The 72,089-nt window shown below is 38.0% G+C and overlaps 1 long non-coding RNA gene across 1 annotated transcript; it reads left to right on the top strand.

The window, feature by feature from the left end:
- The first annotated feature begins 21,591 nt into the window (after positions 1-21,591).
- Positions 21,592-56,714, top strand: LOC122457961. Its single transcript, XR_006277755.1, has 3 exons — positions 21,592-22,032; positions 35,446-35,492; positions 56,597-56,714. It is a non-coding gene; the product is annotated as an uncharacterized LOC122457961 (long non-coding RNA).
- The last annotated feature ends 15,375 nt before the right edge of the window (positions 56,715-72,089 follow it).

Genomic DNA, 72,089 nt, shown 5'->3' with positions numbered 1-72,089 from the left:
GCCGGCAGTGTAAGATCAGCATTTTAATTTAATTTTAAATGAAGCGTCTTAAATATTTTGAAAACCTTGTACTTTACATACAACAATAGTTTAGTTATATAATATATAGACTTATAGAGAGAGACCTTCTAAAAAATGTTAAAATGTATTACTGGCATGCGAAACCTTAAATTAAAGTGAATAAGTGAAGACTTGGCACACCACTTCTGAAAGGTTGCCAACCCCTGCTTTATGCCATTATCTAAATAATTGATAAAGATATTAAATAAAACCTGACCCAGGACCAATCCCTGGGGGACCCCACTTGATATGCCCTTGCAGATTGACTGCGAACCACTGATAACTACTCTCAGGGAATGGTTTTCCAACCAGTTATACACCCACCTTATAGCAGCTTCATCTAGGCTGTATTTTGCTAGTTTGTTTATGAGAAGGTCATGCAAGTCAGTATCAAGAGCCTTAGTAAAGTCAAGATATACCATGTCTACCACTTCCCCTCTATCCTCAAGACTTGTTACCTGTAAAAAACAGTTATTAGGTTGGGTTGTTCTTGACAAATCCAAGTTGACTGTTTCTTATAATCTTATTATCTTCTAGGTGTTTGCAAATCGATTGCTTGATTATTTTCTCCATTATCTTTCCAGATTAAACTGGCTGGTCTGAAATTTCCCAAATAGTCCTTATTTCCCTTTTTATAGACTGGCAGTATGTTTGCCTTCTTCGAGTCCTGTGGAATCTCTCTCGTCTTCATGAGTTTTCAAAACTAATCACTAATGCCTCAGTTATCTCCTCAGTCAGCTTCTTGAGTACTTGAAGATGTATTTCATCAGGCCCTGCTGACTTGAAGACAACTAACTTGTCTAAGTCCTAACTTTTTCTTTCTCTATTTTAGCTTCAGATCCTTTCATCATTCATTGTCTCATTTTCACTGACATTCACTAGGTTAGATGGCCATCGCTACAAGCCTGAAATAAAAAAGTCATTTAGCACTTCCATTTCCACATTTTCTGTTATTGTTTTTTTCCCTTCCAGTTGGTCAATGGGCCTACCTTGCCCTTATGTATTTGTAGAATGTTTTCTTGTTACCCTTTATGTCTCTAGCTAGTTTAGTCTCGTTTTGTGCCTTGGCCTTTCTAATTTTGTCCCTACATACTTGTTTTATTTGTTTATATTCATCCTTTGTAATTTGACCTAATTTCCACTTTTTGTAGGACTCTTCTTTTGAGTTTCAGATTATTGAAGATCTCCTGATTAAGCCTCGGTGATCTCTTACCATACTTCCTATTTTGTCTACCCCTGCATATTTAGCCTAGCATACTCGCATTTAACAGTCACTCATTTAGGACCTGCTTCTGCAATGGGAATAGGGATGAGCCTTTAGAGACCAGGGGAAGCTAAGTATCTCCTAACCACTACCAACTCTTGCTGAAGTCAATGATATTTGAGTTTGCTGAAAATAGAACAGGTGGTGGTCAGCACCTTGTAGGCTCAAGCTATCAGTCCTGATTCCCATTAAAGTGAATTGCAAAACTCCCATTAACTTTGTGAGACAAGGATCAGAATTTTAAACAGATAATGGAGCTGAATCTCCCTTGTGTAGCTTCTTGCACCTGTTAAACTCTACTATTACGTACCTGGGTTGACCACCCAGCTTTCCCACATTTTGCACAGCTAAAACTGCAGTAGAGAATCAAGCCTGGTCTATATAGTGTCATCCCATATTTAATCTCTTTGAAAAGTAAAGACTCAAGGAAGACTACTCATGCATATTCTTTTTTCATCTGTCAGAATATCCTTCAAGATATTTGGAGTAAAGTGTGTAAGCCTGGCTATTTTATAATATTGTCCTCTGAATATGTTATTGAAATGTTACTGGAACACTATACATTGATGGTTTCATGCAGCAAGAGTACAGTGGATGGCATTTAAGAATATCATCCTTGCATTATTATTTTTAAGACTATTGATTTTTTTCTAATAGCCTCTGAACTATTTCTTGGGTTCATTGGTGTTTCTTTATTCTCTAATTGCAGAGAGCTTACTGACTATTATGCTGTTCTTTCTCTCTCTCTCTACTGCTGACATTTATGTAAATAAGGGACTGTTTGCTGGGTTTCAATATATAGTGTCTTAAATCAGGAAAGCCCATAATAAATATGAAACTAGACCATTCCTTTTTATATATACATCTGCAAACTTTACTGCATCTCACTAAGTATATTATAGATTCATTACATTACTTGGCTCACATTGAAGGCACCTGAACTTTTATTTTTATTTTTTTCTGCCTGGTGTATGAATAAACATTGGCTTCTGTTAGGTAGAGTAATTGGAAAATATCCAGCATCTGCATGTAATGTATGGAATCAGGAAAATATTAGAGTTATAATCCTTACATATTCATTTTTCACATTTGTGTTTCACATATTAAGCTTTTTGGAGGGGGGCAGCATAGAGCCATATGAAATGGTTCACAGGGAGACAGGAAACTGAAAAATTCTTTCTCACACCAATGTCAACTGGGAATAACTCCAGTGATGCCAACTGATCTACACTGATGTAAAACTAGTGGGTGAGTAGAAACCCCAAAACCTCTTGCTATTGTAGGTTTAGCAGATTAGTGGAAATTAAAGTGCCCTGGGTCCAACTATTTTGTGCAGAAAGAGCTGAAAGGGTGGCCTTCTACACAGGCTCCTGAGGTGACTCTGGACGCTGGGTGCCACTTCAAACATCCACAGCTGACTCTACATTCTCCCATCTGTGCTGGAAGAATTCCCAACAGGACAGTTAAACCAATTTTTTGCCTGCTTTGGTCTGCCAGAGTGTTCTTATAAGTGCAACAGGACCTCGTATCTGGTCTGAGGAGTCAACATAAGTAGGGCAATCAGGATTCTGTATTCCTTACATTTCAACAACTCCCATAGATTACTAGCAGGTAGAGTGGTGCCATGGATCAGACAAGTAAAGGTCAAGGTACCATCACTTCTGATATACAAACACAGATTAGGTAAGACATTAGTGGAAATGATATAGTGAGTGAGTCTGCAAACTGAAGAGGGCCAGACTTTGAAATTTCCCATGTAATTATTTTCTGTGCCCTTCTGTGCCTTGTCCTGCCATCATTCTACAAAATTCTTTGGGCTTCTCAATTAATAGCAAAGGCAAGATCAAGCCCATTAATGTTAATGCCTGTATTATAGGTCTTGAGAGTCTTTCATGCAAAACAAATGATTAATTTTCTATCAACATGAACCAAACGTTACATATCCTATTTAACTGGCTTATGCTCTAATAAATTTGTTAGTCTCTAAGGTGCCACAAGTACTCCTTTTCTTTTTGCGAATACAGACTAACACAGCTGCTACTCTGAAACCTGTTATTAGTTACTGATTGTTAGCTGCAACTATTGCTGGCATCAACATTTCTTGAAAGACAGCATTATTAGGATCTTCCAAAGCATCAACAAATACTTAAGGTATGTCTACAGTTGGGGCTGGCGGTATGATTCCCATACTGAGGATACATATTTGTGCTAACTCTCACAGAGCTACCACATTAAAAATAGTAGTTTCTCCATGGTAACACAAACATCAATGAGCGGGAAGGCCCAGCCACTCCAACTACAAACCCAAGTACACAACCAGGATGGTAACTAGCCTGAGCTGCTCCTCTTGGTACCATAGCTATGGTACTGTTTTTAGCACACTAGCTCAATGAGAGCTAATGTGAGTATGTCTGCTTGAGCTGGGAATCAGATCCCCAGTTCCAAGTGTAAATGAACCTTTTGTTATTTGGTCGGCTATACTAGAAATCTTTAATTCATAAGCATGAGTAGTGGTGTAAAAAGTCAATACAGTTAAGATCAGTCATGTCATATCTATTATTTGGGTGGATATAGAACTGTACATAGATTTTGGGGGAAAAGATTCACAAATAATGTATTTAACATTGACACTATTTGTAAACCTGCAAATAATAATTATTTATCAAATGTTTACTTGAGGTGAAAATTAGACTTCACCAATTAAAAAAAGATGCCTGGATCCTTAAAGGTTTTCTTTTTTAAATTTAAACTTTACTTACCAGTCTCTTGAGATGCATCTTGTTTCTGAGGACCCTAGTGAATAGTTTGAAATTCATACATATCTAATATTAGTCAAATCATCCTATGCAGTAACCTTGCTAAAACAATTATGCAGACTATTTATGTAAATATGAAATAGGAATTACACGTTTTTATTTAGAACATTGGAAAGATTTGCAAATTATTTAAATTATGATGACCTGCTTTGGGGTGATTTTGAGCAATTTATTTACAATATACACTGTAGCAAAAGATATTCTTTATGTTTTCATACTCAAATCAACTTCAGCTTGGTTAAGATTAGAATGGTCTTCAGAGGCCAGAATGATGATGATGATGGTGATGGGGATGATACAAATATTTAAAATTGTTTGTCTGGTTTAGAGATAAGTTAGTTAATATTTTATTACAAATATTTTCTACCTAAGAGATCTGGCAAAATCAGGGGTTTTGTTGTTAATAATACATTGCACTTCTATAGCACCTTTTAGGATCTCCAAATGCCTCATCCATTTTACTGAATTTAATCTGCTCATGGAGATTCCTGCACATTGTTGGTCTACATGAAATAGGCTATGGAACCCATTCCAAAACACTTTGAATCCAGTGGCATTCACATGTCTCTGGGAGGAAGAGCAGGATGCCTTTGCAGCAGCCCAACTGCAAAACTACTAACTATGGTTTGTAACCTATCATTTAAATCAGCTTCTGTACCAGAGACAGGAGGATAGCTAATTTGACACCAATTTTTCAAAAAAGGCTCTGGCAATTACAGGCCGATAAACCTAATTTCAGTACCAGGAAAATTGGTTGAAACTGTAGTAAATAACAGAATGAACAGACATGTAGATGAACACAATATGTTGGGGAGGAATCAACGTGGCTTTTGTAAAGGGAAATGATGCCTCACCAGTCTATTAGAATTCTTTGAGGGGGTCAACAAACATGTGGACAACGGTGATACAGTGGATATAATGTACTTGGATTTTCAGAAAGCCTTTAACAAGGTTCCTTACCAAAGGCTCTTAAAAAAAGTAAGCAGTCATGGGATAAGAGGGAAGGTCTTCTAATGGATCAGTAACTGGTTAAATGTCAGAAAACAAAGGGTAGGAATAAATTATCACCTTTCAGAATGGAACAAGGTAAATAGTGGTGTACCACCAGGAACTGTATTGGAACTAGTGCTGTTCAACATATTCATAAATGATCTCAAAAAAGGGGTGAACAATGAGTTGGCAAAATTTGCAGATGATACAAATTACTCAAGATAGTTAAGTCCAAAGCAGACTGAAGAGTTATAATAAGAACTCACCAAACTGGGTGACCGGGCAACAAAATGGCAGATGAAGTTCCTTGTTGATAAAGTAATACACATTGGAAAACATAATCCCAACTATACATACAAAATTATGGAAACTCAATTACCTGTTATCACTCAAGAAAGAGATGTTGGAGTCATTGTGGGTAGTTCTCTGAAAATATCTGCTCAATGTGCAGCAGCTGTCAAAAAAGCTAACAATGTTGGGAACCATTAGGAGAGGGATAGATAATGTCAGAAAATATCATAATGGCACTATATAAATTTATAGTATGCCCACACATTGAATACTGAGTGCAGTTCCGGTCATCCCAACTGAAAAAAGGTATATTAGATTTGGAAAAGGTACAGAGAAAGACAACAAAAATGATTAAGGGTGTGGATTAGTCTCCATATGAAGAGAGATTAAAAAGACTGGGACTTTTCAGCTTGGAAAAGAGACAACTAAGAGAGGATATGATAGAAGTCTATAAAATCATGATGAGTGTGACGAAAGTGAATAAGGAAGTGTGGTTTTTTTGTTTCTTTTTACTCTTCACATAATATAATAACCAGGTGTCACCCAAGAAAATTAATAGGCAGCAGGTTTAAAACAAGCAAAGGAAGTACTTCTTTGAACAACACACAGTCAACCTGTGGAATTTGTTGCTAGAGGATGTTGTGAAGGCCAACTATAACGGGGTTAAAAAAAGTACTAGATAAGTTAATGGAGGATTGGTCCATCAATGGCTATTAGCCAGGATGTGTAGACATGCAACCCCATGCTCTGAGTATCTGTAGCCTCTGATTGCCAGAAGCTGGGAGTGGCTGACAGGGATAGATCACATGATGATTGCCTGTCCTGTTCATTCTGTTAGAAGCACCTGGCATTGGCCATTGTCAGAAGACAGGTACTGGGCTAGATGGACCATTGGTCTGACCCAGTATGGCTGTTCTTATGCTTTAATGTACACCTAATGAGAAGCCACACCAACACGGATAACCCCTACCTGTAGCTGCCCTTGCTAATATCTGCTGTCATGTCAACAAAATCTTGTGGTCAATACTGTCAATGATAATACCTAAAAGGATCAGCATGAGGGAAGAATACTTGATATAGGGCTATCATCAACTACAGACACCATCAGTTTCTGTATCTTTTCCAGACTTGAAGCCCAACTGAAAAAGGTCAAAGAAATCCAATGACTGCGGGTGGGTGTCAGAACTATTTTGCAGCCATCTGCTCAATTTTTTGCCCAAAGGATAGGTTATTGACATAGCGATATCCAGAAAGTTCATCAATGTCAACATACAGTGTCTTGATCAGAGTCCTAACTGCCAAAGTTGGGTAAGGTAATCTTTCATTAGTGTCCATAGAACCCTATTGAAATTTGAGCCATAAAGCTGTGAAGACATTATGCAGGCATGCTTCTTAAAGTCTGGAAAATTAAAATGTTTAATTTTTTCTCGTTCTCCTCCATTCCAGTGTTCTTCCCTCACCTCACAGAGATAGAAATAGGCTTATTTTGGTTCTTTTTCTCATAGTAGGCCAAGAGGCTAAGCTAACACTTCTTACTTTTGCACCATTCATGACATATTTCAAAGACAAAAGATGTATTTGTGCCTGGCAGGCATAGTTTTAAGAGCCAGGCAACTAATATGCCTCACTTAACTGTTCTGTCTTTTGCTTTTGCTGTGTTCACATACTCCAAAAGAGCCTATACTACTGAGGTCAAATTAGACAGCAATATCAACTAGAAGAAATCAATAGATATATCACTATATATTATTTTTTTGTTTTTATCCTAAAAAACCTATTGGTTCATTTCAGCAAGACTTGTGATGTGATTGATTCATGAGCACAACAACTTAAAATATGAAGTATTTTAGAGTAACTGAAAATATTTGTTAAGATAATTTAGCTGATATGAACTAAATGCTTAATATTATAACTCTGATGATGGTGATCGAGCAACGGGGATGGCAATTACACTGTCGTGGATTTTAAAACGTAATGCGATTATTTCATTTCCAGTAAGTTAGTGTTCATTATTGCATGGAATGCCCACAAACTGAAAAATCTAAAAACACTATATCATTCCTTACTGTCCAATATTCCAGTGTGTTAATTATTAAGTTAATTGTAACACTATGGGATATTTTAATTTATAATGCACCCAATTTAAATCAAATAATTCTGTTTTATCTGACCTGATTCCAGAGTCCTTTTCATTCCTTTAGTAAAATAATGCTGCTCTTTCAATTCCTTATAATTCCCTTTCTAACAAAGTGATGTTTGTGAATCTAAATTAGAAGTAGAGATTCTGGGCTAGAGTCATAGGTGGTGTAAATGAATGCTGCTTTGTTGGAGATAAAGGAAGTATGCCAGATTATATGAGTTGATGATCTTTCCCAAATACCCATTTTTAGCTGTACCTTAGCAGGTACATTACAATCAATTTTTAAGCTGACTTGAGGGGAAGAATAACCCTTGAATCTTCCCTTCTGACTGGCATATGTTATTCATATTAAAAGTTTTAAGAACCTCTCTTTAAGGATATTTCTGCAGAAGCAATGTCATTAATTATTCCTATGTGTTAGGGTTTACAGTATAACCAGGTTACAGAGTGGCAGCTGTGTTAGTCTGTAACAGCAAAAACAACGAGGAGTCCTTGTGGCACCTTAGCAACTAACAAATTTATCTGGGCATAAGCTTTCATGGACTAAAACCCACTTCATCAGATGCATGGAGTGAAAAATACAGTAAGCAGAATATATATTATAGCTCATGAAAAGATGGGAGTTGACTTATCAAGTGGGGGGGATCCGTGCTAATGAGCCAACTCAATTAAGGTGGAAGTGGCCTGTTCTCAACAGTTGACAAGAAAGGTTGAATACCAAGGGAGGGAGAATTACTTTTGTAGTGCTAACGAGGCCAATGCAATCAAAGTAGCTCATTTCCAACAGTTGACAAGAAGGTGTGAGTATCAGCAGAGGGGAAATTACTTTTTGTAGTAACCCATCCACTCCCAGGCTTATTCAGGCATAATTTGATGGTGTTCAGTTTGCAAATTTTTCTTGGAGAGGCTTATACTGAGGGATTTGCTCTGACCATTTTAATGGTGTGGTTCGTCAAGGAATTTATTCTAAAACTATCATGGCCTCACTGAAACAAGTTTAAAATAAAATCATATAATTTTGATGTTCTTTCTTTTTAAATAAATCTTTTCTACTGAGACAGTCAAAAATTGAGTACCTTAGTTTTCCTCTCTTGTTGGAAAAATGCACCAATATTGTATATATTATTGAGGAAGTGGCAAGATTCCCCTTTAAATTTTTGATGAGCTCTGAAAGTTGAGATAAGAAACTTCAAGATAAAATGTGGATTGAAATAGTGAGTATACTAAGCAAATTATGAATGGTAAATTGGACAGATTGATTAGATTCTGGTAGGTGGAATATATTGAAGAACGATGTTTGGCAATGAAATTTTTTGACAGGTGTCAAATAAACTGAAATATTGTATAAGTGAGATAATTTAAATGATACAGTATTCATTGGCCATGCCTTTCCTTATATATTTTATCTATTATACTTCTAATGTAGATTGGGGATTATATATTTAAATGATTGGATCATCTTTATTTATTAGGAATTCTGGCCTTTTGGCTGTTATTGGTCCCGCAATAACAACTCTGACACTGGGTTTTAACCAGTTATTATTACGCTAATTCATTATTTATTACTTATTTAGTTTAAACACTAAAGCTCATTGAATTATTCATCAGATGATCTATATTCCTGCAAATCTATTCTATGATTTTTTTCATGACTTTCCCTTTTTTATTGTTGTAGCTGTGTTGGTCGCAGGATACAAGAAAGATAAGATAAGTGAGGTAATATCTTTTACTGGACCAACTTCTGTTGGTAGAAGGGACAAGTTTTGAGCTTCACAGAGCTCTTCTTCAGGTCTGGAGAAGAGACCCAGAGTGTCTGGGCTAAATACAAGTTAGAACAGATTGTTAAGCATGTGGGTTCACACATGCTTTAGGAGACTACTTAAAATGAAATGGGCAGTTAAGCCTTAGCAGGCAATAGAGTATGCTAAAAATTGTTACAATGAGCCATAAAACCAGTGTTGCTGTTTAGTCCATGTTATTTAGTGTCTTGCAGAGTTAAGCTTTTAAATTCCCAAACTTGTCTTTAGGAGGTGTTCTGTGCAGGTTTCCTTTGAGAGGTCAGATATGGAGAGATTGATTTGTGAAAAGTGTTCACCCATGGGTGACATGGTATTTTTGTCTTTCATCATTTTTCTGTGTGTGTTCATTCAAGAGTGTACTGATTGTCTGGTTTCACGCACATAGTTATTGTTGGGGCATCTGATGAACCATGTATTTTGAAAGGAGTGTCGTGGGAGTGCTGGTCATTGAAGCAGTGGATATATGTCTGGAGATTTTACATGTGTTTTTCTGGCAGGCTCTGGTGCTGCTTTGAGTTGATGTGTCCTGGTCTCTGGGGAGCTAGCTTCTGATGATGAGTTTGAGGAGGTTGGGGTTTGTTTGAAGGCCAGGAGAAGGGATTCAGGAAAGATTTTTTTTAGGATGTAGTCCCCATCAACTCTGGGTAGTAATTGTTTGATAATGCCCCATATGGGTTCTAGTGTGGGGTGGCAAGTGATAACTAGGCATGTGCAGTCAGTGGTAGTTTTTTTCCTTTATTGAAGCAGTTTCTCCTGGGGTGGGCCCATTCCATGATACAATCTATTTCTCTGGTGGAGTGTCCTTGTTTAGTGATGGTGGTTTTAAGTCTGTGTCAATGTGTATCCCAAAATTTCTGATTGGAGTAAATTTTATGGTATCTAAGTGCCTGGTTGTAAATAACAGATTTCTTGATGTGTCTGGGGTGGTTGCTAGATCCATGGGTTTCTTGTATATAGTCATTTATAGGATTGCATTGTTGAAGCCGATCATGGTGTCCAGAAAGTTGATGCTGGCGTGGGAGTGTTCCAGAGAAAGTTTGATGGAAGGATGGTGATTTTTGAAATTGTGTTGGAAATCTGAGCAATTTTTTCCCCTTTTAATATCAGTTTAAGAACCAATCTATGTAAAATGAATATATTAGACACCTCACAGAAGTGTTCCTACATGCATCCTTGTTTATAACAGATTAAAGCAGAGCTATCCCACAACAGCTTTTGTGAGACACACACTAGTGTGGGATGCCTATCAGTAATTCTTAAAGCTGTCTGTCTAATTCCATAGATCTCCACATGCTAGCAGTGCTATAGGCCACCAACTTTATTCCTCTTATCCAATTGCTGTTTCCTCTTCCAGTTTTCACTTCCCTGAGTCTTTGCATGGGTTTACTTATTTACCTTACTTTTTTCTCTAAAAAAGTGGCATTCTAACCTATATACATTATCTATTTCAGTTCTGCTTCCTTGGTCAGAGTCTGTTGTTCTTTCCTTTTTGCTATGGAAGAGCAAGCTATTGATTAAATCCACTCTGTATTGCAAGTTGAGCATTATTAGCCACTTGTTCAAACCCACTGAACAAAAGAATAGAAATGTAGTATTTTTTTCTGTTCCTGGATATTTTTCATTCCTTGTAACGGTACAATTCCACTATTAATTAGTAATATTTCTTTTTAAATATTATTTGTAAGTAGGAAAACATGCAAGGACCCTAACTTTCATTTTTTTAAAAAATAAACACCAGAAAGAAGACTCCTGACCTGGACAGAAAGTTGTACATTTTTAGGGTATTTCATGGAGTTTTAACCACCTGGCTGCCATGAAATCAATGTGAGTGTAATGGATGAAATTCTAAAACTCTTTGAAAATGTATCCCCAAGCACACAGCTAATCATTGCTATTATGTAAAACATAGTGAAGCGGTGATTTGCCTAGTAAATTAAGAATATTACAGAGTATAAAGTAAACACACATATTCATAGGAAATAATTTTATATTTTAAAAGAGAAAGCAAAATTCTTACTGGTAAGCCACAAAAATCTTGTCTTATGGCTTTGATGCAGAAAGCTATATTTCACTAGTGCAAATATGACTCTTTAATCTACTTTCACAGGATTATAAAGACATACAGTACTCAAATTTGGCCAACAATGTAGATTTAGTGAAAGCAATCTCCTATAAATGTTAGATTAAGAGAGACATTTCTGCATTAAAAAAACTCCAGTGGAACTATTTTTTTTAGAAGAACAAATGCACATTCTATCCATCCATCCATCCATTCATCCACGTTGGAGCCCATCACTATAGCCTTTGAGTGCCTGTGCATGAGGACCAGAAAGTGAAAACTGATTAGAAACTGACCAGTCTTTTTTACTATCCAAGCCTAAAGCAAAAAGTAACCAAACAGCATTAAGTAAATTAGGGGCCAAATCTTCTGGACTACTTAAGACTGCATATTCAGAGGTACCAGTTCTGTTCTGTTGTGAGAAATGTGAGGGAAATGGAGAGACTATTCAGGAAAAGTTCACCATGCACCATGGAGTAGTGCTTCAGGCTTGTGCTTTCTGTGGGAATGGAGGGTGGGGGGAAGGGGTGTAGAAGGAATGCAGTAGAAAGGGAGAGCCTAAAGCATGGGCCTGGTGCAAGGCCTGAGGCCTGAACCAAAGTCAGCAAAAGTTATGCTCTGAGCAACAGTCGGGTCTTGTCAAAAGCAGATGCTTACCTGCAGGTTGGTGTCCGGTACACGAACTTGGCACCAGTGTTGCTAGCATTGCAAAAACACACTGAATACGTAAACACGTTCCAGCAAGCCAGTACAAGAACACCCCAACCTAGCACATGATACAATGGTTTAGCAAAAGTGATGAATGGTGATATTTTGTCTCTAACATCAGGAGTAAAAGTACAAAAACAGGTGGTGAATAGGAATGTTTTGTCTGAAATATCAAGAAGAAAGTACCAGGGGAAGTTAGAAACATGTTGTGAAATGCGTAAGATGATAGTAAGTTGTTTATCCCAGATTGTTTGTCTCAGTCTATAAATGTTGGAATACCTTGCGCTTTAACTCTTCATCTGACTTGGGGGAGTGGAAAGTCCCAACACTGACTGAACTGGTCCATTGTCACTGGCATACATGTGTTAGTGTATCTGTAACCATTGCGCTGGGGCATTAGCACCATGCTTCATTGGCAATAAACCTGGCTGGGTGCCTTTGCTACTATATCAAGTCTTGTGGTCTTACTGAGCAGTTTGTTTGGAACCTGCTGTATGGGTTATCTGGTCAGAGCCAGTGCAACACATAGAAAAACCACACGCATGCAGCTGAACATCTGAAGATGGGGGAAGGAATGAAAAGTGTGGGAATTATCTGCATTCATTTAATGATTATCTGTGGTCTTAGTGGATATTGTGTTGCTGGCTAAGGGATAACTAAGAGTTAAATCAGATTTAGTTAGCTTTGGTCTGCAGGAACTGAAAGTTAATGGTGGTAGACTACCCCAATTGCCAGTACCCCACCAGAAAATGGAGGTGATAATTTCTTTGAGGTTTACCTCCCCTGATGTGGAATCAGAGTCTGGTTGGTCCCACAGGAGGGTTGAGATGTAGTGCATGGAGGAAAGGTTCCAGCTTGAAATCCCAAGGTCTTTAAGGTTGGAACTCCCAACAAGGAGCTTGCAAGTGGTTAAAAAGTTGAATCTCAGAAGAGAGAGAGAGAGAGAGGTTCTGCAGAAAAGCAGGCTTAAGCTTGGTCCCTAGGAGAATGGGAAGCCTACTTACAGGCATGAGGCAAATGCCAAGTTTAGACCAGGAAATATGTGTTTAGGTTTTTATTGTTTTAATCCATTTCTCTCTGTTTGTCGCTGTACTGAACACATAATGATACTTATTTTAAACAAGCTGTTCTCTGTCACTACATTTTGAAACTGGTCACAGGTCCTGGAAAGAAGTCTGTTGCAGGGACCAAAGCCAGTTGGTAATGCAATTGATAACGGGAGGTGCTGTAGCATAGTATTCTACTCTAAAAGTGGGATACGTTCAGGAGTAGGCCTGTCACTTGAAAGAGGTATTCTTTGAGAAGACTGAGAGGTCAAAGATACAGCTCACCCTGTAACTGCACACCAGAGAAGTGAAGGGGGATAATTTATAGGTCTGCAAACTATGACCCCTGTCCTGCAAGCACTTATGCATATAAGTAATCTAATGCATGTAAATATTTCCATTAAACTCATATCCATAATGTTTGTATGAGAGTGTTTGCAGGATTGGGGTGTACAAAAAAGGAAGGGTGTGATGAATTATATCTACTTGTAGAGCCTAAGTCTTAAAGACATTGTTGTGGCTCAGCTGTGTAGGTGCCCTGTGCCTTGTCTCTCTATTGGAAAAAAAGGATTCACAATCCACACATTGGTTCCCTATGCCAACCCTCTTACAAAGATTTTTGAAGGGGATCAGAAATTCAAACGCTTAGTTTTAAGACTCTGAGAGTCTCAGTGTGTGTGTGTGTGTGTGTGTGTGTATGTATGTGTATGTGTGTGTGTGAGAGAGAATATATATAAAACCAGTCAATTAACAACTAAAATTCTGAATAAATGTTAACTTGCTACATTCTGTACGTGGTATTATATGACTTCTTTTTTTCTTGAAATCTTGTAATGTTGTTCAAGTATATAAAATGCAAAGCAAGAATATAGAATGAGCCTATTTTTCACACAGTGGATCATTCTAATACCATCACTAACCATCTGATATTCTTTTTCATGATTCCCATGGTGGCAGACAACCTCCTTGAAGTAAGAAAGAGAAATTGTTTTTACTTCCTAACTTCAGTTTTAATCAATGCAAAACTCCTAGTTATGGCCAAAACTTCTTATCATGACATAATTCTATTCTTAAAATGTCATTTTCATTTCCAGATATTGATAATTGGAGTTAGATAAGAAACTTTACTTTGCCTTCAAGCATTAAGAAAACATCTCGCATTGCTAATCAATTATCTCTTCATCATTAAAAAATGTGAGTTCAGGAATGAGAGAAAATGACAGAATATTCTATGTGCATACAACAACGTATGTGTATATATATATACAACTGTATATTCTGTCTTTCTTTTGCAAACGATAACTCCAGAGCATTAAATTATGTCCTGTCTGCAGGAAGAGAGTAGATTTTTCCTGCAGGAACCCAGGGTGAAATCTTTGCCCCACTGATGACAAGAAGGCCTGTCATAAATATAAAGGGAAGGGGTAACCACCTTTCCGTATACAGTGCTATAAAATCCCTCCTGGCCAGAAGCAAAGTCCTTTTACCTGTAAAGGGTTAAGAAACTTAGGTAACCTGGCTAATACCTGACCCAAAATGACCAATGAGGGGACAAGATACATTCAAATCTGGAACTGAGGGGGAAGGTTTTTGTTTGTATGTGTGATTCCTTTGGCGGGAACAGATCAAGGATGCAAGCCCTCCAACTCCTGTGAAGTTAGTAAGTAATTTAGCTAGGAAATGTGTTAGCTTTTCTTTGTTTTGGCTTGTAAAATTCACTGTGCTGGAGGAAATGTGCATTCCTGTTTTGGTGCCTTTTTGTAACTTAAGGTTTTGCTTAGAGGGATTCTCTATGTTTTGAATCTGACTGCCTGTAAGATTATTATCCATTCTCACAGAGTTGTGCTCTTATCTTTTTTGTTCTTCTAATAAAGTTCTGTTTTTTAAGAATCTGATTGGTTTTTTTGGGTCTTTAAAATCCAAGGCTGGTTTGTTCTCATCTTGTTTATTCTCAAGCCTCCTCAGGAAAGGGGGTGTAAGGACTTGGGGGGATATTTTGGGGAATTAGGAACTCCAAGTGGTTCTTTCCCTGTTCTTTGTCTAAATCACTTGGTGGTGGCAGCATACTGTTCAAAGACAAGGCAAAATTTGTGCCTTTGGAAAGTTTTTAACCTAAGCTGGTAAAAATAAGCTTAGGGGGGTTTTCATGCGGGTCCCCATATCTGTACCCTAGAGTTCAGAGTGGGGAGGGAACCCTGATAAGGCCATATATGCTGGGCATTCTTTTGTATCAAGAATCACATTTTATTAAGTATGCTAATACGTTTCATACTGGTTTGTGTAAAAAGAAAATGTAACCCCCCTTTTATTTTGTTCCTCAGCTCCTTGGCAATTGTGGCTGAATCTTAAATGCTGATTATACACATTGTATATTATTAAGGAGTTATGAAAAATCATATCAGATGTACAATTGCAAGTCCATTTCTCAACTGTAAAGTCTTAACTTCTGTACTAAAATTTTAATGATAAATCTAAGACACATGCATTTCTGATTCATGTCCCTTGAATAGGCTAGAGTGAGGGAGAAAAAGGACTATGAATTGGTCAAAATGTTCTGTATTTTCATAAGTCAAGTTAAATACTCCAAAAAATAGTAAAACATTTTACCATAGTATGGATAGGTGATAACAGCATTCAGAAAGGGGGAAAGTGCCACCTATTGATCACAGCATGTAAGTTGTTTATTGCTCTTTGGTACCTGTTGTAATCATGGTTAAAATGATCACAACCTACATTTAGAGCGCAGATGGCTATTATAAGTTAATATTTTTTCATGACTCACTGCTGAAGAACTTACAGCATATAATTTATAATATTCAAGAATAAGATCCATATAGATATGGATAGGCAATAGAATATATCCTGAAATGAAACTCAACCTTTTGTTTCAATTATAAGAGCGCTTGTCTTTATGATGAACAAATCACAAGAAATTCAACAGCATTTTTAATATAATGTCCATTAAAATGAATGGAACATAAGGATACACCTAATGCAGAACCTCATGTCCTAGTGGATACACTCAGATGCTTTCCATACAAAGAGGATAAATAAACTGCTTATTTTGGCTTTGGTGGAGAATGGGGGTTTGCCACAGATACCAGAAGCAATTCAATCTGTGTAATAAAGCAATTCAATCTTTGTTTTAAAGGTTATTACGTGAATACTGCAATATGATTTTAGTATGCTTCAGACTTCTTCAGGATCTATAGAATGTGTCTATTATTATTATTATTTTCAAATGGACATTAATGATGCACATATTGTGACTTTGAAATTGTAGGGTTCAGTAATGAATAGTTCATTGACTTCTGTTCAGTGAATTGTGTGGAAATTCATGGACCATGCAGGGAAAGAGAAAAGGTAACTGTTATTTCAAATGAAGATTTTATGTCCAAGTGGCATTGTGAAAGATTGACCTTCACATGAGATATTGCTGTTCTTGCATTACCACCCTGATATCAATAGAAAACTGCTTTTAATCTACACAAAGGGTCCTGTTATCCTCTCAATGCATGGGGGATTATCATGCTTAACTCTCCAGCACATCCAGAGGCAAAAAGACCTCACAAGTCTCTATTGCTATGGTGAAGCAATTTCTTGAACATTTATCAAATGTTTTAAAATGTTGGCATTGAAAACTTCTTTAAAAAAACCAGACTGAACAAGACCTGCACAGTATTTGATATGTGCTCGGTAAGGAATTCCTGAGTTTTCAATATTAGTAATTAGATTAAAATATTCATGATTTTCTTAGTTAACTATATGATCTTTTCTCAGTAATGCTCATCTTAACCATATGATCTCTTCTCAGTAATGCTCATTTTAAGAGCTAATTAATTTGTGTCATAATGGAGGAGTAAACGTGATATTTATACAGGATTCTGGCATCAGGGTACATCTATTTTACAAAGCATATTCATGATAGTGATAGTAATTTGTTTATCATTATCTGTTTCACTAATCCGTAATTGGGATGGTATGTCTTTTACTAAGCCTGTATTACAGAACTCATTTTTGCTTTTCCAGATCAATAAGGTAACTGTGGATAACTATTAATATATATATTTTGCATCTGCAGAGTGGAAACTTTTAAATATTAAAAAAGAAGAATTACAGTCCATATTTCATCTTCTCTTACAAGACAGGAATGACAGTATTAAGATGCACATTCAGGATAGCACTCTTTCTACTTTGAACGCTGTCAAGAACAAAGTGCTTTACAGACTTAAAATAAATCTAGGTACTAATCCATTGAATTTCTGACAACAGGAGCCCAAGGTTTCCATGCACTTAGCTGAGTACTGCATAAGAGCTTGTGCATTATTTATGTCCACTAATGGTGTTGCAATGCTCTTTGTGTGAAGCAGTGACAGTGCAATCTGCTAAGATAGCTGCTGCTGTGGACAGAGCCATACATTTTCTTGAGCTTGAATTTTTGACAGAATACTCTATTAATGCCAATTCTACTTAAGTAAATGCTGAACAGAGGTCAGTTGTTCCTTTTTCCCCTCTCTTATTTTTTAGGAAAACAGTGCCATAAAACTGAAAATGATGTTCTGGGCTTTGCTGAATTTTGCCACATAATGGTAACTGATAAAGGTCAGTCTGGTTTGTCTACTTTTGTGATTTTTGTGTGATGATCCACAGATTAAATAGGAAAGCTTTTAGCATTGGAAGAGGGGGGTGCTATTAATTCCAGTTTCATTGTCATAATACTCTTCAGTGGATCAATAGAATTAAATGAGCTGAGATATTAGGAAAATATTGTGAAAAGAAGTATGGTTGTGTTATCTGACCAAGGTTAGGATGAGTAGAAAATAAAGAACCATCTATACTGGGCTGTCAATAAATCATAAGACCGATAAGTAAAATGTAATAGGGTGTAAAATCATAAGCCTTTAAATAGTTGTAATATCTTTCTTTTGCAATATAAATGTTTTCCTAGCAATTTACAGAGGAATTGCTAAGTCAATTTTTAAATTGATGATTTAAAAACAAAAAACAAAACATTTTCTGATAGAGTACCCTTTAAACAATAATATGTCCTGATTTTTAATAATATTAATTATGTTAAAAATTATAAGAGTTTCCTGCTGTCCTGTGACTTTTAGAAGTGTCTTCTTGGTATGCCTGGGATTAACACCATGAAGATGCTCATCTTCCCACCTCGTCTTCCTCCCTATGCACATTGCTGCCTGTTGCCTCTGCAGTTTCCATTTCATCTTTGCTGTTGCTATCTCTGGTAAACAGTGTCCTGTTGAAAGGGTGTGTACCATCAACAACACTGTGGAACTGACTAACAGTGAGGGCTCCTGATTCAGCTCCTTATGGGATCAACCTCCATTGACTTCATTGCGAGCTTGAGCAGGCCACATGGTCAAATGCTCAAAGTACACAAACTGGAGGAAAAAAGGGTGGGGTGGCGAAGGAGAAAAGTATATTTTTCTTTAATCTTTTCCAGGGAAGGTATATTAATACTTAGCTCTTTTCATCAGCAGATCTTAACATACTTTAGAAAGGAGGTCAGTATCATTACTCCCATTATACAGAAGGGGAAACTGAGGCATGGGGCAGTGATATGACTTGCCCAAAGTCATGCAGCAGGCCAGTGATACAGAAGGGAATAGAACCCTCATCCCTCATCCCTGTCCAGTGACCTACCTACGAGACTGCACTGCTTCCCTACAGTTGCCTTGATGGTTGCTTGTAACAACAATAGGTATGCAATTTTCGGATGGAAATGGAAATGTCATGTTAAGAGTTCTTAAAATAAACAAAACACAATTAAAAAGTTTAGCTGATAAACTAAACTAGCAGTAGGTCCTTCCAAGGTAAAGAATTGAGGTGGGAGAGGGAGTACCATGAACTGGGGAATTGGTTATGTAATTTCTTTAAAACAAAGTGGCCAAAGCTTTATTCCACCCAAATTTTTCCAGATATCTGGGAGAAAGGTCAGCCTACTTCACAGAACTGTCTAACATTCCAGGCTCCAGTAAAATCCTCAGTCCAAAGTTGCTGAGTACCTAGTGGGGAGGAAAACACTGTAAATCATAGAATCATAGGAGATAAGGGTTGGAAGAGACCTCAGGAGGTCATCTAATCCAGCCCATTGCTCAAAGCAGGACTAGGGCCAACAAAATCATCCCAGCCAGGGCCTTGTCAAGCCAGGCCTTAAAAACCTATAAGGATGGAGATTTCACCACTTCCCTAGTAATTCATTCCAGTGCTTCACCACGCTCCTAGTGAAATAGTTTTTCCTAATATCTAACTTAGACCTTCCCCCACTGCAACTTGAGACCATTGCTCCTTGTTCTGTCATCTGCCACCACTCAGAGCTCCATCCTCTTTAGAACCTCCTTTCAGATAGTTGAAGGCTGCTTTCAAATCCCCCATCACTCTTCTCTTCTGCAGACTAAATAACCCCAGTCCCCTCAGCCTCTCCTTTTAGGTCATGTGCCCCAGCCCCCTAATCATTTTCGTTGCCCTCTGCTGGACTCTCTCCAATTTTTCCACATCCTTTCTGTAGCGGGAGGCCCCAAACTGGATGCAGTACTCCAGATGTGGCCTCACCAGTGCCGAATAGAGGGGAATAATCACTTCCCTTGATCTGCTGGCAATGCTCCTACTAATGTAGCCCAATATGTCATTAGCCTTCTTGGCAACAAGGGCACACTGTTGACTCATATCCAGCTTCTCATCCACTGTATTCATCAGGTCCTTTTCTGCACAACTGCCGCTTAGCCTGTCCATGGGATTCTTCTGTCCTAAGTGCAGGACTCTGCATTTGTCCTTGTTGAACCTCATCAGATTTCTTTTAGTCCAGTGCTCCAATTAGTCTAGGTCACTTTGGACTCTATCCGTACCCTCCAGCGTATCTACTTCTCCTCCCAGGCTTAGTGTCAGCCACAAACTTGCTGAGGATGCAATCCATCCCATCATCCAGATAATTAATGAAGATGTTGAACAAAACTGGTTCCAGGACACACCCTGGGGCAATTTGCTTGATGTTGGCTTCCAACTGGACATCAAGCCGTTGATCACTTCCCGTTGAGCCTGACGATCTCACATACAACATATCATACTCCCTCTTTCCCACATACAACATATCACTGATGTGGTCTTCTCCATAATGCAGTTTTAGAGGCTGCACAGATATTAGGAGTTAGTAGAACCTTAGGGCAATAGAAATGATCCTCTTAGAGGAGAGGAAGAGGGACATTTCCAGAAGTCTCATTCAAGTTTAAAAGGCCAAACAATTAAGCTAATAATGACGGAATGTCCACCCTAGATCAATGATCAAAAATAGATGGCAGAAACATTTTCTCCTATTCACTGGATGTACTGGATACCCTATTTTCCCACTGCTGTTTGGAAGGGGGGGTGTCCAAAAATTGGAAAAGGGGGCAGCAGTCCTTTCTACCTCTCTCTCAGTCTTTTTTTTTATATGTGCAACCTCTTTAAATTTACTCTCTGGCTGTGTCAGCACGGAAGGGCTTGATTCCTCTGTGGGATGCATTGATTATGCATAGCCCTTCCTTCAGGACTATTCACATCAGTCAGATTGCCATATATGGCAATTTTGCTTGGAGGGGTCTCATTTTGTCACGTAATGGCATGGACAACATGCAGGAGTCTTAAGGAGAAATATCCATTGGCACAGGGGTTAGCCTCTGAAACTCTCTAGATAGGAAGGTTTATTGAGTCTCCACAGGCTACCAGCTGAAGAAATAAATTTAAGCTGCTGACTACCCATATGGTGCAATCCGATACTCATTTGAATCAATGGGAAAATGCCACTTGATTTCAATGGTGCAGGATCAAGCCAACAGCAATTAAGCTGGGAACAGTGGGAATGAAAATGAGCAGTGGCAAATGGGCATAAAATTAAAAATCCCCACAAAAAATACATGCAATACAAATTCCTACTTCCTGTTGGTGAAAGAGTTCAAAGATCAAATCTGGAGGAAGAGAACCTCTAACAGGGTGTTGTTCTGTTGATGTCTTTAGCTATATCAATTGCAAATGTTTACAAAAATTGTGCTCTGAGGTATGCCACTGAAATCTGGAGTACTTCAGCTGCCTGTAGGGAGGTTGGGGAGGGATTGTTTCCCAATATGCCCCACATCTCTCTCTCTATAGGTAGATGTAATGAGGCAGATTCTTAGTTGGTGTAAATTGCTGTAGTTCCATTGTCTTCAATAGCTAGATTTCCCCACTTGAAAATCTGGCCCACAGTACAGTAGAACCTCAGAGTTATGGACACCTCAGGAATGGAAGTTGTTTGTGAATCTGAAATGTTTGTAACTCTGAACAAGCTGTTATGGGATGCTCCTCAGGTAGGACTGCTCAGAGGGGGGGCTCACAGCTCTGCTGTGTCTGCCGGGCAAGTGGGGATGTGGACAGGCAGCTGGTTCTGGCACCCTGGGGCACTGCAGTTAGTGGGTATGTGGTGCAGCCTGTGGCCCTTTAAACTGAGCTGCTCTGCCAGAGCTCAGTGTGCAGGCAGGAGCTCGGGCTCCAGCTCCAACAGCTGAAATTCTGGGCCAGGTTTCAGGAGCAGCTCTGGAAGTTTCTTTCCAGGGCTCTGAGCTTGCAAGCTTGTCCCCTTCCCAGCCAGGGGAAGGGAGTGGGGAAAACAGTGTTCACCACCTCTTACCTGTAAGTGATTGGCCCTTGTGGTGAGTAGGAGACTGGGGGTGGGGACAGGCAGCCCAGATGTGCCTACCTTTAGGATTCAATACAATTAGAGTACTGTATTTGCTGATTTGTTTGTGGTTGGGTTTTTTGTTTGTTTTTTTTTTGTCTCGGCTACTGCCTGAAAGCTTACTTCTGGTTCCCCATGTGTCCAGTTGACAGGTCAGTCGGTAACTCTGGTTTTCATGTCTTTGAGGTTCTACTGTATCTAGAATAACAGGGAATAAAAACAAGCCCTATTCAGGGCTATTATAAAACAGTTCTATTAATGCTGGCAAATCTGACATAAATCCTGATTCTTGGTATTAAAATTCACTTCAGTTTGAAGCTGGGTGTGATGAGTTTATTGCCTGAAGCAGTTTCATTTTTATAAAATTTGGAAGGCTGCTTGAGCCCATTTTAGTTATAAAAGTGTCAAGAAAGTTGCTAGTGGTTTCAGATAGTTGTTTCACTCGTATCACTGAAATACTTCAAGCTTTTTAGAGCTCTATTGAATTATAAACATTTTCCAGCTTCTGCAGTGCAGAAGCTAGAGAAATTTGCTCTACCCAGCTAGCTGATTCAGCAAGAAAGCAGAAGCTCAGTAAAAGCCTAGATTAACATTTGTTATGGTTGTTTATTTCTGCTTGGGATCCCCCCTGTCCCTGATGTCCACCAATATGTACCCTGCCTGCAGTGGGAAGGCTTGCTGAATATCTTCTGTAGAGTATTATTCCTTCTACCACTGCCAAAGAGAAAAGGTAGGCACACAGCAAAGGTAGGGGATAGGGAGAAAGGTTTGTATGAGGAGGGCCCTCAAAAAGTTCTGGTATTTGGATAACCATGGAAACTTTCAAATATTCACCTGAAGTAAGGGCCAGATTCTGTGCCAAGGAAATGGCAAGTGTTGCTTTAAGGGACCTTTGTGTCCCTTGAATTCTGGACAACTTAGACCAGCCTTAGCCTGGTATGGACATCTATGGGATGCTGCACTGCCAAGTACAGTTGTAGTGCATCATGCTCCAGTGATTCTTGCTCCCATGCATGGCCCATCTCTATTGCCCCATCCAAGGGGTGTGCAGGAAGGCCACATAGGATTGCTTAATCAACTGCATGCCAGTAGGGGAGCCTCTTTATCTGCCCCTTAGTGGGTCCTTTATGCCTCTGGAGAGGTGTAAAGGAGCTACAGTGGGGGACAGAATTCAAACACAAATATTCTGATATTTCTCTATCACTCAAACTTGGTTTTAAGGAGTTCCTTCAGCCAAAAGTTAGAGGAAAAACTGAACCCCAAACAAAGATTTCAAGCATAAATGGTTTTGTTTGAATATTGAATTACAGGGCTTAAAATTAGTCACTTATTGGGCTTGATCCTTCACAGCGCTCATGTGGCTCAACAGAGGCTTTAGGCAATAGAGAGTGACATTTGGCAAGAAAGTCATCCAGAGGATGGCCTGATCTCTATTTAAATTGTGAAGGGGAAAACAAGTAGAATAGGTGAATAAGTGCAGCACGTTGCAAATATGTGGTACCTTCTGTTCAAAAGCATCTTACACAGATTGTATGGAGTGCTTAAATAAAGATACTGTAGTATTTATAAAATAGCTTTTTAGTCATTTCAAAATATTGGGTGAATAAACATCAGGTTAAAAAAAATGTACACAAACATATTCATCCGAGAAGCTAAAAGATTTGGCACTGTTGGTGGTATTAGGGGTACCTAAGGAAGTATTCTTTACTGGTAGTTCTACTTGTGGCAGTCCTTCTTCTGCAGCCTACCACAGAAAATAATCCTCATGCTGGGAACCAGATTATGTCTGGCGCTGTGTGGGTGTGCAATGAATGAAAGAGGATGCAAAGAGCCCTGTTTCCATTTCACATCCCAGCAAGGGGCCACCATTATTTTTCTCTACGAATACAAAAGTCAAGGTGGTGTGGGCACTGCTGGAAATACTATATACTCCAAAAAGGGCATGGGGCCTGGACACAGGGCCTCACCAACTTTTACATCAGAAGGTGCACATCATCACTCTCACTGAGCATTATAAATGTAAAATAGATTCTGAAGTGTTAAGAATACATCTTTCAAGTAGCAAGGAGGCAATTCAGCTGTCTTTCTACAGTTGCCTTAAACACAGAATACATAAAGGAACAAAAAGATGGTCATACACATGGGGAGCTGGATAAGAACTTCTCATGACTGTGTTCCCAGACATCTACTGCCTACTTATAGGCTTAAAGAACCTGCATAGGGTTTTTAAACATCATGTAGGAAAATTCATGTTTAAAATCATGGTAAATTAAAAATTACCCAGAGCTCTGAGATACTATGATGGTAAACAACTATTAATTATAATAAATAGATAAGAATGGAGGGCTTGATTATTCACCAACAGAGAAGACATATTTGCAGCTGTGGAACCCACTGGTATTGTCACTGAACCCATATGAGAAGGAGAAGCACATAATGTGCCATTTACAACTGCTAAGGTCCCTGTCTTGACTGGAAGATTGACAAGCATTTCTGAGGCATAGCAGCTGATTATGCTCAGAATAATATAATGGTGGGCCAGGACCAAGGCCGTCATGCCACATGTTGGTTAGGTGCATCACAGAACAGGGATAAAGAATACAAAAGGAGGGAAAGTTGTAGAGAGAGATGCCAGTGCCAACTGCAAGTGCCATCTGTGATAGCAGCAATGGCGGCAGAGGTGCTGAGTACAAGGGTTTCCAATGTGTAACTTCCCAATTCTTCCTTCCACTGTTGCTGAATAGTTAGTACATCCAGCAGGCAGATCTCCTGCGATAGTGAACATACGTGGCATTTCTAATGTAAATGGTTGAGTTCATTAGTTTAAAATGGCAGCACTGGAGTCAAGCAGTGGAGAAGCTGGTTAAGAGTGTTTTAGGTATAGAACTTCAGATTTACATTTCTCAAAACTTCAAGTAAAATACAGCACTAACTGTTAATATATAGCAGATGCACCAGTGTCTTGAGATGAATACATTATAGACAAGAAATCATATTTATTCCCATCACAATAAAAACATATTTTACATCTGCTCTTCCTGGTTGCACCTGTGGCATGTTCATTTGGGTGGAACATGGGAGACTGCCAGGTTCAAAACAAGCTGTGTATCCTTGTTCCCTTGTGTGAGGTTTTTCTTTTAGTTATTCTTAAACTTTTCACATAGATTCTCATATGCAATCATTACATTCAATAAGCAAATTGGTATTAATATAGCATTGAAAACCCAGGAAATTCTAAAAGTTAAGGTGGAATGCTCAACTTGATCTCTACCTCTGTTGTGCCTTAACGTACAGTGGCCACTCTTAAAAACCCTTCAATTCCCTTTGAAACTATATAGCATTAAGTAGTATTTTCATATTCAGTATGCTGGGGAATAATACAATTATTGCAGCACCAGCTAGTTGCAAAGGTAACTTTATGATATTTTAAAAGGCATCCACTGCATATATTCTCTTTATATAATTCTATATTGTTAGTTAAATAATACTGTGGGCTATGTTGGACATCCTTTAGCTATACTTTAGATAGTCCCATTGACTTTAGTGCAACAACACGAGGAGTGAAGTATTACTCTATGTGACTAAGGGTGCACAATGTGGTCTTATATTTTTTTTAAAGTATTCAGTGTGCACTCCCATCCTAGAGATGGTGTATGCCTTTGTTTTTGGGTGTCTACACTGTAAAAAGGTGTGTTCTTAACTCCAGTTGGTTGCATTGGGTTCAACCACAGGCATCTTTAGGATTTAATTCAAGATGCTAATCTGAGTTAAAAAACAAGTTGCTGTGACTTCACTTCTATTTTAACCTGAGTTAGCTAATGTGGGTTAGTTTTCCCAAGTTAAGGACACACCTATTTTGCAGAGTAGACATATCCTTTGTCCTTACTGTTTAGGATAGTCTAGCATGGCTAGCAGAGCGGTAATTTCCCCCTTGAACTCTGGGTTTGTGGCTGTTCCTTGTGTTCAAGAGGGAAGGCAAGTTCTCTTTATGCTATTTAAACACCCTTAAACCGAGCCAGTCAAAATCTAGCTCTCTGCATCTAGAATGATAATATGACTTTGTTTTCATTGAGAAGATGAGAAATGATATATATTATTGCAATAGTTCAGAATTTTTCCAAAAGTTGGTGTGCTTGTGTTATACAGAGACCATGAAGTGGTTTAAGGCCTTCTGTCTGGCATTACAAAACATAGGTATATAAAATTGATAAAAAATGAGTGAGGCAAAGATGGCTGTGAAATTTCAGAAAAGAACAATCTTCTCTCATTGTTTTGGAAAATGTGTAGTTTATTATTAATGTTTACATCCGCACACTTATGTCTGATAGTTTTTTTTCTTTAGATGTCATAACTTGTAAATTGAGGAACACCTACATTTCTATGACATAAGGGGAGGGTCTATTGTAACAAACACTAATCCTAATGTAGTTCTCATAGGTTCAACTGGAATTACATTTTTATGTAATTCCACTTTGATTAGTGGTGTTCAGGAGTTCTAAAAGGTTTAATTTTGAAATATCCACTGGAACAAGGAACTTACACATTTGGCTATCTCTGAAATTTTATCTAGGTTCCTATAATGTCATAGAATCATAGAATCGTAGGACTGGAGGGGACCTCGAGAGGTCATCTAGTTTAGTTCCCTGCACTCATGGCAGGAGTAAGTATTATCTAAACTGTCCCTGATAGGTGTTTGTCTAACCTGCTCTTTAAAATCTCCAGTGAGGGAGATTCCAGCCCACCTAGGCAATTTATTCCAGTGCTTAACTACTCTGACAGTTAGGAAGTTTTTCCTAACATCCAACCTAAACCACTGATGCTGCAATTTAAGCCCATTGCTTCTTGTCCCATCCTCAGAGGTTAGAGAACAATTTTTCACCCTCCTCCTTGTAACAACCTTTTATGTATTTGAAAACTGTTATCATGTCCCCCCTCAGTCTCCTTTTTTCCTGACTAAGCAAAACCAATTTTTTTAGTCTTCCCTCATAAGTTATGTTTCCTAGACCTTTCACCATTTTTGTTTCTCTTCTCTGGACTTTCTCCAATTTGTCCACATCTTTCCTGAAATGTGGTGCCCAGAATGGGACACAATACTCCAGTTGAGGACAAATGAGCATGAAGTAGAGCAGAAGTATTACTTCTCGTGTCTTGCTTATAACACTCCTGCTAATATATCCCAGTATGATGTTTGCTTATTTTTTGGTAATAGTGTTACACTGTTCACTCATATTTAGCTTGTGATCCACTATGATCTCCAGATCCCTTTCCACAGTACTTCTTCCTAGGCAGTCATTTCCCATTTTTATGTATGCAACATATTGTTCCTTTCTAAGTGGAATACTTTGCATTTGTCCTCATTGCATTTCATCCTATTTACTTCAGATCATTTTTCCAGTTTGTCCAGATCATTTTCAATTTTAATCCTGTTCTTTAAAACACTTGCAACTTCTCCTATCTTGATATTGTCCGCAAACTTTATCAGTGTACTCTCTATGCCATTATGTAAATAAATGATGAAGTTATCAAACAGTACCGCACCCAGAACTGATCCCTGCAGGACCCCACTCAGTATGCCCTTCCAGCTTGACTGTGAACCAGTAACTACTATCCGGAAATGGCTTTCCAATCAGTTATGCACCTAGGGTTCACAACCCTCAAGGAGTGGCCTGGAGTTTCCAGGAATTAAAGATTAATCTTTAATTAAAGTTTATGTCATGTGAAGAAACCTCCAGCAATATGTCCAACCAAAATTGGCAACCCTATATGCACTCACCTTATAGTAGCTCCATCTAGGTTGTATTTCCGTAGTTAGTTTAGGAGAAGATCATGCGAATCAGTATCAAAAGCCTTACTAAGTCAAGATATACCACATGTACTGCTTCCCCCCATCCACAAAGCTTGTTACCTGTCAAAGAAAGATATTAGGTTGGTTTGACATGATTTATTCCTGTCAAATCCATGCTGACTGTTACTTATCACCTTATTATCTTCTTGGTATCTGCAAATTGATTGCTTAATTATTTGCTCCATTATCTTTCTGAAGTTAAGCTGACTGATCTGTAATTCCCTGAGTTGTCTTTATTTTCCTTTTTATAGACTGGCACTACATTTGCCCTCTTGAATCTCTCCCATCTTCCATGACTTTTAGTAGATAATCAATAATGGCTCAGATATCTTCTCAGTCAGTTCCTTGAGTATTCTACGATGTATTTCTTCAGGCCCTGGTTACTTGAAGACATCTAAGTAATTTTTAACTTGTTCTTGTTCCCTATTTTAGCTTCTGATCCTACCTTATTTTTACTGGCATTCACTGTGTTAAAGGTCCAATAGCTACTAACCTTTCTGGTGAAAACTGAAACAAAGAAGTTATTTTACACTTCTCCATTTCCACATTTTCTGTTATGGTTTTCTCCTTTTCATTGAGTAATGGCTCTATCTTGTCCTTGGTCTTCCTCTTGCTTCTAATGTAGAATATTTATTTGTAGAATATTTTCTTGTTAGTCTTTATGTCTCTAGTTAGTTTAATCTCGTTTTATGCATTGGCCTTTCTAATTTTGTCCCAACATACTTGTGTTGTTTGCTTATAACTTGACCTAATGTCTATTTTCTGTAGGGCTCTTTTTGAGTTTCATATCATTGAAGATCTCCTGCTTATGATGGGGTGTGTTTGTCTCCTGCTATACTTCCTATCTTTCCTATGCAGTGGGATAGCTTGGTCTTGTGCCCTTAATAATGTCTCTTGGAAAAATTGCCAACTCTCTTGAACTGTTTTGCTCCTTAGACTTGTTTCCCATCAAATCTTATCTATCAACTCCCTGAGTTTGCTAAGCTCTGCGTTTTTGAATCCCTTATCGTTATTGTGCTGCTTTCCCTCATCTCATTCCTTAGAATCATGAACTCTACCATTTCATTATCACTTTCACCCATGCTGCCTTCCACTTTCAAATTCTTTACTTGTTTCTCCCTATTTGTCAAAATCAAATCTAGAACAGCCTCTCCCCTAGTAGCTTTCTCCACCTTCTGAAATAAATCATTTACTCATGAATGTCACATTTGAGCATCAAGCTTGTGATATTAAAGAGTTACTCTGGATTATGTTGCTATGGGTCACTCTAGATTTACACTGGAGTCACTCAGCGCAGAATTTGGCTCTAATTGTCTGTTTTGAGCTGTTTTGATAATTGGAATATTATTTCTTTGACCTGTAAGCACTGTATGTATTTCATACTCAAATGGCAGGACCCATAAGAAGAACAACAATATTTATGTTCTCAAGCTGTGTGCCATAGGCACAGGCAGAAGTGGGCTGCCTCAGACATAACTTTTAATAAAGTACTCTTTCATAAATCTGGGTTTTAACAATAATTAGAATGTATAGGGTAAAATCCTGGCATCACCAAAATCAATGGTAAATTTCTTACTGATTTCAATGAAGCCAGATTTTTACCCCACCATCTGAAAACAGAGTAACCTGAGATTATTTTAAAAGAAAACAAAGATAGTTTCATTTGCCAAGAAACTTTATAATCATAAGAAATATGGAAGGAGAATAGAAATCTTCACTCCTTCCTTTTATTAAACTTATTTAGAGAAATAGGTAGAAGACTGTTCTGTTAATACAATGAACATTCAGTCACCAAAAATTCAACTGTAATAGTGTAAATTCATAACAAATGTTCAAACCAGAGCAACTACACACCACTATTTACACCACTGACATGTGATATACTCTGAATCTGGATATACAGTGCATTTCCCTTTTATAATAGTCTCTGAGAGATTTACTAGCCATTAGAGCCTTTCCCCAGATGTATGCTCTTTTCATGTTACTACTTTCCCAACAGCCACAGCCCATTGGTTGTCTATACATAGTCTGAAAATGATTTTCAGTTTTGTTCAAAGGCCAACCATTCTAATAATAGAAAGTGGAAAAAAATGTGTGCTTTCCCGTATTTGCTTTATTAGGTCTTTTTTTTTAAATAAAAACTCATGTATAAATTATTTAGGATTTGACCTACTTGGTCAACAAAACAAGGATATTTCTAGATAAAACTTAAGCTTGCCAATATTATGACTAGTCAGAATGTGAGGAGTTCAGAGATTCTTTCAAATTCCTGACAAGTTAAGGCTTTAGCGAAACTCTAAATATGTTGGACCCATTCAATGTGTTTCAAAGTTTGGCAGATGAAAAAATATCTTGGAATACATTTTCCCTTGATGTATGCATGTAACTTCTGTGGAATTAATCAAAATTACATACCAATAAATGATCAGAATACTCTCTACAGCCAAAAAGCAACTAGTTCAGGTTTCCTGATTTTGTTGTTTTCAGTTTCGGTGTGTCACTATACCCAAGACTAAAACATTGGAAAGATATAGTACTAACGGAGTAGAGCTAACACATGGACTTATTTATTTCCAGATAGTATTATCTCCAGCTTTTTCAAAGTTGGATTTGCTTGGTAATTTCACAACAGAAAAGTGTACATTATTCTTTCTAATCCTCTTTTCTCATCCAAAATTGTCATAGCTTTTTATTGGTGGAAAACACATGAGTTTCACTGTCCTAGTTTGTAAAGCAGAGTTCTTTTTATTATCAAAAAAGAAAAGGAGTACTTGTGGCACCTTAGAGACTAACAAATTTATTTGACCATAAGCTTTCATGAGCTACTGCTCACTTCATCAGAATTTCTTTTCTTTTTGCAAATACAGACTAACACGGCTCCTACTCTGAAACCTGTCACTTTTTATTATCCTGATACCTGGTGCAAAGAGTTAGCTCTAAAAGCAGGTAGGTTGCACCTTGTTCTGGAAGGCAGCTGCAAGCTATTGAATGCTAGCTCTTTGGTGAGGTCATATCTTTCATTGGACCAACGTCTGTTGGTGAGAGAGAGAGACAAGCTTGGTAAGCTTGAAAGCTTGTCTCTCTCACCAGCAGAAGTTGGTCCAATGAAACACATGACCTCACCCACCTTGTCTCTCTAATGTCATTGGACTGATATGGCCACAACAACAACACAACATACCAGTCTTTGGATGGCATGTTGCATTTTTCAGTGTCGTACCTCTATTTCCATGCATATTTCTCTTTCAGTTAGTCTGACTAAACAAAATCTAAATATACTTTTTTTTATTCTGAAAGAAAACCCAAATGTGAAAAGTTTGTAACATTGAAGTTAAGGATGAAGTTAAAGGTGAAAAAGTTACTTTGCAGCAGTTTTGTAGTTGATAACAGAGCAGTGTGACTGTATTTAAATCATTTGTTTTAAATTTGGAAAGATGACATTCTATAGCTAGTATAACCCATGGGTCATCTGGGGCAAACTGTAATTTCTGTAGCTGCCTCGAGTAAATATTGTTCCTCATATTCAGCTGCACTTTCACTAGACTGCCTTCTACAGTACTACTTCTAATAGTTCCCATAAGTATAGTATTTACTGCTGCTTAACGACATCCTGCATATAACTTTACATAATCTACCTTGATAGAGTTATTTTGGCAGGCAACTTTGTTAGAAGTGGTTTTGTGTTTACCACATTGCTGTTTCATGAGGTTTCCAAGAAAGAGTTATAAGCTTTTATTGCCATTCTTTTCAGGTGTTTTAACTGGCACAGATCCCACAAGGATATGCAGAAAAAAAGACAGATGCTTGTTTGTCTTTTTATTATTGGCTGGGTTGGAAAATTTTAAATATATTGCTCAAAAGGAATTCATTCAATATATGGAATAAGTGCTATTCCTTTCCAAAGCTTCTATTTCTTTTCATCTTTTGCCCTCACAGTCCTGCCTCTGTCATAACTTTTGAATTATGTTGCCTGTATCTATTGTATAGCAGGGCCTGATCTGCTAGTTCAATCAGTTATTTGATAATCAGAGGTAGCGATAATTGTATGCATTAATCAGTCATATTGCCATTATGCTAAATGTCATTTTCAAATATCATTGTGTCTGCTTTCTCCTTAAATAGGGCACTATTTTTCCAAAGTTAATAAACTTAACTGGGAAATTGCAACATTGAAATAGTTTTTTGTTTGTTTTTGCTGCCTGTTTACACCATTGATGTGGATCATAAGCAAGACAAATAAACCCAAAAGAATTTTTTTGGAATAAATATGAACAAACATTTTCCCCCCAAATATTTTACCATACCCAACTCTTCCCCAATATCTATGGAATTTCTTCAAGGATGTCTTTTGATAATTTCATTTTCTATTGTATAAGACCAGATGAATATATTTCAGTATAAGTAATTACTGTAAAGTGCACAAAATGCCATTCAAAAATATGTATCAGGCTCACCTGCGTTTGCTGCTTTTTGGAGCTATTTTGTTGGAAACCAATAAACTGTAAGAGTGACACTTCTTAAATGACGGCACTGATTTACCCTAAAAAAGCAATGAGGAGTCTGGTGGCACCTTAAACACTAACAGATTTATTTGGGCATAAGCTTTTGTGGGTAAAAAACCAGCACTTCTTCAGAGTGAAAATTACAGATACAGACATAAATATATTGGCACATGAAGAAAATGGAGAGTTATCTTACAAGTGGAGAACCAATGTCAACAAGGCCAATTCAGTGAGTGTGCATGTGGTCCACTCCCAATAATTGTTGAGGAGTTGTTAATACCAAGAGAGAGAAATCTGCTTTTGTAGTGAGCTAGCCACTCCCAGTCCCTATTCAAGCCCGAATTAATGGTGTGAAATTTGCAAATGAATTGTAGCTCTGCAGTTTCTCGTTGAAGTCTAGTTTTGAAGTGTTTTTGTTGAAGGATGGCTACTTGTTTTTGTAGATACAGATTAACATGGCTACCCGACTGCTTTATCCTGAAGATTAAAGGACAATAGCAAATATTTCCACTCTCTTAGTAGTTATTTGATAGAATATGAAACAATTGGCATATTCAACATTTTGTATTTTCCAAATAAATGGAACAATGGCAATGATCATCCAGCCACATGCAGGAGGTACATTAGAGGCCACTAAAAACTCAACTGGTGCCAATTATTACCATATCCACAGATATGGCCCATTCTAACTATAGAGGAATAATACAATAATTCATATATTGCTGATTTGTTAATGACAGCACTATGCATTCACACATTCATTAAATGTTTGTGGTATAATATTCCACAATGAAATGCTGACATTTAAATGAGCACAAGTACATTTCAAAGTTAGCACTGAATTAAGATGGAAATGGGAATATCTATATGTAGTCTCTCCTCAATCTATTTATGCAATTTCCATTCACTTCAATTGCTCTTGCACAGGTGAATGGAAGGAAACCTACAGATATGGCCCTAATTGCTACTTTGGTCTATCTGCGTGCTGGCTCAATGAGAAACCGATGCACTGGTTTATATTGTGACATCTCTACTTGCATTAGGAAGGGCTGGAAATAATATTAATTTTGAATTTAAGCCTGGAAGAAAGAGATCACTGGAAACCCTCTGGAGAAGTGCTAAGGACCCTGTAATGTAGTAATAATCAATTCCATGATTGCATACCCTTCTCTGGGTTACGGCTTAGGCAGATCACGTGTGGTAACAACAAAAAACATAGGCTGTGTTCCTCTTTTGGACTCATCTCAGAAAATCACTTAAACAAGTTTCAGAGTAGCAGCCTTGTTAGTCTGTATCCGCAAAAAGAAAAGGAGTACTTGTGGCACCTTAGAGACTAACAAATTTATTTGAGCATAAGCTTTCGTGAGCTTATGCTTAAATAAATTCATTAGTCTTTAAGGTGCCACAAGTACTCCTTTTCTTTTTACTTAAACAAGTGTTTAATTTCTATTGAATCCAAGGTGGCTTTTTGGTGAAGCAGGGCTTCTGAGAGCTCTAGAGCTGCATGGTCTGTGTGTATCCAGCATCCTCAGAGAAGAATTCCCTTTGTGTTGACTGAGACACCCTGCATGTTCTCAGTTGTGAGAGACACTATTGATCTAATGCTGCAGGGTGCTAGCAGGTCCTGTGAGATGCTGAGCGTGCTGAACTTCCATTGAAGTTCATTCTCAAAATCAGTAGTCCATCCATAGATATACTTTCTGTATGCTTCTGTTTTAGTTTTCTCCTAGTCCTATATTCTTCTGGTCCCCTTAATTAGAAGTTCCATTGCTGAGAACCCAAATTGCCCCCCCAAAATAGGAGCTGATTCTCATTTATATTGAGGCCCTGTTACACTTTTGGCTATATAAAGGAGCCTTAAAGTGAGAGTAAATTACTGGCAGAGCAGTGTAAAGGGGCCCCTTTGTAAATAAGAATGAAGCACTTAGTCTCCTGTTGATACACACCAAAAAAATAATGATCCCTTGGCCTCCTAAACTATTTTCTTCAAACCAGTAAAGGGAAGATGTTACTTCTACTTGGTTGGCAACATTTTGAAATATATAAAGATAAGCAGTGAAATCAAACATATTCAAGAATATAGACTTAAACTCATATGTATATAGAGTACATACACAATGAAGAAGTAACGAGGCATGCTGTACATTCATCTGTGCTAATAAAATTAAACTATATATCAATGTATTGGGCTTTTGGAATAAGATGCACAAATGAAACCACAATAAGGACAAAAGGGGAATTAAAGGGGAGACAGCCTACCAAATCCTTCTATAGGAAACGTTGTTGTACAGCAGACAAAATCAAATGCCTTCACAGTCAAAAATCAATGAAAAAGGTAGCCATGCATATCTTGCAAATGTGAAAAATGAGGCACAAATTATACAAAGAACAATGGATTTCAATTTGAAATTGGATTTGAACATTTTAAATGTTTTCAGCTCTTACTGTTGACTCAGGGGTCACTCCCACATACCGTGGCAGCCATGAGAATAAAACTGACAAAAGAGTATCTTTTGAGTGCAATACTTGTAAGAGTGTCTGATCACCCTGAGCAGCACCTGGGTTAATATCTGTAGCAGCTGTCCTGATCTCTATGGTTTAAGCTTTTAGCTAAGTTTAATTAAATAGAACCTTTGGTGTACCAGGATCCATATGACTGGGACATGAATAAAAGAAACAAACAGGAGAGACTGGCATATGGTTGAAGGCACATGCATCATATGATTTTTTTTTCCGGTGACTATATTTTAACATTCATGAGCAGTAAAAGAGCTTAAAACAGAAATAGAATTGTCTCACTGGACTTGAAACTTTGACGGCTACTGAGGTGTGTTTTTTCTTCTATCGCAGCATGCATACCAAAAGAAAAAAAACCTATAGGTATTAATTGTCATGCACAATCTGCAATGTTTAAATGGGCCCTGTGGATTTTGGTCTGAAACCAAACCAATCAGTTACAAGCTATTTTTCTATTCTGTTAGATGTTCTATTGCAATATTTGCATAAATGTAACCATGCTGTCCGTCTTTTAACTTTCACTCAATTAATTATGCTCCCAGCCCCCTGCTGATGGACAAAAATGAGACTTCATCTGCAAATAGCTTCAGCAGTTTACATCTTATTAAATGCCAAAATCTAGTTAACAGTTTGAGAATTCTCATGTCAGACTTTTCAACATGCCAGTTTTAACACAAAACTCTTGTTTTTTTTTTTTAAAGGAACTCACTGCTCCAAGTCATGGAGAGGAAAATGCAATGGGATAAAGGTAATGGACAGATAAGAATTTTATACAAATTATGTACTTAGCATACGTGGCATATTCTGAGTGTGGTTCATTGGTTCGCCTAATAATGAAAAACATTGAAAAAGACTACTAGTTGACAACAAAATGGTCTCTGCAAATTGCAAACAGCTTTAGTCTACAGTATCACCTTTTATAATTTATATAAAAGTCGGTGCAAGCCCTGGAATAAACAGATTACATACTACAGCATTCCTTAAAAATAACTTTTCTATTACTCTTTGCGACAGGTTTTACATTTTGCATCAAGCATCTGGTGCTTTCATTTTCCAATACATAGTGTTCTGTTATACTTTATACCATGCTGGGTTGTTTCTTGATTTAAAACAGCAAAGGGGAAGCAATGTAATATGTGTATATGTTAGAGACAAAGAACCAGAAGTATGCCATGTTCAAAAATAAACTAAAATATACTGGTTCACTCTGTAACCGTGGCCAGGTCACTTAACTTCCTTGTTCTTTCATCAGCACATCTATAAAGCTGGATATAGGCAATATCTCACTGAAAAACAGATGCTACATCTGAGTTTTAGCTATCTCTTATGAACATATGAAAAAAAGATCTAGTCAAATTTCCCTTAAAGTTTCTTTTATTATTGTCATTAGATATAACTACTCCTTTATCAGTCTATAATTTATTGAAATTCACCTGTGTCTATAAATCTGAAACACACAATTGAACAAGTGGCATATTGAAAATGTAACTTGTATTTCACCATTATGTAGCATTCTACCTGACTGTTCTTACTATGATAAAGTCATTTCAGGTACTTCTTGTGATAATTTGATACGCAGCATCCAACCTGAAAGCAAGGGTTTTTTCCCCAAAACTTTCTGACATATTATCTGGGTTATTGTGACATATTGTGTCATGTTTGTTGTCTCATGTTTTAAGCTAATGTGACGAGCTGAACATGACGTGATGATTTATGACAGAAATGTCAGAAATTAAGAAAAAGAAATACAATTCATGTCCAATCATATACCAATTATCAGCTCTTGTAAAAATTGCCAACATTTGTCATGTGGGCTTAATCAAAAAGAAGAAAAATATCCCCTGTATGTATTATTTTAGTTTTTTAATGCATTATTAATAGAAAATAATTATAAAAATGTATTTATGCAATTTCAATATCAGCTCTTTTATAACTAATTTTCATATATGCTTTAGTGGATATAAATATTACAATGAGATTTGGGGGCCAAAAACAGCAAATAGATTGTAGCATCCCCAACACCTCCTACTCACCCATATCCACCAAAAAATCCTAGATATAATGCCCATTGGGGACCTGCTGCCTGCAGGAATTCATTTCCCTGGTAGTACTGAGAAGGTACCAGCAGTCTGTCTTGCATTATATAAATGGATGTCCTCTCATAGTCTGATGATGAGGCCCATAAGATACATGCTGCTGTTTTGTATGATGTTGTTATTGCCGTATTCCAGTGTTTGCTATTTGTATTAGAATAGTGCCCATGATGTGTCTCATGCATAATAATTTACCCCAAAGTGGTTACAATCTATAAAGACAAGGCACAGATGTATGGTGTGGGAGAGTGATAAGCCTTTAAAAATAAAATCAACTGTCCTCTTTTTGCCTCTTTTATAGTTACTACTCGTCAGCCAATTTGTTGTGGATGTAATGATACAGATGAGTGTTGGAGTTATTTGAAAGAGGAGAGAGTAATAACCTCTAGTTCAGGAGAGTGTTCTGTAGTCATTGGCTAACAGACATTGTAGAAGGAAGTGTGGAGCTGGTTGTAAGAAATGTACCTATAAGAGGCTGGGGCTAATATCACTGGTAGAATGGGTGCAAGCAACATAATAAGAGACAAGAAAGGTGGGCATTGTCAAAAGGGACAATGAAAGGGGGCATGAAGAGGACTAGGAAGGAAAGGTAAAGAGGTAATTTGACTGCCATCCATGGTACCCCACATCTGATATGTAAGGGAAAGACATTTTATTTATTTTTGTTAGTTTTTATACTTCCAAAACACGATGGACTGGCTGCTCTGGAGACCAATGTCCTTTTCTTCTCCAAACAGGGACACGTGGGGATAGTGTAATCTAATCCACCCAGTCCAACAATTGTTCATCAACATTGACCACTTGTAGGGATGACAATGTAGGTCGATATCTACCAACCAGGATGCCAATTAATGACAATTATAATGATAAATATTCTAATGTGGTCTTCTGTTCACTAAAGGAAACCTTTTGGATCTGTTAATGATGAGAAAAGTGGATGATGCATAGGTTTGTTCCAAATGGATTTTAATCTGATTTTAAAGGCTTTTCAAGGAGCAGGTGACTTCTAATGTGGTTCCTTTGGGCTTTGACTTTACTCTAAGGGCACATGGAGGTTGGGAGTTAGTCACTCATCTTTTTAGGTCCTGGAACAGAAACGAATATTGAAATACTGGAATTTTCTGTTGTCAGTTATTGGCACTCAATGGCAGTTTCTGTTAGCTGAAGGCAGCTTGTGTTGATTTGTTCTGTCAGGGATAAAAATATGGTTTCTTTATATCTGTAACAGAAAAACACGCAAAAGTGGGGTTGGGGTAGTCAGCTAGCCAAGAAAGTTCTGGAAGAAGTAGCAAATAAGAAAGTGCCCAAGGGAAAGTGGAAGCAAACTGAAAAGTTTCTCTTTAACATATCAAGCTCCCTGGTAGAAGCCCTGTATAATACTAGTGCAGTACATTGACACAGGGGTTTGCACTTGTGTAGCAAAGTAGAACATGACAGTGTATTTCATGTCATGCCCAGCATAATTATCCGTCTCATATTTGTTTGCATTGGGGCTCAGGAAACAAATTGGGGGTCTTATTCTGTAACCCATACTCACATGATTGCTTCTTACTCCCATGACCAGTTTTGTTGACTTCACTGATTGATCTGTTCCTTAGCCATTGTAGGTATGCCTGTGTGTGCTTTGTGTTCTTTTCTGTACTTCATGCTTTGTGAGTGTGAATAGAGAATGGTATACCTGTCTATTAGCCTTGATTCTTTTTATTCTGTTAGAGAGTAAAATCTTACCCAGCATATCCCCATAGAATCAATCTGAACCACATCACACAACCTTCCAGCTGTCATTTAGCTGGAGTGAGTAGGATTTACAGGGTTTGGTCCATAAGGATTGATGTTGATATTTCACACCTATTCTCACCTATAGAGCACCTATTCCTCTAGAAGAGGAGTTTCATCATATTTCAGTAAGGTACAATATTATAGAATTATGTAAACCAAGAAGACATTTGCACCTCCAGGGTGAACATTGCAAAATGAGAGTTATTAAAGAAGCAGCAAAATTAAAATGTAGCACATGGTGTATTGCTATTAAAAGTTGCCCAAATGCTCTTTCTTTAGTGGTGTGAATATAAAATATTCACAGCAAAGATACTGTAGGACTAAAGTATTCTATCAAATAACTACTAAGAGAGTGGAAATATTTGCTATTGTCCTTTAATCTTCAGGATAAAGCAGTCAGGTAGCCATGTTAATCTGTATCTACAAAAACAAGTAGTCAACAAAACATCAACAAAACATATTAAAAAAATATAATATTTAGATAGCAATGTCACTAGTAACAATCTATTGTTTTGGTTAATATGGAACTTTCATTTTAACCCTTTCCTTCAGCGCAAAGAAAATTCCCTTTTCCTTACTCTCAGCACAGTAAAGACCCTTTTTGGAACTTATTAAGGAAATCAATTCAGCTGTTTTAAAAATAGCTGAATATGACGACAGACCAGCAATTTTCATCAATTTTAAAAGAAACAGAGATCCAAATTTACATTCTGAAACTCAAAAAAGCTTTGAATTGCAAACTTTAAACTAAGCGTGCCTATATTTAAAAAGGGTAAATGGGATTACTTGGTTAACTCTAGGCCTCTAAGCTTGACACAACTCCCAGACAAAATCATGCAAAAGCACATATTGGATGCAAACAGTAGAGAATTCAAGGTATGGTAGCAAAATTAATGCCAATCTATGTGGTATTGTGGAAAATATACTTAATATAATTTTTTATGAGAATTTACCTTGGAAAGTGGTAGATTCATTATCACTTTAAGACTTGACATTAAGATTGGATGTCTTACCAAATGATACGCTATAGCTCAAGCAATAGTTCTGGACTTGATGCAGAAATTGATGGGTAAGATACGTGCTTCAATGGTTGTAGTGTTGGCACTGACTGCTTTATAGCCAGAAAGAAATAGGTAAATCATAAAGAACAAGAAGGAGTAAAGGAATGAAAAAATAGTAATTAAATAAAACAATGATATACATATAAAATTTCCTGATGGTAAAAAAAGTGTTTGTATGTGCATGAGTATGCATGTGTGCGTTATCACTATTAAACATACCCCAAATCAGGCTTCTCAAGAATCATAGATGTCAAAAGGATATATAATTAAATAAAAATATTATTGCCTTTTAATAATAAAACAGATGGGTTTTTTCCCCCAGATGTGGAATAAAATGCTGAATCATGGATGAGGAACTAAAGATGAACTAAAAAGTGTTCGCATTCACAAATGGCCAAATTTTTAAAAGGGCAGCCTTCCTTTGCTGATGCACTTGCACAATCAATCAAGTATTCTGATTTTTCCTGCATTCCTTCTGCTGTGAAAAAGGCAGGAGCAAATTTTTATATGTGCTATTTAAATAACAGTCAACCATCAGCCTTTTCGGAAACTTACTGAATTAAAACACAGAGTGCCCAATGGAACCCTCACGTATTCCAATGCAACTCTAGACTGTTTGGACCACAGTACTATCATTCTTTAAATTCCAAAACACTTAATGGTTAAATAACCTTGAGTACCAGTTTATACATACACATGTATTCAAGTATGAATCGCTGAAATACATACACAGAAACCAAATAAATTAAAATACAGTAGAATACCAATTGGTATATGATTTGAACACATCGTTGGTCATTTAATCATCTAATACATAGCATTTCAAAAATTTCTCATTGTGTCATACATAAACTATATAATAATCCTTGTTCTCTGTCAGTTGTTGTCCAACTATGTAAATCGACCACATAAAGTCTGTGGAGAACTGGCTGCTCACATGATATTGATTCCATCTGCTCAATAGCTTTATAACATAGCTACACATACATTAAATGGTTTCATAATCTTATTTTTCCTTGAAAGCAAATGCTGTCGGTTCTATAGGGATGTTAATGGGATCAAAAGTGGGAGGGGGAATGGTCCACAAAACAATTATTCTATTAAGGTGGGTCTACATTATGAGAATTTTCAACTTCATCTCATAACAAGTTGGTTAAGTATAATTCTCTTATCTTGCCAATGCTTGGAACTGGACTGAGGATCTCCAGTTTATTCTCACATTGCATATGTTTACCCTAGATCTACTAAGATGCTCTCACAGTATTAATGCTTTTTAGTTATTTGCAAATATGCCTGCAGGGAAATACAAAACTGTACTATTGCTTCTGTCTCTAGAACTTCTTCATTGTTCTTCTACCATCCTGATTACCGGAGAGGACTGCTTTTCTGAGAGATCAGGGAAACCAGTTTCAGCATACCTCACACAATAATCTCAGATGATCCTCTCCCATATCTCTCATAGATTCATAGATACTAAGGTCAGAAGGGACCACTCTGATCATCTAGTCCGACCTCCTGCACAGCGCAGGCCACAGAATGTCACCCACCCACTCCTATGAAAAACCTCACCCATGTCTGAGCTATTGAAGTCCTCAAATCATGGTTCAAAACTTCAAGGAGCAGAGAAGCCTCCCTCCAGTCAACCATGCCCCATTCTACAGAGGAAGGCAAAAAAACCTCCAGGGCCTCTCCAATCTGCCCTGGAGGAAAACTCCCTCCCGACCCCAAACATGGCAATCAGCCAAACCCTGAGCACATGGGCAAGATTCACCAGCCAGATACCCAGGAAAGAGTTTTCTATAGTAAATCAGATCCCATCCATCTAATATCCCATCTCAGGGGATTTGGCCTAATTACCCTGAATATTTAAAGATCAATTACTTACCAAAATCCCATTATCCCATCATACCATCTCCTCCATAAACTTATCGAGTAGAATCTTAAAACCAGATAGATCTTTTGCCCCCACTGCTTCCCTTGGAAGGTTATTCCAAAACTTCACTCCTCTGATGGTTAAAAACCTTCGTCTGATTTCAAGTCTAAACTTCCTGGTGGCCAGTTTATACCCATTTGTTCTTGTGTCCACATTGGTGCTGAGCTTAAATAATTCCTCTCCCTCTCCTATATTTATCCCTCTGATATATTTATAGAGAGCAATCATATCTCCCCTCAACCTTCTTTTAGTTAGGCTAAACAAGCCCAGCTCCTTAAGTCTCCTTTCATAAGACAAGTTTTCCATTCCTCGGATCATCCTAGTAGCCCTTCTCTGTACCTGCTCCAGTTTGAATTCATCCTTTTTAAACATGGGAGACCAGAACTGCACAAAGTATTCTAGGTGAGGTCTCACCAGTGCCTTGTATAACGGCACTAAAACCTCCTTATCCCTACTGGAAATGCCTCTCCTGATGCATCCCAAAACCGCATTAGCTTTTTTCACAGCCATATCACATTGGCAGCTCATAGTCATCCTATGATCAACCAATACTCCAAGGTCCTTCTCCTCTTCTGTTACTTCTAATTGATGCGACCCCAACTTATAACTAAAATTCTTGTTATTAATCCCTAAATGCATAACCTTACACTTCTCACTATTAAATTTCATCCTATTACTATTACTCCAGTTTACAAGGTCATCCAGATCCTCCTGTATAATATCCCGATCCTGTCTATATACAAGATATACAATGAGAAACCCTTGCTGAAGTTCCTGATCTTGGACATTGAGTGACACATTACATTACAATTCAAAGTCTGTGTGGACTTTTATACCCCCTGCCAGTTTGGTGTGGTTCAAACAAATATCTCAAACTCTTCAGTATGAAAATCTCTCAAAAGCAGATTGCTTCTGTTCTTTCTGATTCTGCCAGGTCATAAATAGCTTGTTTGCAACTTTTGGTTCCAATGCTTGTAATGTCATGGGGCCTGATTCTCCAATGCCTTATTATAATTCATATTATTTTATTTATTTGTATTACTGTAGAACTTATCATGGACCAGGACCCCATTGTGCTAGGTGATATACAAACTCAGAATAAAAAGATAGTCCCTACCCTACGGACTCTATAATCCAACTATCAGACAAGAGAAAACAGGTGGATACAGTCAGAGAGGGAGTGCCAGTAAATAATGAGGCAATATTGATTGGCATACGAGGCAGTGGTCTCTGGATGCCAAGCTGTTTGTAGGCATTCTGGTAAAGGAGAATTTTGAGACAGGGTTTGAAGGTGATAATCAAGTTGCTTTGCAGATGTTTATGGCCTTCTGCGAGAGGTAGTCATTTACACCTGTGCAGAGTAAGTATGAAATGCTACTATTTTGATTTGGCAGCGCTTTATACACATTTTGTTCAAGTGTGAATGACAACACAAGTTGCAAGCCAACAGAGAATCATGCCCAGGGCAGAGATGTGTGGAACTGAAATTTGGACTTTGGGGTGACTGTTCAAGTAGTCTCTTTTTTCCCTCTGATAAATCCTTGCTATCTTCTCTAAATTTTCCCTTTACTTTTTTAGATATCTAGAGAGATTGCTTCAGCAGTACGTATTATAACAATCACAGTTATCAAAATGCTCAGTAAAAACACACATAAAAGCAAATTCTCCTTTTAGTTATGTTACTAGCTTAGAGTAACTGCATTAAAGGTAAAAGTGGATGGCATAGTGCTATATGGTTATACTCCAGATTTACAAACTTGTATGTGTAAGAACAGAATTTGACCCACTGTATCTGTACCATATTGTATATTGTATCTTAGGAAGTTCGCTCATTTTAGCCTTAATGTTTCTGGTGCATACAGAAGCATATACTCCCAGTAGTGCTGTCTGTATCAAGTACATCCAGTGTTTCACCACTATGATCATCTCATGATTGATTTCAATGGGAATGACGTGGAAATAAGGTGTTACTCACTTTAAGGGTGGCAGACATGTGCCGTTAGGGTAGAACATGTTTCTGTCCAGATCAGTTCAGGGAGCTAGATCCACAGGAATACAAGTAGTGACTATGGTTCCCAGCAGGATTATGGCTAGTCCCTGTGCAATAGCACAATCTTTTGTTCTCTCTGATATCTTCCCCTGGGTAAAGTCCTCAACATTTGATCAAACAGGTTTGAGCAGTATGTGCTGGTACTTTTCATGTTATGAGCCAGCTTTAGGATCCCCTAAAAAATTACTTTATTTGATACTTATTTTAGGTAGTTATGCAACTAATTGAAATGTGAAAATTGCACAAGCTCACTGAACTGAATAACAACAAACTAAAATTAGTGAAAGCATGCCTAGGGCAAAACACAGTTTGTTACATCTGCTTTAACTTTCAGCTCAGCTCTTCAGCTCTCTGATAAATATGTGACCATGAAAGTTCTAACCAAAATCTACATTTACAATATTATTTCTGCTACAAAACATGCCATGGCCTTGCCATAATTACAGCATTAACGTGGCTACTCTCTTTTGGCACAAATACAAATAACTAACTTGGTGGAAGTTTAAAGACAAAGCCACCGTCTAAGGCATAAGCTAGAATATTTGTATGATAGCAGGAGGAGATAGTACAGAAGACAGGAAATGCCCTTTACTCATTCTTTAATCCCTCAAAGGCTCAAAAGGAGTGGTGGAATTCTCATCTTATTGGATGTTTAAAAAAGAATACACTAAGCATTGAAGATATGTAACATTCCAACAGAGGGGATGTAGTCAGTGGTAAGGAGGCATATCTGGAAAGAGAATGCATCCTAGCAACCCCTGACCACTGTAGGCTGTTGGAAGCTGGAATAACTTAGACTCTGATTGGAAACAAGCCTGGCAAAGATCATCCTAGCATCAGGGGAGCACAAAGGGTAACCTAAAGCTATTTCTGCAGATCTGCTTCTCAGTATCTTGATGATAATCATAGAATATCAGGGTTGGAAGGGACCTCAGAAGGTCATCTAGTCCAACCCCATGCTCAAAGCAGGACCAATCCCCAATTTTTTGCCCCAGATCCCTAAATGGCCCCCTCAAAAGGCTTGAACTCACAATCCTGGGTTTAGCAGGCCAGTGCTCAAACCACTGAGCTATCCCTCCCCACTATGTTATGAATCAAAATCCCAATATGAACACTACTGACATTAGGGCGTCACACTCCAGATCTGAATCTGAGCTTTCCCAAAACATGAGATGTTCCTATTCAGCCCACAACAGAGATAACTCTGTGCTGTGAACTGGGATTTGACCTGCATTAGGATCTCAGGTTTAGTTCCTGGATTTTGGTTTGGGCCTCTCTCTCTTAAATGAACATTTGAGAAGTATCCTGCATTGGCAAAGGGACTGAAAAAAATGACTAAAATATCTTCCCATCTTTAGATTCCATGATTCTGTTTCTCCTTCTTATATATGCTTTAATTCATAGTTTCTCTGCCTCTTTTTTTTTTTTAATTTTCTTCATTTTGTTTTTTTTATTCCCACCAGCTAACAAGGTACTCACATTTAATTCAAAGCACTCTTCACTTAAAGATCGATTATATTATAGGCAGAGCAAGTAGCATCACATATTACATAGGCTGCCCAACACTTGCCATTATGAGATCCTGTTTTCAGTTCCTCATAATTTTTTCCAAATTTTAACCATTTAGACTGAAATTTCCAATGCTGCCTGGGCTTTTTGTTTGTTTGGTTTTTTTTGTTTTTTGATGATGATGCTGGGCAAAATACATTCTTTTGCAATGTTAAAAAAATTCTCATGGTCTTTTAAGGGAAAGGGAATGGAGTGCATTGTGACTGGAGGGAGGGGACTAGAAGGGCTGTCAGACAAGACAATCAAAAAGATCCCTTCTGGACTTAAATTGTAGGAATCTCTGAAAGACAGAGAAACTGTGACTGAATGTTGGTGAAGGGGGAAGACTGAGACTGGCTGGCCGAGGAAACTGGGACTGGAAGTTACGGGGGGAAACTGGGAAATGGTGAGGGAGATGGCATAGTGAATACTGGGAGCCAGTCAATTCAGGATGCGTTGGGCTGAGATTGGATGAGAAGCTGGGAGAAGAGGAGGAAAATGGGATTGGTAGGACAAGGAGATTTAGACAAGGAACCAATGGGGTTAGGGAGTAGGGAGACAGACCTAACAGGGAATTGGGTCTGGCTGGGCAAAGAGACTTGGCAGAGGAGCTGGAGAGGGGGTATTATGGGATAAGGAGTTCACAGAGGGAAACTGAGGCTGGGAGCCAGTGGAAGTGGACAGAAAAATTGATGAAGAGCTGAGATAGGGAAGTAGGACTAGCTGGGCAAGGAGACTGGGGGCTAGTATCTGGGAGGAAGAAACTGGGAGTGGGGAAGAGTGGGACTCAGAGAATCCCAAGGGTGACACTAAGTTAAAGGGTGACTTGATCACAATCTATAAGCATCGTCATGCAGAACAGAAATTTGACAATAGAGGGCTCTTCAATATAGCAAATAAAGATATAACAAGAGCCAATGCCTAGAAGTTGAAATTAGACAAATTCAGACCAGGAATAATGCACAGGTTTTTATCAGTGAGGGTAATTGGCCACAGGAACAGCCTACCATGGGTTGTGGTGGATTTTCCATCACTAGACGTTATTAAATTAAGATTGGATATTTTTGAAAGGATATGCACTAGTTCAACCACACCTATTGGACTTGAAGCAGGAATTAGTTTAGGGAAGTCCTACAGTCTGCGTTATGTAGGAGGTCAGACTAAATATTCACAGTATTCCCTTCTGGCCTTGAAATCTATGACTAGGACTAGCTGTGCAAATGAAAATGGGATGGAAAGTCTGAGGAATGGGGATGTGGACTGGGTAGACAAGAAGAATGGGATGAGGGGTCAGAGTTTGGGAACAGACAGAATTGGGAGAGGGACAAGTTTGAGAGGACGTGATCTATTGATTATAAATATCATAATGCATAAGTGCAAGGGGGCTGAACTTAGGTTACACAGACAGCCTTCATTCTGGTATTTCCTAACTTTTGGGTGCTTGACTTTGCAATCTTGATAATCTTCCTGTAATGTGTGTATACATAATATAATATTTAGATAGCAATGTCACTAGTAACAATCTATTGTTTTGGTTAATATGGAACTTTCATTTTAACCCTTTCCTTCAGCGCAAAGAAAATTCCCTTTTCCTTACTCTCAGCACAGTAAAGACCCTTTTTGGAACTTATTAAGGAAATCAATTCAGCTGTTTTAAAAAAGCTGAATGACAGACCAGCAATTTTCATCAATTTTAAAAGAAACAGAGATCCGAATTTACATTCTGAAACTCAAAAAAGCTTTGAATTGCAAACTTTAAACTAAGCGTGCCTATATTTAAAAAGGATAAATGTGATTACTTGGTTAACTGTAGGCTTTAAGCTTGACACGACTCCCAGGCAAAATCATGCAAAAGCACATATTGGATGCAAACAGTAAAGAATTCAAGGTATGGTAGCAAAATTAATGCCAATCTACATGGTATTGTGGAAAATATACTTGATATAATTTTTTATGAGAACTTACCTTGGAAAGTGGTAGATTCATTATCACTTTAAGACTTGACATTAAGATTGGATGTCTTACCAAATGATACGCTATTGCTCAAACAATAGTTCTGGACTTGATGTAGAAATTGATGGGTAAGATTCTTAGCAAGCTACAATTTAAATATTATTGAATGTGTAACCACCATTTGGAGAATACCAACTCCTGGAACTCTGGAATGAGCCTCTAGGGGGTCCTACTATATGTACTTTAACAATAATGCCTGCTAGAGTCTACTGACATTATTTCCCAGCAAGCTTGGAGTAGAGGGTCAGGACAGAATGGGCTAGAATCTCTTGCTCAGGCCTGTAGGGTGATATGGACTAGCAGTTTGCTGGCCCAATGATGAGCCAGGTCTGCTCAGCCCCCCTTGCCAGCAGTGGAAGTAGCAATATTCACTTTCTCAAGGGATGGCAGCACTTGTGTCTCAGGCACAGTGAGGAGTTAACTTGGGTGGAGGGCCCAGGCATCACAAAAAGAACTGAGAAAGCAGACCATGTGAAGTGAGGGGCCACTACAAGTTGCAAGCACCAGAGAGGAGGTTTGAGCCACAGCTAGGGGAGGGGCTACAAATAGTTCTTTCAAACTTTGTTTCTGGTGATTTTGACTTCACTCAGTCTAGCGGAGAAAATAATAAATCAATGTGCCTGCGGGAGCAAATGGTCGATGCAGTTTAAAGAATTCAAAAACTTTTTAAAACTGCTGTGTACTTTTTTCATCCTTGGGATCTTAAATCCAAATGGCTTGATTTTTCCTTTCCCTTGCTCCGTGGACCCATTTTCACTCATGAAACATCACTGCAAAGTCAGAATGAGAATTACTGTTCTGATGTGGTATCATTTTACACCTACCGGGCCCTCAGATAAATGACTATGGCCAGGATCCTTCATTATATTCTGTGTGGGTGGAGCCCCATTGAACATAGTAGGTCCCTGCATGGATGCACCTGTGCAGAGCTCATTGAAGGATCAATGCCTGATGAGGATGCGAGGCAATGGACACTTGTGCCCAATATTTTATTTTCTCTCTTCCAGTAGTCTTTCCAGTTCACCCGTGACGTTTACTTAAACAATAATTGTCTAAGAGTTGGTTTTATTTTTTAGTTTAATCATCTGCTAACAGCAACACTAAAATGTTTATCTATGAAAGTTTAAGATTGACTTTTCTAAGTATTTATTTGTCAATTGGTAAAGAGCTGTTAAATGTAAAATTACTATATTTTAATTAGTAAAAAGCAATATTCTCTGTACAGGAGACATAGGCTGCTCTTAATCTAGGTACTTTCATCAAAAATTGTAGTTATTCAAGAACATATAATTAGCTTGTTTTAATCTTATCTTTTTCAGAGGCATACCACAGTAATTGGCTTTCTTTCCTGTCCTTTTTAGTTAGAAGATTGCTAAACGATCAATGGAGAATGCATTTTTCTATTCTGCAGCATCAATTACTGTGACCCTGGGTGTAAATTTATTGATTTTTCTTATTAGAACATTATCACCAGTTATTCACAGCATGGTGTTTATTAATTAGTAAGGAAAATAAAGATTCATTTGTGAAATATCTCCCTTTTAAGTTCTCTACCTAATACACATAGCTGTGTGAGATTGCTAATGGCATTCTGCCTTTATGAACTAGCATGCAATATTTCATATTCATTGTTCTGTTTATTTTTCATGTAATTCTGAAATAAGCTATAGCATCTCTAGTTGTACTAAGCAAAGAATTATATGAAAAGTTAAGAACCTGATGCACAGAAATTACCCCCTTTGCTGCCATTCAGAAACTTTATGCACCTTCTGGACGATAGCGGTGATGGCTACTTCCTGTGCACAGGATACACAAGCTGACTTGAGGAAAAATATTTCCTTTTCTACAGTCATGGACAGTGAAATTAGCTCCTGAGCATCATTTTCTTTTCCTGGATAGTGTCACTGCCCATCCTGCCAGATATTCTTAAAGAAATATTTAGGCAGCCTCTGCTCAAGAAATCAACTCTTTACAGGTTAACTGTTTTCTAGTATTCAGTCTTCTTTTTAAGAAAGGCCAATGAGAAAGTTGTGCTGATACAACTCTGGAAGTTTCTTGAGTCCAGAGAGTTTCCTTGCATCTGGATAATCAGACTATAGGGCTGCACAGGATGTGAAAACTTGATTGCATTAGTTTAAGATCTCAGCCTAGGCAAAGATAAGGTGACAATGCTGATTGTTGTAAAGCCATCACCAGCCTTGGACCACAATTCTCCATGAGATTGTGTTGAGATTTCAGTTGATTCTAAGAGAGATTGATCAAGACACTTGTAAAAGGTTCCATTTCTATCTTTGTGGAGAATATTCTGAAGGAAATTACTCCTGAACCTTGAACGATCTCTCGTATGAGGTATCTGTAATGTGAATCCTGTTCAACATTTGCTGTTGGGTAGGTCATGGAAGAAACATGGATTACAGTGTTTTCAATATAATGACATCCAGACCTACCATGTCTTTATTGGCTGGTGCAGTGAAATAAATATCCCAGTGAGTAGCTGAGCTTGGATGAAGGCTTGTTGTCTGAGATTCAATCCAGAAAATATGAGTTGGTAAAAGCAGCTGCAACAGTGACCACCATTCATAATACAGCATACACATATTATTAGTTTTTGTATTACAGTTTAATGCAAGTAGAATATAATTTACTGGTTTAATATGTGGGAATTCTTCAATTATTTATTATTTTTGTGGAAATTACAACTGATAGATTGTTGCTAGATGCAGAAGATTGTACTAGATTAAACAATAATCTGTGTTGATGTCAGTTCCTATATTTCTCTTGATAGGTAGAGAATCATATTGTAAAAGATAAGATGATTGATATTTTAAATTGGTTCCAATTAGAATCCAGATGTCCAGGAATTTATCAGTCTCTCCAAATTTTTCAGATTAACTCATCGTCACTAATTTAAAGGGCCCATATCTGGGGCTTTTTCACAACATGAATGTTGAAAATAATTGAGGTCCTACTTTACAGTCACTTACACATGGGACTAGCTTTACATATTTGAATAATCCCACTGCATTTATATATGTAAGTGTCTGCAGGAGCTGGCTTGTTGATTGCAGTCTAGTTGCAAGGTCCTAACTTTCTGTGCATGCAGAGGGGATGAAGCAGGGCTGAATTAGAAATGAAGTCTTCAGCTATGGCCTCAGATTGGGAGACTGGGTTGTACCCCTTCAGCCCCTTGTACACTTCACCTTTACAGTAGACAGTATGTAAATAGATATTAAATATTGGTGTGTTGAAACAGAGACACATAGCAAGTATTCCTTTAAAAGTACTACTAAATGAGTGGAGACCATTTTAAAAATTAACTATCTCCATTCTTTATATTTAATTCTCCAGATCTACCTTATAAAAACAATATCCTGAAAAATGTTGTTAAAATAAATGGATTTCAGTTTCTAAGGGTCCACCCTGCACATCAACAATGACACATGAAAAGTTTTGTGCACTTCTATCAGTTTGGTTACCCAGTTTAAACTATATTTAATAAATAACACAAAACATATTAATCTTCATTGGAATATTGTCTAGTGAAGTCCACCTAAAGAGAATTTTTACAAATTAGTTATAATACTGCTGCAAAACAAATTTTATAATGGAAACACTGGACCTTACGTTCAGCAGCACAATTGGGCACTGCTGTAATAAATTATCATTCATATTACTCCTATCATATGATGAGACTGTATAATTCAATTTTGAAGGCAGTTTATGATATCATCAGAACCCTCTGATGGAATCAAGTTCCATATATTATTAGATATGTTAGCATTAGGGTTACTATTGTGTATATATTTTCCACATTATGTTTTGCTCAGTTTACTAATCAAAATAAGTTGCTTGTATAGACCTCTGAGGGTCAAAGCTAGCCGTATTCTATTACATACATCATTACCAACATTGATTTTTGAACTGGATTTTTATTTTTCCTTGCTATTTAAATACATTATTATTGATGATTATGTATAAAGCAAATGGGAGATGATGTTGATTTCCAAATGAGTCTTATTCATACAGTGGAGTGAGTAGTTATAACATTAAAATCTCCATTAACCTCAACAGTATTATTATTGATGATTCTATAGAATATAAATGGTAGATGTTGATTCACAAAATCCAAGTTTATTCATACAGTATAGAGGGTAGAATTACCACATTAAAGTCCATTATCCCCAGTGGTTATGCTTGGATATATGTGTGTATGTTCTCAAAGCTTAGGGCTTGTCACAGCTCCTATTGAAATAAATGGCTAAACTGTGAGATAGGTACAGCAATTTTTCTGATGGGTAAATAAAAGCACACAGAGATTAAGTAACTTGCCAAAAGTCACACAACAAGTTGCTAGGAGAACTAAAATCAGAACTTGAGGGCTTGATTCTGCTTATTTATTTACACTGGGCTTACTCCTGATCTACAACTGTGTGAAAGATTCAGGATCTGATCTGATTCTAGTCTCCTGCCGTAGCCACTAGATCACACATTATATTTGATATCATTGAGTATATCTGTACGCATAATCATATTCCATTGTTAGCGTGCTGATGCCACCTACCATATGTTGTGTTCAAGTAAGGCTCTTCTAGGAGTTCTGAAACTGCATTTAAAGCATTTTCTGGGAAAAATCAGATTTAGTAAGGATCCTTTTCTCCCTGCTGAATTTGAATATATGCAGCTCCAGGTATGTGTAAACATCTTCATTCTCAACCAGCTGACCAGGTGGGATGTGACAGATACATGATAGCTACCAAAAAGGAAGTTACTAAAGTACAAAGACACTTGGTCAAGGTTTAGTTCAGCTGCAGGAACCCACTCAGGTACTCAGATATTTCCAGGCTGCCATCCCATTCACTCAGCCACTGCTAGAATATAGTACATTGTGCTGATTTTTGAATGCCAGCACCATTAACAAGTGAGCTAAAACTGCAATTTAGTGCAATCCTGGTTTGAATGAAACTGTTCTTCTTACATGAGCAAATCATAAGGGAATTCAGTTCAAAAATAGGTCCTAATCTTTGTTAGTGCCAAATAACTCAGTTAAGCAGTAAAGGGCCAATCCGTTTTTATCATTCAAGTCAATGGGAATTTTGCCACACATTTCAGTGAGAACATATTGGGTCAGCAATCTGGGAATTAAGATTTCCTTGCAATGTCCAGAATAACTACATTTGTTTTAGAAAAGGGAAATGGGGGAAAAATAGATGAATGTCTGATTCTGTCTATGAATACAATGTTTATGCCACATAGTTTTGGAAAAATTATTCAAGAACAGTTCATCCCAGTGAAAATATTATCCCTGGATGGCTGCCAAGGTCAATTTCAGTTTGAATTATCTGCTTTTCTACGTGTTTGTCATTCAGTGTAGACCTGCACAGGGGGTTACTCTAACATGCACATTTGTCTGTTCAGAAAAGGTTGTTTGTTCTGGAATCAGTGTTCTTTACTTACAGTACTTACAGTACTGCTGTAGACGTCGTATAGGCCATCTACGTTTCTGTCTCTGGGTGTGTACACTGCTCACTTGGGCAGGTGCCTGGACACCTGTTTCTTGCCTAAGCCCCAGTGAAATTATCAAACCAGGAGAAGACAGGCATCATGCCACATATCTTGCATACAGGGCCCAATCCGGAAGGAGTTCTCAGGGTACACATAACCCCCCAAAAACAGCCCACTGAGGCATGAGGATGGATGACCTCTCTCCTATCCATTACCCCAGAGCTTAGGGAGCTCAATCAAAACTCCCCTCTGCCTGATGAGGAGAAGGAATTCGAACAGGGTTTTCCCACCTCTCAGGTGGGTGCCCAGACTAAGGGGCATTCTGTGGGGGGTGGAGAGGTGCTTCATTCTCTCCTGTGGATGGAGTTCCACTTTTTATATAATTAAATAAGAATTTGGCCAGAGAGAAAGAAAGAGTTATTCAACAGTCCAATGGTTAGGGCACTCACCTGAAAGGTGGAAAAGCACTGTTGAAATCCCTTCTTCTCATCAGGCAGAGGGGGAAATTGAACTGGGGTTTCCCACTACTCAGGTGAATACCCTGAGCCACGGGATAAAGATTATAGGAAAAACCTTCCTTGTTTTGTGTGGAGTTAGGTATGAGCTGCTGCTGATCTTGCAATAAATGGCTTAGGTGCCTGACTCCAGGAGAGGATTCATAACTGTGGATTCTAAGCAGAGATAGGCACTTCCTTGCCACCTGGACTTAGGTGCTGAACTCCCTGAGAGGCAGGGCTGGCTCCAGCTTTTTTGCAGTTCCATGCGGCGAAAAAAAAAGAAAAGAAAAAAAACCCCTCCTTGAACTGCCGCCAAAGTGGAAGGGAGGGAATGAAGGACTCGCCACCGAATTGCCGCCAAAGACCCAGACGTGCCGTCCCAATAACTAACGTAGTGCCGCCCCTTTCTATTGGCCGTCCCAGGCACCTGCTTCCTTTGCACCTGCTTCCTGGAGCCAGTCCTGCTGAGAGGGGCAGGGGCTAGGACACTCTTGTTTGTATCTGCTATTGAATAGTTTAAGGGGCTCCCAGCCGAGCATGGTGGCTTTGGGGATCCCATTCTCAGGTTCCTCTCTCTCCCCAGGCATGTATAGGGAAGCTCAGACTTTGTGTGATTCCACTGGGTGGCTAGATGCCTAAAAGTTTGGTGCTGTAATCCCTAACTCCCTTTGTGGATATGCATTGAAGGGCCAGATTTTTAAAGGTATTTAGGTGTCTGAAAGTGCAGAACGTCGCCTAGTGAGATTTTCAAAAATGGCTAGGTGCCTAACTCCCCAAGAATTGGGCCTTTTGGGTGGAATTTCTTAGCATGTTCTGTCTCTGCTCTCATTAAAGTAAATGGTAAAGCAGAATTAGGCCAACACTGAACACTTTGAAAATCCCAGCCATAATTAGCACACAACACAGCAAAGATAGCTTGTCAGTGGTGGATGTAATTTACAACAACAGAAATATATGAGATGGGCTTTTTGTAATGCACACATTTTGTTAGCTCCAGCCTGTTTACAAATATTTACATTTAAGGAGAATGCCCATAATGGAGGGGGTGGAGGGTGACATTGGAAAGTGATTGAGGATGGATTTGAAAGAAAAGGTGAAGTTGCGCTGTACATGTGGGCAGAAAGATTTTTCATTATAAAGGTTCATCTGTGTTTTCTATCATGGTGGCCAGATGTTTTGGGGAATTTAATCAGATAATAGCTTTTGTACATGTTGAGCTTTAAAAATGCTTAAGTGGAGAAGAGTTAATTAATCCTAGGCCTGAACAAATTTGAATAATTTTTAAAAATTAGAAAACCAGACTGTTGTTAATTTCCTTTTTAAAATTTCGTTTTATCCATGCTGTGGCAAACATAGGGATAAATATATAAAGAAGAATCTGCATTGTGCTGGATCAGCCCCCACAGTGACAGTTCTTTTGACTAGAAGAATTGTCTCAAGCAGGTCATGACAGTCCCAGAATGCTGGGTAGAATTGATTGCTTTTTTGGAGGAGGTTCTGAATCCTTCCATATTCTGCTGTCAAGCAGGGCAGTCAGAATCTTTAATCCTTTGGCCAAATTCAGACCTTGTGTAAATGGACGAAAAGGAGTTAACTGAATGGAATGAATAAACTGAAAGTAATCACTGAATTAATGAGCTGGTGGCCAAGTAATTAGCTTAATGGAGTTGAGCCATTTAAAACCAGGGCTGATTTTAGCCCATTTTGTTTAAGGAATCCGTTAGAATGAAGTTAAATATATAAACACCAAAATCAGAATATAAATTAATACCAGTTAATTAAATGTTTCTGATGTAGCTAGTTATCTCACTTATTTCCTTGGTGGTTACCTTTTTAGTATCAGTGTTTAAAAATAATTGAATGATTGATTTTCTTTTTAATAGGCCCTTTCCATTTCCCCTCACCTTCTCTTCTTCCACACAGGATCTGCTTCAGTTGCTCTGGATGGTCTTTGCATAAAGCAGAAGCTTTTGTTTGAACAGCACTGTTGTACCACTTTGTCTTTTACCTACTTAAACAGTTTCTTTGGCTTTAAACCCCCCCCCAAAAAAAGCAAATGTTTAAAGTAGAGTATGTACACTCCCCAGGGGGAAATGACACAGGAAAAAAACTACAGAAACTGAGGCATAAAGGAGAAACAATATATGAATACATGCGAGTGCTTTTTCCTCTCAAAGTAAATTTCACAATAGTTACATGTGCCTTTCAGCATTAGCAGTACACTAATCCCATTATCATAATTTATTAACCAGATCTTTTGTTCTATGTAGTAATACACTGTGTTTCCATGCTGTGTCTTTTTTATCCTGTGACCTAATTTGCTTAAAAGGAAACTCTTATAACTCCCTTGTTATAATGAATAAAATGTTAATGAAGAACTACAGAGAAATCCCCTTTGCATTAGTTCCTTATTCCCAGGAACATCATCATAAATTTGTTTGCCTGGTTCTGACAATGGTAGTGATGTTCAAGCTGTGGAGAAGCATACTAACACTAAATGGTTCTGATGGAAAAGTTAAAGATATTCAAGGCACTGTCATCAGGGATGGACTATGGGAAGTTATCTTTTGGAGGGGAACTTGATGGATTTGGCCTGCATCCAATTTTTTTTAACATTTATTATCTGCATTGATAACTGCACTATGAGATGCCTTTTCAGAAAATGTAAATTAAAAAAGAATCATGCGGGAAGGGCTTTCTGCAGCATGTGGAAGATTGTAGATTACTGCACTCAGCCACTGCATATTAGTTATACTGTTCACTAATTTCCGAACATGATGTAAAGGTAGGAGCATTAAATTTAATAACTCTAAATCATTAAATGTTTGCATTGACGTTATATACTGGTTCAAAATTGTATTACTTACTTCCTTAGATGCTACCAGAGAGTTTTAGCTTCCATGAACTTTGAGAGTATCTGAAACATAACAAAAATCATGTGAGATGGTGATATTCCATTTAAATAGTGCACCACTCACTAAGAAACCAAAAATATGTTAGTAATAAATTGTATTGTGTCTACACAAGTTAATGTTTATACAGAATTTTTAAAATGTTAATCTTGATTATAAATTATATTTATTAAGGACCTGATTGTCCCCTGCCATGGGATTTGCCAAAGCAGGGAGGAAAATAGACCATTGGAATCTATGAATAGATTGGGGCCCCCAATCCCTAAAGATGGTAGAGTCTCTTTTTACTCCTTCCTTGGGGCTTGAGGACCCACCTCAAGATCCATGAGTTGTTTGGTCTCAATGTCTCCACTTATTGGTTAGGATTCTTACCTGGCCCATGTACCATAGTATCACAGATATTTAGGGATTTATCATCAAAACACTCGTGAATTTGGTAACTTTATCATTCCTATTTTTTAAAGATGCAGCATTAAGGCAGAAAGATGACATGACATGTCTAAGGTAACACAGAATGTCTGTGGCTCAGCTGGGTATGAATGCAGCTCCCCTATGTCCCAGTCCTGTGCTTCAACCTCTGTATCTTTTTATTGCTCACTTCTTTGGGTTTTCTTTCCATTCCCCTCTGAAGGTAAGAGATTTATAATTTTGAACTGGAGGAAGGACGAAATCCTGGAAGCCACGTGGAAAAAAAATTAGACCCTGTGATGAAACAGCAGTCCTCCAGATCTTGGAGTGCTAGCATGAAGAGCTGGCTCTAACTGGAACTATCCCTCCTACCTGTGCACTGCCTCTCACACCCAAGAGAAAGGGTTTGTAAGGCACAGAGATCAGGCTTCCTGGAGCAGCCTGAACTTCCAGGTAAATTTCTACTCAAAAATATGCCAGTCACAATGGGGGTCAGGCTGTATGAAACAGGGGCTTGCCTGGCTCCATTCCTTCCTTTCTTTATTGCATCCCAGCTCTGTTGCATGGGCTTGATCCAGTAAAAATCTGTCCATTGACTTCAGTGGGTGCTGGATCTAGCAAGAGATTCTATGAGTTCGGGGGAGGGAGAAGAACAGCTCATGAAGCAGAGTGACTGAGGATCCCTCCTTTACTTTGGGGGGGGGGTGATAGCTCAGTGGTTTGAGCATTGGCTGCTAAACCCAGGGTTGTGAGTTCAAGCGTTGAGGGGACCATTTAGGGATCTGGGGCAAAAATTGGGGATTGGTCCTGCTTTGAGCAGGGGATTGGACTAGATGACCTCCTGAAGTCCCTTCCAACCCTGATATTCTATGACTGCTCTCCCTTTTCAGCAAAAGTGAAAGAAGAGATCACTCTATAATCCAATAATCCAATCCAATGGCACTCACCTAACTCCAGGAGACAGTTATTGGCTGAGAGTCCCATGCAGAGATAGGCACATCCATCTGGCCTGGATTAGGTGTTTAACTCATGTAAAGGGGTGGGTTTAGGCCACAGCCCTCTCCTTGGAATTTTTTATTAACTAGTTTAGGAGGCTGTCCAGTCAGCTGGCTGGCTGAATGACATCATGCATTGTATAAGGATCGTGAACACCTAATTCAAAGCTGTGGGTTCTACAGGAGTGTGGGGTCAGGACATCTGAAAATTAGATATTGCATGGACCTTATCTTCTTTTATGTCTAAACCAACAAGTAGATATATGCTATGAAATACAAGATTCATAAACACATACAGTACTTTAAAATATATCATGGCGCTATCACAAAGCTTTCCTAATGACTTCATACTTATCACAGTCACTGTCATAAATATAAAGGGAAGGGTAAACACCTTTAAAATCCCTCCTGGCCAGAGGAAAAACCCTTTCACCTGTAAAGGATTAAGAAGCTAGGATAACCTCGCTGGCACCTGACCAAAATGACCAATGAAGAGACAAGATACTTTCAAAGCTGGAGGTGGGGGGAGAAACAAAAGCTCTCTCTGTTGGTGCGTTGTTTTTGCCAGGAACAGAAAAGTAATGGAGTCTTAGAACTTAGTAAGTAATCTAGCTAGATATGCGTTAGATTCTGTTTTGTTTATATGGCTGATAAAATAAGCTGTGCTGAATGGAATGTATATTCCTGTTTTTGTGTCTTTTTGTAACTTAAGGGTTTGCCTAGAGGGATTCTCTGTGTTTTGAATCTGATTACCCTGTAAGGTATTTACCATCCTGATTTTACAGAGGTGATTCTTTTACCTTTTCTTCAATTAAAATTCTTCTTTTAAGACCCTGATTGCTTTTTCCTTGTTCTTAAGATCCAAGGATTTGGGTCTGTGTTTACCTATGCAAATTGGTGAGGATTTTTATCAAGCCTTCCCCAGGAAAGGGGGTGTAGGTTTTGGGAGGATTTTTGGGGGAAAGATGTTTCCAAGCGGGCTCTTTCCCTGTTATATATTTGTTAGACACTTGGTTGTGGCAGCAATAAAGTCCAAGGGCAAAAGATAAAATAGTTTGTACCATGGGGAAGTTTTAACCTAAGCTGGTAAAAATAAGCTTAGGGGTTTTTTCATGCAGGTCCCCACATCTGTATCCTAGAGTTCAGAGTGGGGAAGGATCTGACAGTCACATTTCCTCCTGCTCATAAGCATATCTATTTCTTGCTCAAAATAGAAACATGCCAAGTCTGAAATTCAGGAATCACAAAGCTAACTGCAGTTGATATAAAAAATCCTGAATAAAATCAGTTACCTCACTGGCTCAGTTCTCACAACTGTGCATTCTCGTTGACACAGCATCTGCCCAAAGGTCTCCCCCAGAAGAAGGGGAGTCTTTATCTTAACAGGAAAAGAAAGGAGACATCAGAATCTCTTTACTCATGGACATCAAGCCATGCCAACTCTGTCGTAGCTCCTTGTTGACCTTTTTGCCCCTTTCATGGTAATCACAAGGAAGATGCTAACATCTTGTTGGGTAACATGTCAGAAAGTATTCTGAGGGATAGCCAAGGGACTTTCATTGACTTTAATCAGAATTGCAGAACCAAATGCCTTTTCACTGTTTTGCAAATGTTTTGTAAAGTAAGCTATTATCATTCAACAGAGTTAGAAGTAGAAGTGCCCCTTAGGATAAATATATTATGGGCTTAGAATCACAACCCTTAATGTTACACTGTATAGTATCATCTTACAATATGGGTTTAACTACCCTATCAATGGCCTTTGAACAACCTATGGGTTTCAGCAGAATGTTTGTTATTCAAGGTATTTCTATAATGATGAATAAAAACATTCATTGTGTTAATTGTACTTGCATGCATGTTCCTATTTGTCATAATCATCCTTGCATTGTAGGGCATGTCTTAGATTCCTTTTTATTTAACCCCTTACTGCTTGTGCTAAATAATAATTGTATGGGAGAGAGAACAAAAAGTTTTCAAGTGTGTGTGTGTGTGTGTATATGTATATGTATATATAATGTGTGTGTGTATGTGTGTGTGTATATATATATATAATGTGTGTGTGTGTGTATATGTGTGTATATATATATATATATATATGTGTGTGTATATATTTGAGATTTCTTACCAGAATTTGTTATGCAAGACCTACTTGACAAGAGAATTAATGGTGAATTTCATAACGAATTAATTTTGTTGTTGTCTGGTTACCATGCATGATGGTACAATATAGATGCATAACACTTGATTTTTTTCTAACTCATATTGGTTAGTTGTCTTCATTTGAACTATGCTGACTTACATCAGCTGAAGATATTGTCCTATCTTTGGAGATAACTTTGTTTCTGCTTATCTAAGTCCTGCCTATATGTCATACACTGCTATAAAACATAGAGATACAAACTTTTCCAAGACATACTAAATACTTATTTTACACCACCATAAAAACATTCCCTATCTGTGAAAGTGCGCATAGCTAGGGAAAATGTAATTGTGTAAGATATGCCAGCAGTTCTGTACTCATTCTGCAGTGTCAACAAAGTGCTAGAGATATAAGCTGATAAATACTAACAAAATAAAAAGAGAAGAGCTAATTAGCAAGGAGCTGTAAAATGGCATGGGAAGAGTATAAAAAAAGTTTTGTCACTCTGAACAATGACAGAGGCATGTACAATGCACTGGGAATTTTGTAACTGGCATGGCCCTTTTTTAAGGTGGTCATCTTGTTCCCTTACAGATTTTGTTTGGCTCACTGTTAAATAACTTTACATTAATCAAACTTTCCTTTCATAGGTCTGGCTTCACAAAATAAAATAAAAGGAGTCTGATTTCATGCAAGCTCCTCAGCTTTCAGAAATGTAATAGAGTTTTCTAGGTTTTTTTTTTAAACTGAAACTTTACTTTTAAAGCATTGTATGTGTTAGTTTAACCTTGGTACATATGCTTAGCTGGGGGCTAAGAAAAGAAAGGTTCACTAAATGACAGTTATTAATTAGCTTTAAATCTGATGAATAATACTTTACAACCTCTTTGACATATGGTAGGGGGTGCAGCAAGTTTGGCATAATGGTTTCACTTAATAAACACCTGATTAGCATTGTTTAACAGGTTTGGATTGCATGAAAATGGTAAAATGGCCATATTCTGTCTAGTTAATTCCTCATTAGCAGCCTTATATTCACTGTGTTTGACAGTCTGTATACCAAACTTGACACAAGTTGACCTCTTGGAGGGGCCTGTTCATCACCTTCAGTCTGTCATAAATGGAGTCAGTATAAATGTCAACATGAATGTGTCATCACCAGAGATTTTTGAGAATTAGAATCCATGGTATCATAAAGGATATTTTCCCAACCTTATCATTACAGACATGATAATATTATATTGAATAACAGGTAAAAATGAAGAGAGAGATAAGCTACAGTAAAATGCCTGGGTAGAAACTTCTATTATGATAGACATTTTAAAGATAAATTTTGCATCAGGTAATTCATTTAAAAATACAAAAAAAAAACCCAAAAATGAATACTAACTTGTAAGAACAGTTTTCTTAAATACTAACCAAATGAAGAAATATTTATTGAATAGTATAAAGTAAAGGCAGCTTTCTGAATTACTGTGAGTTATTCTGTTATTTCCTAATACAGTTTGCACACATGCAGTATACAATATTCTAATATATACCCCTTCATTTCTCTAAAGTTGATTACTCTCTTGACTACTAATTGGACCTATAGGGTTTGATACTCTACTGGGGGACGGGGCAGTGAGGGAGTCAGTCACAGTTCCCTGATTTTCAGCCACTTATCCCAACTTGCATTTACACTGGCAAAGTGTGTAAGAATCAGGCATAGCAAAGACTTGCCACGCCTTCTTCCCCTCTCCACTCCTGACCTGCTGACCACAAGAACTGGCACAGGAGATAGTGAACCATATCCATTGATGAGGACTCCCCCTGTGTAGTGGAAATTCTCCATTGCAGTCTTCCACCTCCTTTAACATTCACTGAGTGGCACAAAGTGAATTTGGCGGAGCAGGAAATCCTACCCAATATTTAAGATATTTTTAAGGAGGCATTAATTTAAGAATTCTGTCATACCTGATAAATTATTTCTGTTCAAAGTCTGATACAATGCCTCTTTTCTTCTCTCAAGTAACAAACTAAAAGTTGGTTTGGTGACAGGTGGTATTCTTTTTATTATATTATTATTAAAGTAAGTATTATTTACATATTTGTAAAATGAGAAATAGAGAATGCAACTTTGTTTTAAATTCTCACAGTAAATTTGGCATAATAACCCCTGCCTCCTGCCTCCAAAGCATTGCCTCCTGAAAACAGATCAAATGGTTTCAGAATTATCTGATGTCTGTTAGATGTTTCCCAGCCTTCCACCGAAAATAAAAGATTGAGCTTCAATAAGCTTGTGAGACCCAGGAATAGCCATTCTGATGCCACACTTTGGCAATCTTGATACACTCTTGAGCGAAGAAAGCTGGAAACAATTGACTGTGTGCATAAATCTATCCTTTAACCAGTACTGGATCACTTTTAGTTTAGTATTCCACCATGGTGCTAGTCACTGGCAAGAGTTCAGTTTGTGCCATACAGAACATATAGACTGTCCCTGGTTCCAGTTCAGTATCCTTACCTGCCACTTCAAATGGCAAATGTGACAAGTCATCTGCATTTGTATATGGGTTGGTACTTTTGAACTCAATATTGTAACAGTGAGCACCTCAGCATATCATGTATCTCTGTAATTGTGCTTCAGCCATTACTGTTACTTTTTCTTTGGGTTAAAAATTGAAATTGGAGGCTGATGATCTATATCAAGAGTAAATCATTTACCATGTAGATATTGGTGAAACTTTTAAACTATCTAGTTTGAATCAAGAACTTCTATGGAGAAGCATGATGTGCTAATTTTATTAGCAAAAAGACATGGTAGTGTGTAAGGATCCTGTCAGATGCTATAAGCTTCTTGACCTCATCAAAAGTTTTGGTATGCTGCATGGACCAACTCCTCTTGTGTCCATCAAGTTCATTCAGGGAATGTAACATTGTTGCTATGTTAGGCAAGAGCCTATGATAACATCTGACTGTCAGCAGAAAATAATTTAATTGTGACACATTTTATGGTTATTATGGTTTGGTGCCTTGTGGTCACCCTGCTCCAGTCAGAAAGGGGTTAAAAGCAGCCAAGGGAGGCTGCTTGGGTAGTCAGCCACAGGTTTGGCTGACCCAATTAGGGCACAGCTGGCCCTGATAAAAGGGCAGGCTAAGAGGTGAGAGAGAGACTCTTGCTCCAGCTGGGGAGCAGAGAGGACAAGCTGCCTGGGAAAACAAGCAGGGTACCTGAGGCAGAGCAGAGCAGAGCTGGGTAACGGCAGGCAGAGCTGAGGAGCTCTGGCCTGGTGAATCTCCAGGCTCAGGCCTTGCTAAAGGCCAGGGGAGGTACTAGGGCTGCAAGGAGGCAGCTGGGGCTAGAAAGGCAGCAGGTCCACCCCCCGTACCAGTGATGAGTGGCCATTACAGACTGCAGTTTGTCCCTGAGAGAAGGGGCTAGATGATGACTGGCAGTAGCCACGGAGAAAAGGTGGGTATAGGGGGCTGGGGTTCCCTTGGGAGGGGAGATCCAGAGTCTGGGGGCACTGCTGTGGAGCAGCACCCCAAGATAAGGGGCACCAGGGTCCTGGGGCGGGACATGGAGCCTGAAATGCTACAAGTGGTGGTGATCAGGAGAAAGCAGGTACTAGTAGGAAGACACTGGTAACCAGGAGGTGCTCTGAGGCTGGAATTGACCTAATTCCTGGATGACCAGCAGGAGGTGCCATGGCAATGAGTGCATGCCATGTTACAGTGCCCTAAGGATTGTTTTAGATTTGTTGTGGTATATATACAAACCATCTTTGTCAGTAGTGTGGCCACGATATGTAAATGAATCATTGAAAAATTAACAGTTTTCTTATTTGCCTTAATCCAATACTCAGAAAGCCTCACAAGTGGCTTTTGGAGGTTCTTAAGGTGTTCTTTGCCACTACCTCCAATGGCAAGTATACAATCCAAGTAACACCAAAGGGGTGGATGATGTTTTGTGACCTGCAATGAGCAGGAGGTCAGACTGGATCATGACAGTCCCTTCTGGCATTAAAGTCTATGAGAATGCACTGTAAGGCTTGGTCCATGGCTCTCTGCCAAATAGATAGGCATGCTATTCCAAACATTAGCCCGTTATAGTGAAGGAGCGTGTGTTAACTGTGAGGTACTTCTTGTCTTGGTCTCAGTCTCCATTTGTAAATAAGACTAGACTAGGTCAGTCTTAAATAGATAGATAGCTAAGTGTCAACATGGACTATCCTTGGCTGTGTGCCACATTGTACGCACACTTACAATTACCAAACTTTTAAATTATAAATAATAACCTTCTTCTTTAATACATACTTATTTGTTAATGTTAATTTGCATCTTAATGTTTTGGTCTTCCACACCCACCCGGCTAAGGGGGGCTGTGGGAAGTGGCATGGGCCAAGGGATGTACTGGCTGCTGCTTCCTGCAGCCCCCATTGGCTGGGCACAGCAAACAGTGGCCAGTGGGAGGTGTGATTGGCCTAACCTGCGGACACGGTAGGTAAACAAACCGGCCAGGCCCGCCAGGGGCTTTCCCTGAACAAGCAGCATCCCAAATTTGGGAAACACTGCCCTAATGCATCATTTAAGCTCTCTCCAAACAGGCAATACTCTGTTAATTTCCTTAATTCAGCTACAAATTCAGAAATTGTTTCATTTTCTTTTTGATGCCATTTACAAATGCAGAAACACTGCAATCACCATTGGCTTTGGGAATAGGTGATTTTGTAGAATTTCCACAGTCTCCAAGTTTTAGACCCTATTACACTCAGTAATTTTTTTTTCTCATCAGTTAGTCTATTAGCAATTGTATACTGTTCCCCGTCTTGATATAGGTGGGCCTCAACAGAGCTATCACACAAGTCCATTCTCCCTCAAGAGACAGACTTGTAAACCCCTTTTTATGTAAAAAGAAAAGGAGTACTTGTGGCACTTTAGAGACTAACAAATTTATTTGAGTATGAAGTGAGCTGTAGCTCACGAAAGCTTATGCTCAAATAAATTGGTTAGTCTCTAAGGTGCCACAAGTACTCCTTTTCTTTTTGCGGATACAGACTAACACGGCTGCTACTCTGAACCCTTTTTATGTGGTTTCTCTAAACAAGTATTTAACTCTCAGTCCCAAACTGGCTGAAAGCTACATTTTCCTTTGGTTTCACTTTCATTAGGCCCCTGCAGGAACTCTGTATTTCACTCTATTCCTGAATTAGGAATCCTCATTGCCAGTTTTTGTGTCTTTTTGCTTTTTACACTACAAAGGTAATGTGAAGGAACCACATAGGATAGTGAATCCAAATAATCATGTTTGCTAAACAGATATGAAATGCATACAGTGCTGCTCTGGAAGTGTTCAGAAGGCCATTAAAGATTTCATAAACTATTTAAAGAAATAATTCTCAATTTCTGTATACTGCAGGGCCTCTAGGTGCTTCTTTAACACAAATAAAAATAATTATGTATTAAAACTACTCTAGCCTGTCTATCACTTTTCCAGTAGTATATATGATTTCACCCTTATCAATTTTGTCTTCATCACAAATTTCAAAATAAAAATTATTCAAGCAAAGTAACGTGGTAACAGTACAATGGGTCGAATCCTGTTCCCACTGATGTCAGTCACAAATCTCCTATGGACTTCAATAGAAGGAGAATTTGACTACTACTAAAATGGGCTTCTATCCAAATCTCTTACTGACTTCGTTGGGACTAGGAACTAGTATTAGCCCATATAGTTCAAGTGACTTCCCCAAAGTCATAGTAGCATTAGGTTTAGATCACAGGAGGTTCTGACTTCCAATCTGTAGTTAGTCCATTATAATATGATTCATCATTTGTCTATGATTAGAAACTGTATGTTTAGACTTTATTTCCTTTTTGAATAATCCTCATATAAAATATGAGAATAAAACAGGCAAGAAAATATCAAAGCCTAGACATGCAACACTCAACATATGAACAGGGCCATTTGCATGGGTAAGGATTAGTTGAATGAGTTTTGGTCCCAGTTCAGTAAAGCATCTGTATTCAGAAAAGTACTTAAGCACTTGTTTAAATCCTATTGAGTGAGATTCTCACCCATGTTCATGCCCCTCGGTAAAAGGGCTGGAGCAGCAAAAGGGGATGGCAAAATCTTCAAACCAACTGCATCAGAATTCTGCCAGTGAAGGAGCTGAAGAATACTGCCACAGACTGTCCTCCAAGGAACCCTCAGAAGTCCTGCTTAGCAGGGTGGGGCAAGGCCAGAGGTGTGTGGTGGAGCCTCAGCATGTGGCAACATGTAGTCATAGCAAACCATAGGCCGTTCTCAGTTACACCAGGGGCTGTTTCAGTCCCTGGCAGCCCCAATATAAAAGGAATGAAAAGGAAGTTTGAGCTGAAAGTTGTGCCAGTGACATCAATCAGCTAGATGTGACACTTACAATGTGAGCTCAGCACAGCTGAGAATCTGGTTCACACATATGATTTAAATGGTATGTGGTCTGGTAAGCTGATAAATAAATATATATGTTCCAGCTACCTGCCATTTAAAGATGTTCATGAAATTTAGCCAGTGAAATTTATCAATGTTGATAAATGCAAAGTAAAGCACATTGGAAAACTTAATCCCAATTATACATATATAATGATGGGGTCTAAATTAGCTGTTACTACTCAAGAAAGAGATCTTGGAGTTATTGGGGATAGTTCTCTGAAAATATCCTCTTAATGTGCAGCAGCAGTCAAAAAAGTGAACAGAATTTGGGAATCATTAAGAAAGGGGCAGATGATAAGACAGAAAATATCATAAATCCATGGTACTCCCACAACTTGAATACTGCATGCAGATGTGGTTGCCCTATCTCAAAAAAGATATATTGGAATTAGAAAAGGTTCAGAAAAGGGCAACAAAAATGAATAGAGGTATGGAACAGCTTCCGTATGAGGAGAGATTAATAAAACTGGGACTTTTCAACGTGGAAAAGAAATGACTAAGAGGGTGATATGAATGAGGTCTCTACAATCATAACTGGTGTGGAAAAATAAAGTGTTATTTACTCCTTCTCATAAGACAAGAACTAGGGGTCACTAAATGAAATTAATAGACAGCAGGTTTAAAACAAAATGAAGTACTTCTTCACACAGTCAACCTGTGGAACTCTTTGCCAGAGAATGCTGTGAAGGCCAAGACTATAACAGGGTTCAAAGAAGAACTAGTCAGGATGGGCAGTGATGGTGTCCATAGCCTATGTTTGCCAGAAGCTGGGACTGGGCAACAGGATATGGATCATGTGGTAATTACCTGTTCTGTTCATTCCCTCTGGAGCAATTGGCATTGACCATTGTCGGAAGACAGTATACTTGACAAGATGGACCTTTGGTCTGACCCAGTATGGCCACTCTTACGTTCTTATGTAGTAAAAGATGGGACAGATTCTTGGGCATTTGCTTTCTGTCTACCACGGAGCAAAGGCAAAAGTGGTTCCTCCATTGGTCTGTTAAGGTTGTTTTAACATATGTTGGCATCCCACAGCCCACAAGGGGCAATTCCAGCCAGTAATTGCTGGAACATATGGATGGTGGGGTGATAAAAAAAAATCTTCTTTTTTTTCTCTTTGAGGGCAGAGAAGAACTGAGGCAAGGCATTAATAAGAATCCTTTTTTTTTTTTGGCATATTCTGTCTTAGGGACAATGGGCCAAAACATGATCAAAGTCAAAATCACTTAATATATAAAGTAAAACCTACCTGTGGTCAAACACTTTCTTTATATCCCAGGAAATCATCCCTGGAGTGGGTAATGTTTTGGACAGTTTAATAATGTGGCCCAGTATCCTCACATCATCTATATTCTTCGTGAATCCAACATGACTAGAGGAGATGATGTCAGGAACATTCTATTTGGTGGGCTAAATGCTGCTCACTTTACCCATGTGATTATTCTCATTACTTTGATTGAGATTATTTGTCTAAGTATGGTGGATAGGATATGGCCTAATATATGTCAGAGGTTCAATATTTTACTCTGAGTCACATGATGTTTCTCAATTCTGAGAATATGAATCCCCACTATGGAACGCCAGCGACTTCCCATCAGGACATAATATCAGACTCAGCAGCCACCATCAGGACTTCAGAGCAGAATTTTCCCTTTCAGTGTAAATTGATTGAAGATAGGAGTCAACAAGGCAGTAAATATTGCTAGAACATCTGAAATGGCATGCTTTCAGCTAGAATCAGCCATTGAGATTTTAAATACTGTCCCTTAATCTTGGTATGGCTCAGTTTTAGCTTATTAGCAGACTGGTAGCAGAGCTAGGAAGAGAACATAAGTCCTTCTTCATCTCAGTCTAGTGCTTTCAACAGCAATTCACACTTTCTCAAAGTTAATAGGAGCTGCAGATGCTCAGCATGTAAGCATGTGACTATAACCACAGTCATTCTTGCCAGAGAATGTCATGAAGGCCAAGACTATAACAGGGTCCAAAAAAGAACTACATAAATTCATGGAGGATAGGTCTATCAATGGCTATTAGCCAGCATGGGTCGGGATGGTGTCCCTAGCCTCTGTTTGCCAACAAGCGGGGAATGGGCAACATGGGATGGATCACTTGATGATTACCTGTCCTGTTCATTCCCTCTGAAGCACCTGGCATAGGCCACTGTTGGCAGACAGGATACTGGGCTAGATGGACCTTTGTTCTGACCCAGTATGATCATTCTTATGTTCTTATTCACATGCTGAAAGTTAAGATCATGGTTAAGTGATTTCCAGGATTGGGGCCAGAGCAAGTTGGAGCGCTAAGCTCTGTAAGCTTTTGGAAACAATCATGAAGAAAACGTGGTGGCAGCACCACCAAGACTACAAAGACAGTTACTGTGCCTAATGAAATAAGATACTAGGGTTAAACACAGACAGATGCCTTAAGCAAGGGCTTCTGACAGATAACAGTCATGTGGAAGAGTCACTTGAGGCACAGGTTTATTTAGTCACTTCCACTTTACAGGTGTCAGATAAGAGGTTGACCTACTGAGGGCTGATTTCAACAGAGCTATGCTGATTTGCAGCAGCTGAAGATGGGGCTTCTAATTTTTAAAGGTGAAAGAGTTATGATTAAGGATAGCTGAGTGGTTTGAGCATTGGCCTGCTAAACCCAGGGTTCTGAGCTCAATCTTTAAGGGGGACATTTAGGGATCTGGGGCAAAAATTGGGGATTGGTCCTGCTTTGAGCAGGGGGTTGGACTAGAAGACCTTTGGAGGTCCCTTCCAACCATGATATTCTAATTCAGGATATATGCAACTTGAGAAATGCAAAGTTAGTAGCAGAGACTTGCTATTTTGGCCTGGTCTGAACATATCAATTGAAGGAGAGACACTAAAATATCTGGTTTCCTTGAGCACTGCATGTCAAACTCTAAAGACTCCATGATTGTTCCCATATGCCATTTTTCCTACCAGTAAACAATGTGCTCATAGTCATTAATGTGAATTGGGGTTACTGAGAAACACAGTAATTGATACGTATATTTGCCTAACATACAATGTGTGTGCAGTGATATGAGGCAATGATTCCAGGTACACTCACAAGAATTCCAGAAGATTGCTCATAGCTAGATCCAGCTGAACTTTTAATTCAAAACTATTTTTTTTTCTGATAAAGAATGGCCTTCTTTCAAAAAAAACATATTTTTTTTCACAGAAAATTTCCATTGTTCTGAAAAAGTACCTACAAATATTTCAGCTTTAGAAAATAGATTTTTTTCAGTTTTTAGATTTACAATTCCCACCCCCCCCCCATTTCTTCTTTTTCCTATCATCGCGCTGCCAGTGGCAAAACAAAAGAAATAAAGAGGAGAGGTGGGGCGGGGGGTGGAGAGGAAGAAAAAAGAGGAGAAAAAAAGGAAAAAAAGAGATGGGGGGGGACCTTGATTTAAAACTGGTTTCTGAAACAGAAATATTTGCAGTTTTTCAATGTAGTGTTTTTCATCAAAAATAAAAAAAATTGAAATTTGTCATTAAAAATATTGAAAACATTTTTTCCAAAATTCCCTGAAACATGCTCAACCTTTTTTTTAGCTCTATTCACAGCTATAAGTAAATATTATCACAATATTGCACCTACAAATAGTTATATTTGCAGGTTATTGTGCCCATAAATTACAATATTTGATTATATGATTATGGTACATACTTGTATCCACAAACCATGCACTTAGATAAGTACATTCTATCATTTTGCATTAACAATTAATTGAACACTTATCTGTGGGGATGAATCTGTGTCCATAGTATTACTTACTTAATTAAAACATAAATGCACTGTAGCCCAAAACAGAGCTGATAAAAGGAAATATTGAAATTGAAATAACCTGTAAATCCTGTACAATAAGTTGTTACATTAAGAGGTGTAATTAGTTAAACCATCCTTATTTTTATATTTATCTTTTATGCTTATGTTCTAAAATTTGGAAAGTTGCTACATATAATTTATATTTAGCAAACCATACAAAACTTAAATAGTAACATGCTAGCTGCATGTTGTCCAGTCAAAATATATAGGTAACTTCCTTTTTCTGTGTTTTCTTGTTAAATATAAAATAATCTCACAAAATAAAGGAATACTATAAAATGCAGTAAAAAAACAGCAATGAAGCTAAAATATGTTTAACATTTAAATTCAAATTGGCTTAACAACTCAGTTTGGATTTCTTGAGATGCATATACTGTATATAAAATTGAAGTATATTGCACACAATGTAAAACAAACTTAAGAAAGGAAGAGATTTTTCTATTAAGTTTATATTAAATTCAGGAGAAAGTATTTATATATAATAAGAAATTGAACATTTATGTAAGATTTTATTGTGGGATTCCTTTTTAAATATCCAAAAACAACATGAAAAGTCCTTAAATAAGGCTTATCTTTTCTTTTTGTTTTGACAATTCCTTAATAAGTCAAGGTTTCTAAATCTAATATAAAATGTCAAATTGGCAAAACTCCATTTACTGCAACTGAGCTACGTTGATTTACATTGAATGAGGATCTGGTCCAATATTTTTCAAATATATTGAGCCTATCCTGTTTTCCATACCCCGTATGTGAAGTTCTTTACTATTCTTTCATTGTTTGATTCTTACTCCAACTAATTTCATACTGTAAAGAAAGGCTTTATTTTCCCTAAACTCTTTACATGGAAAACATTCTGAAAATAAATATCCAGTTACTCTTTCAGCAGCGCATTGTTTTTAATTATTTTATACATATGCCACATTGTACTATGGAAGTGCAAAAAGCCAAACGTTGAATATATGTTGTGTCTTGCCTTTAAAGTACACAAGATAATCGTTCTGATATTAAACTCCTCCCACAAAATAACCGTCAGTCTGCTAGGAAAGAAAAATATTGAAATTTTACAGAATGTATATCTTGTCATTTTTAAGCACCAGCATTAACTTACAGTACAAAGATATTTTGGAGACATTATTTTTTTTCTCTTAAAGGGAATTAATGTAAAATTTCTTTGCTATTATTTCAGTAAGTCCTGCTTTAATTTACAAAATAAAGTATTAAACATATTCAGCATTTAATACAAATAGAATTCAGGTTTCACTGCTGTGATTTTTTTTTTCCTCATGAAGTCTGTGGTCATCCATCGTGAACCCAAAGCATGTAGGAAGACATAGGTAGAAGTATATTAAATCTGACAAATGACCTCCCATGTGCAAAGAAGGAAATAAAGATTCATTCTCTGTGTTTGTGAGATCATTTTGATGAAGGGAAGGCTAATTGAGGATGACATATATTCTAAATCTAATTCAAATCAGCATTTTTACATGAAGACTCATCACATTTCCAATGGTACTCTCTACTATAAAACAGCTTAGTAAAGACATTCTGAATTTGATTCTGGGAATATTTTTAAATGCTTCATCAGAACTGACACTTTTACTGGTAATGAGTTTCCAATCTTGGTATTAGTATAAACTAGATACCTGTGGTATTTTACATCTTTTATAAGAAGAAGCATTTCTCCTTAGCATAATTAAGTCTCATGTTTCAGAGGAAATTGCAGCTAATATGTGATTATATTCAGGAAACATGTGGGAAAAGTGCAACACAGGATTTCTTACTGTAAAAGCAAATCACCTTGAAACCATTATGTTAAATTACAAACTTGTTCTGTGGCATTCAAAAAGTAATCATATTTCAAGAACAAATAGCATTACTGTTGCTTTAAATTTAAGAAAAGGTAATCTAACTGTGTCTTCCTCTCAACTTAAATGCTACAAACTCTGCTTCAAGACCATTATTATCTTATTAACACAAACTTAATAGCTCAGCTCCATCAGAAGACCATCCCATCATCTTACACTCTTCCTTTTTCATTATAAATACTGAAGACTACAGCTTTTGGATATGATAAACAGTAAGAAAAATCATGATCATTC

This window comes from Dermochelys coriacea, chromosome 1 (assembly GCF_009764565.3).
Source record: "Dermochelys coriacea isolate rDerCor1 chromosome 1, rDerCor1.pri.v4, whole genome shotgun sequence".
In the NCBI taxonomy this organism is placed as follows: Eukaryota; Metazoa; Chordata; order Testudines; family Dermochelyidae; genus Dermochelys; species Dermochelys coriacea.
This window is presented reverse-complemented; position numbering and strand designations above follow the sequence as displayed.